Source organism: Lathyrus oleraceus, chromosome 6 (genome assembly GCF_024323335.1).
Source record: "Lathyrus oleraceus cultivar Zhongwan6 chromosome 6, CAAS_Psat_ZW6_1.0, whole genome shotgun sequence".
Classification (NCBI taxonomy): domain Eukaryota; kingdom Viridiplantae; phylum Streptophyta; class Magnoliopsida; order Fabales; family Fabaceae; genus Lathyrus; species Lathyrus oleraceus.
The window spans coordinates 283,883,954-283,956,042 of NC_066584.1; the positions used below are offsets into that span (position 1 = coordinate 283,883,954).

At 35.7% G+C, this 72,089-nt stretch overlaps 1 pseudogene; it reads right to left on the minus strand.

Annotated features, from left to right (window-relative positions):
• Positions 1-13,825: 13,825 nt before the first annotated feature.
• On the minus strand, positions 13,826-57,479 carry LOC127095194 (ethylene receptor 2-like; annotated as a pseudogene).
• Between the last annotated feature and the right edge of the window lie 14,610 nt (positions 57,480-72,089).

Sequence of the window (72,089 nt, forward strand, 5' to 3'; positions counted from 1 at the left end):
AGATACTCTTCAGCCTATAAGACTCAGAGGTCATCCAGCTAATGACTCTGTTCCAGTGTGTCCTAACAGATTTAGGATCATCACTAACTTCAGAGTTTTTAGCCAGAGACTTGATCTTCTGGACTGAGGCTTCTGCAACCTGTATAATGGCCTCCTCAAGGGTAGGTAAGGTAAGTTCAGGTTCAGGTTCAGGTGAATGAGGTGGAGAGTTTTGAGGGCTGAGATTTAGAGGTTGAGGTTCAGTTTGTTGAGGTTCAGATTCTGCTTGAAGTTCAGAATCTGCGTCTGGTTGAAGACTAGGGGATGAAGCATATAGTGGATTTAGGTCTAAAGGGTCAGAGTCTGGTCCAGGTACAGCGGGAATAAATGGTGGAGTGATATTAGAGGTGAAGGGATCAGATGGTTGAGTTTCAGAGGGTAAGGTTGTTGTTTGTTGTGGTGGAAGTGAAGTTTGGAGGGGAGAGGTTACTTCAGATTGTCTTGAGGGTTGTGGAGCGAAATTTTTAGCATAAATTTCAGCTATTGTTGGGGAGTTTGGGTCAGAGTGTTCTTGGTCAGAGGACTCTTGTTCAGAGAACTCTTGGTCAGAAGAAGGGGAAAGGTAAGGGGGTGATTCATATTCAGAGGATGAGGAAGAGCTGTGGTGATATAGTTGATTAGGGTCAGAGGTTGTTGTGAAATTACGAGCAATTTTTAGAACAGGTGGAGGTTGAGAGGTTCTGATGGTTGAAGGAGGGATTTCAGAGGTTGTAAATATTGGTTGAGAGGAGAGAGGGTTAGAGGAAGCCATTATAGATTCAGAAGAGACAGGAGGAATAGACTTACCAGAAGAGACATTCAGAGGTGCTGAAGCTTTGGTGCCAGAGGTTTCTCCAAGTCTGGCTTTCTTTGCCTTCCTTGCTTCCTCAGCTATCTTCTTCTCAGAAAGACCTCTTTTGTATCTGACCAAATCTTCTACAGAGTCCAGACAGTCTTCAAGGCGGAAATCAGAAATATCAATGCCTTCATCCAGACGATCCTGAAGGTAGATAGCAATGGCATCTCTGGGTTCATTCTTGAAGAACCTTTCAAGGCCATGAGGCATCTTCCTCTGATCTTTCAGAGCTTCCCAGGTCACATCCATGGTGGGCTTGACTCTGATGTCTTTGATGATTCCCATACTCCTCAGATTTTTGGCATTCAGAGGCTTTCCAACGTCAATTGCCAGATCATCCATACATCTGGTCTTCTCCAGAGCATCTACCAGTCCATGCTCAATGAAGATGTCAGAGAGCAATCTTCCCAGAGGAATGTAGGATCTGGGCTTCATGTTATTCCTGGTTTCTCTGACTGAATCCCTCAGATATCTGAAGAGGAGAACAGGGAGGTTGATCGGGATACCCTTCTGAATACAGTAGAGGATGCATTTCTGATCAGCATTTATGTAATCTGAAGAGTTGGAGGCTGGACGATGATGGATTGTTCCCAGAATAATCTTCAGCCAAACTCGGAGGTTCTGATGAAGCTCCTTGTTCTTAGAGGGATTTCCTTCAACATTTGCTTTGAAGATTGTAGGGTTAATGACTTCTGTGATGCGCTTGGACCTTGGAGGAATGTTGTAAATCCTTTTACCTCCAGCTTTCTCCATGTTTAGCAAGGAAGCAATTGATGCTTCAGTGATGACAATCTTCACACCCAGAACAAACGAGACAATGAACTGGTCATCAGCATCTGCACATCTCCAGAACTCCTTCACCAGAAGAGGATAGATTGGGCCATAAAGCCTGTCGAAGTAGGTTTCCCAACCTTGTTGACGAAGTTCCCTAGTGAGATCAACGCCATTTCTTCTTAAATTCTCAAAATCTACCAGCGATTCACACAGTACATCTAAACCTTCAAAGGGAGTTGAAAGGTTTATGTGTTGTTCACGTTCAAGAATGTGAGGTTCTTTGTAGACTGGGGTCGTGGTGACGCCTATAACCATGGGTGTTTGAGTGTTTGTGGTTTGGGGATTAGAAGCGGCTTCCATTTGTTGGGAGAAGTTAAAAACTTCTTGCTCTTGAGGATTCATGAAGAAAATTGATGAAGAAGATGAAGAACTGAGAAAGTTGCAGAGAAAACTTCGAGAGAGGGTTTAGGGTTTTAGAGTGAGTGAGAGTGATAAGTGTGAAAAGTGAGAGAAAGTGTTTATATACTAAGGGTAAAAACACATGCAAAACGACACACATACCAGCGTTAGCACAAAAACCAAAATAGCACGTTTGGGGGAAAAATGATTACAGCTCATTAATGAATGTCTAATCCCAACAGTAAGCACACTGCTCGAGGAGATTTCAAGCGTTCTGACCTTTGATTTCTTTTGACAGCTGTCTAGAAGTTCTAGGGTTAGACGCATGTTCCCCACGTGTTGATGTATCTGATCTTCAGGAATACCAAAGGATTTCTGAAGATTTCTAACTCAGATATCTTCTTAACTTGGTAGAAGTATCAGAGTCAGAGGCAGAAGTGTATTTGTTTTTTATCAGATTCTCATTTTACATGTTCAGAGCCAAATTTTACTCAGGGCAGTTTTTAATGTTCAGATTTTCTAATATAAAACGAAATCTATCTTCAGCCAGAGGCTTAGTAAAGATATCTGCCCATTGATGTTCTGTATCAATGAACTTCAGCGTTACTATTCCTTTCTGAACATAGTCTCTAATAAAATGATGTTTTATTTCTATGTGTTTGGCTCTGGAATGTAGAATAGGATTCTTACTCAAACAAATAGCAGCAGTATTATCACAAAGGATAGGAATGTTACTCTCAAAGATTTGAAGATCTTCTAGCTGATGTTTCATCCAGAGCATCTGAGTTGTGCACAGTGATGCTGAGATATATTCTGCTTCTGCAGTTGATAGAGCGATAGTTGACTGTCTTTTGCTAGCCCAGGAGATTAGATTGTTTCCCAGAAGCTGGCAATTTCCAGATGTGCTTTTTCGTTCTATTCTATCTCCTGCATAATCTGCATCACAATAACCAGAAAGCCTATACTCTGATGTTTTCTCATACATCAGGCCCAGGTTAGGAGTTCCTTTCAGATACTTAAGAATTCTCTTAACAGCTGTTAAATGAGATTCTCTAGGATCTGATTGGAATCTGGCACAAAGACAGACACTAAAGAGAATATCAGAACGAGTAGCAGTCAGATAGAGAAGAGAGCCTATCATACCTCGATAGAGCTTCTGACAAACCTTGTTGCTTACCTCTTCCTTCTCCAGAATGCAAGTTGGGTGCATAGGAGTCTTTGCAGAGTTGCATTCAGACATATCAAACTTCTTCAGAACGTCTTTAATGTACTTGCTTTGATGAATGTATGTGACTTCTGGAGTTTGATTAATTTGAATTCCCAGAAAGAACTTTAGTTCTTGCATTAAACTCATTTCAAATTCTGCCTGCATTAACTTAGAAAATTCTTGGCAAACAGAGATATTAGCAGAACCAAAAATAATATCATCAACATAAATTTGGCATATCATGAGATCATTTTCATGATTTTTACAGAAGAGTGTAGAATCAACTTTCCCTCTGATAAAATTTTGTTCCAGAAGAAAATTGCTTAAGCGTTCATACCAAGCTCTGGGAGCTTGTTTAAGTCCATACAAGGATTTCTTAAGTTTGAAAACATGTTCTGGAAGGTTTAAATTTTCAAAACCAGGAGGTTGATTGACATACACTTCTTCTGAGATATAACCATTAAGAAATGCACTCTTGACATCCATTTGGTATAATTTTATAGAGTGATTAATAGCAAATGATACAAGAAGACGAATAGACTCTAACCTTGCGACTGGAGCAAAAGTTTCATTATAATCAATACCTTCTTGTTGACTATAACCTTGAGCTACCAGTCGTGCTTTGTTTCTGACAACTTCTCCTTTCTCGTTCAGTTTGTTTCTGAAAACCCATCTGGTTCCAATGACATGAGTGCCTCTGGGTTTAGGAACGAGATCCCAGACATCATTCTTGGAGAATTGATCTAACTCTTCTTGCATAGCTGCCACCCAATCATTATCTTGAAGAGCTTCATCACAGGACGTAGGCTCAATCAGAGACACTAGTCCCAGAGGAATATCTTCAGAAGTTCTGAAGGTAGATCTGGTTCTAACAGGTTCATCTTTGTTTCCCAAAATCAAATCTTCAGATACGTTGCTACGACTCTTGACTTTCCTTGGAATTTCTGGAGATTTAATTTCTTCAGAGTCTGGAGTGACAGTTGCTTCTGGAGTTTTCTCAGATTCTACCAGAGTGATCTCTAAATCTGCAAACTTTTCAACTAGCTTTGACTTTTCAGGGTCAAGCTTATCATCAAATCTAACATGAATTGATTCCTCCACAATTTTGGTTTCTGTGTTGTATACTCTGTAGCCTTTAGAGCGTTCTGAGTATCCTAACATAATACCTTTCTGTGCTTTGGAATCAAACTTGTTTAGATGTTCTTTAGTATTTAATATAAAACAAATGCATCCAAAAGGATGAAAATATGAAATGTTGGGTTTTCTTCCCTTACACAGTTCATAGGGAGTCTTTTCCAGAATAGGTCTAATAGAGATTCTATTCTGAATGTAACACGCTGTATTTACAGCTTCTGCCCAAAAGTGCTTTGCTACATTTGTTTCATTGATCATGGTTCTGGCCATTTCTTGGAGTGTCCTATTCTTCCTCTCTACAACTCCATTTTGTTGTGGAGTTCTAGGGCAGGAGAAATCATGGGATATTCCATTAGAATCAAATAGTTCTTCAAAATCTTTATTTTCAAATTCTCCACCATGATCACTTCTGACTCTAACAATTTTAGAGTCAAATTCTTTTTGCACTTTAGAACAGAAACTGGTGAATACAGAGTGAGACTCACTCTTGTGCTTTAGGAATTTTACCCATGTCCAGCGGCTGTAATCATCAACGATTACTAGTCCATACTTCTTTCCATTGACTGATGCTGTTTTCACAGGACCAAATAAGTCAATGTGAAGAAGCTCCAGAGGCTTGGAGGTAGAAACAACATTTTTCTTTTTAAAAGATGTTTTTGAAAACTTTCCTTTCTGACAAGCTTCACACAGAGCATCTGAAGAGAACTTCAGTTTAGGTAAGCCTCTGACTAACTCAAGTTTAGTTAGCTGAGAAAGTTTTCTCATGCTAATGTGGCCTAAGCGTCTATGCCATACCCATTGCTCTTTGTGAACTGACATTAAACATTTAACATTTTGATCTTTTAAATCAGAAAGATTTATTTTATAAATGTTGTTTTTCCTCTTGCCTGTGAAAAGGACAGAGCCATCGTTCTGACTAATGGCTTTACACGTTTTTTGATTAAAGATTACATCATAACCGTTATCACTTAATTGACTTATGGATAACAAGTTATGCATTAATCCTTCTACATAAAGAACATCAGATATAGAGGGAAGAGTACCGTTACCAATAGTTCCGGAGCCTCTGATCCTTCCTTTCTGATCTCCTCCAAAGCCTACGAAGCCAGCGTCTTTAAGTTCCAGGCTTTGGAACATAGACTTTCTTCCCGTCATATGTCGCGAGCATCCAGAGTCCAGGTACCATGACTGGTGTCTGAACTTTGCTGCATAGGATATCTGCAACATAGATAATCTTATCTTTCGGTACCCAGAATCTCTTGGGTCCTTTTAGATTAGTTTTCCCAGAGTTTCTTACAACTTTGGGTCTTCTAGCATTCTTAAATTTTTGTTCTTGTGTGTGTGTGTAATGATATGAAAAAGGAGATTTAGGCTGGTTACTGGTAGAAGTTTTATCAGAATCAGAATCATACCCAATTCCCCTTTTATTATTCTGACTTACTCCATAAATCATGGATGCCATAATACTCCTATCTATTCCACTCTTCAGAAACTTCTGAAAGGCTTCTTCATATTTATAAATAATTTCATTTGAAGTTTGTGGTGCTTGAGACAACACTTCTTCTAATTCTAAGCTTTTCGTTTTAGCTTCATCTCTTTCTAACGTTAAAGATATGATTGTATCATCTCTTGCTAGAATTGTTGTCTCAAGTTTACTACACTTTTCAGATTTTGCTTTAAGAAGACCATTAATGTTTTTAACTTTTTGTTTTAATTTCTGAAGAGAGGTAAGAGTTTCTGATAAACATGATTCTAAGTCAGATCTAGAAAGTTCAGAAAATACCTCTTCAGATTCTTCATCTGAGCTGCTGGATGTGGTAGCCATAAGAGCTACGTTGGCCTGTTCATCAGAGTCAGATTCTGATGATTCGGATTCACTATCGTCCCAGGTGGCCATTAATCCTTTCTTTGTTCTGAAGGTATTCTTCTTGAAGCTTTCTTTTCTAGGGTTATCTTTCTTCAGCTTGGGGCATTCATTTCTGTAATGACCTGTTTCTTTACATTCAAAACAGGTAATATCTTTATTAGGTTTACCTTTTGAAGTTGACTCTGATCGATCCCCTCTGGGTCTTGATCTTCTGAAGTTGTTGTTGTTCCTTCTTTTCCAGAGTTGCTTAACTCTTCTGGTTAGTAAGGACAGTTCTTCTTCATTATCAGAGTCTTCAGATTCAGAGTCATCAGTGTCTGCAGTTTCTGCTTGAAGGGCTTTGGTTCTGTCTGACTTCCGTCTTTCAGGTCTGGACTTCAGCGCCACTGACTTGTTCCTTTTCTGAGGCTCATCCTCCTCTAGTTCTATCTCATGGCTTCTGAGAGAACTAACAAGTTCTTCAAGGCTGATATTGTTCAGATCCTTTGATAACTTCAGAGCAGTAACCATTGGTCTCCATTTCTTTGGCAGACTTCTGACAATCTTCTTAACATGATCTGCAGTCGTGTATCCTTTGTCTAGCACTTTAAGACCTGCAATAAGAGTTTGGAATCTGGAAAACATAGCTTCTATAGCTTCGTCATCTTCCATCTTGAAAGCTTCATATTTCTGGATCAGCGCCAGAGCCTTCGTCTCCTTGACTTGGGAGTTTCCTTCATGGGTCATCCTCAGAGAGTCAAGTATATCTTTAGCCGTCTCTCTGTTGGTGATCTTTTCGTATTCGTTGTATGATATAGCATTTAGAAGTATTGTTCTGGCCTTGTGGTGATTTTTGAAAACACGTTTCTGATCTTCTGACATTTTGCTTCTGGGAACTTCAGCTCCATTTAAGACTGGAGGTTTGTATCCATCTGTGACAATGTCCCAGAGGTCAGCATCATAACCCAGAAAGAAACTTTCGATTCTATCTTTCCAGTAATCAAACTTTTCTCCATCAAAAACAGGAGGCTTGGCATTGTAAGAATCTTTCTCATTTGAGTGGGCCATTTGTTTTTCTCGCACTGGATCTCTCTACACGGTTAAGTGTTTGATTTGAGAATCAATAACAGAGCCGGAGCTCTGATACCAATTGAAGGTGAGAAAAACAAGAAAGGGGGGGTTTGAATTGTTTGAAAAATAAGCGCTTTTGCAAAATGAAATCACACAATGATTTTATACTGGTTCGCTTATAACACAAAGCTACTCCAGTCCACCCGGCCAAGGTGATTTCGCCTTCAACAAGGACTTAATCCACTAATCTTGAAAGATTACAAACAACCCCTAAGAGAGAAGAAAATCTCTTAGTCCTCTCAAGTCTACAGACTACAAAGAGTCACTTGAGGAAATCAAATAAAAATTAGATACAAGATGTGTAATCTAGAGTGCTTCTAAGAAAGCAAATATTACAAACTTAAGAACAAATTTTTCACTTGATAAGCAAAAGCTTAGTGAAATTCTTTGAAGAACAAAGATGTTTTTCTTGAGCGTGATATAATTTCAGTATAGTTTTGGCTAGTTGATTTCTTGTTTGCTGAATGAAATTTCTTCTCTATTTATAGGAGTTGAAGTAGAGTTGAAGTAGCGTTGAATCTGTTGGATATTGAGATGTAGTTACGCCATTCCATTAATAGCTTCTGCAGTAGACTTTTTCTCTTAGAAGTGACTACTTACCACAAGTAGTATCTTCTCTCTTGGAAGTGGAGATTAACGTCTCTTTCTAATTGAGGAAATCCATTTGCAGAACTTTAACTTGGCTTAAACGTTACTTCATCATGATTAACAATTCTGATTAGAGTCTTCGTGTATCTGGAGAATCTTGCTTCTGATGTTATCTCTTGAAAGTTCAGATGGCGCTGATAACTTCCAGAGTTTACAGAGGGCATTAGTTCAGAGTCAGAGCTTTTAGACTTTACTTCATGTTCAGATGCTTCTGATACTTTGTAGTTTAGTCCAGAGTCAGAGCTTCTTGAATGAGATTCCACTTTAGATGCTTCTGATACTTGAGATTTTGCATCTGATCTTGTTTTGCATCTGATGACATCATCAGATTTATTTCTTCTTTCTTTAGAACCCTGCACACTTAGAAACTTTTCGTTAGGGTGCCATTTTTGGTTTCATCCTTTGTTATCATCAAAATCATGGAATCTGTTGTAGAACAATTTTTGTTCTTACACTCGTAACGTTCATGGTGGTAGATTTAATAATTTTAGAGGTGGTGGTAGAAATGGAAGTAGAACATGTGTTAAGTATAACATATGTAAGGGTGTAAGCGGATAAAAAACCCAATTAAACTGATAATCCAAACCAAACAAAACCGAAATAAAACCGATTGTTTCTGGTTTGATTCTAAAACTGAACTAAACCAATGAAAACTGATGTGGTTTGGTTTGGTTCTCGGTTTTAGTTTTTAGGAACCGTCAAACCGATGATCCGAACTAATGGATATAATTACGCTCTAAATCTTTTATTTCGCACATCACTAAACCTAAATTTTGTATCGGTCCAACCATTCTCCATCTTTGCTTACACTTCCTTCCTTTTAGCAAAACACACATCTAGAATCAAACTCAAAAACATAGAAAGTAGAAACCATAAGTCACAAAAACTTGCTTTCACTGAACTACTGCTCTCGTTGCCTGCCGTAACTATTGCTCTCTCTACCGTCATTCTAATATGTTAGGGTATCCTTCTTCATATTTAATTCGCTTTGTTGATTTTCATTTTATTTTACCTCTTTTGTTTCTTCTTCTTCAATAAAATTCCTTCTAGTCTTGTTACAAAATAGTTTAAATGTATTTAAGGACGTTGTCTACCGTGAGAGACCAATATTTTTTTTCTTCATTTTACAACCATTTAGCAGAGGTTATTTTGCAGAGGGTTTAAACTTATATAGTACATAGTATTGTTTACCAGTACAATATGTTGTGAGGTCAATAACCCCCACCATTTCAAAGCTTTTTTCTGACTGCAGCAATTTAAAACCCCACAAAATAACCTCCTCTAAATGGTTGAAAAACAAAAAAAAATGGATTTTTGGTCTCTCACGATACATAACGTCATGTTTGAGATGTGAAACATGTTAATTAGTGTGTATTTTGTTGTGTTCTATTTGTTAAGCTTTCAAATTTCTTTTCAACCTCCTGATACCAAGTGCCAACTTTTATATTTGATAGTGAAACTATTTCATGATGCAATGGGAATCATGTCCCTGTATCGTATGGATTAAGAGCAACATGTAATTTGTTTGAAAAAAATAGAGGATGAAATAAATTACATTAAATATATTATTTAAAAAAAATAATAGATAAAATACACCAAAAAAACATGATAATGGAGAATACACAGATGAATATAATATTTGAAAAAAAACATTGTAAACCGATCAATTGAACCAAATTAAATCGATTAGTTTGATTTGGTTATATTTTTAACAAATATTAAAAACCAAACTGTCACACCCTAAATTTTGTCCCAACTATTTCATTTGAATCCATCCGCTCGACATTATTTTATCTGCATTCATTCATTGGCACTAAGTTCATTTGCGTTTAGTTATTTTTCATCCATTTGCAAGTATCTTATTCATTTGTATACCATTGTTCAAATTTTATCTCTTATGACCATTTCATCTGGTCATAAAAGATTTCATTGTCATGTTACCTCTCTTAAGTCTACTAATCAAGAACTAGATGACTTTGGTCGTGTTAGCTCTCTTAAGTTCATACACTCTTACCATACATCATCAAACTTTTTAGATTGATAATTTTGATAGTTAATGATCTTTTTGGTTGAATAAATTTTGATAATTGGATTTTGTGATTTCATTCATGCATCTTGCACTTCGTGGCATTCCATTGAATAATTTTGTGAGTAGAGTTTAGTCTTGGCTTAGGTCCAACTTTTTTTATTTATATATTCCATAAAAAAAACAAGTTTAGGTCTTAAATATTTTATTTATTTATTTTATGTGTGGTTTACAAATTTGAATTGAAGTTACAAACCAATTTTCAAAAAAGGGCCATAAGCTTTGATTTTCAAAAGAATCTTCTCATTATACAATAAGTTACATCTCACTTCATTTCTACATCATAAAACCAAAAAGGATTTTAGATACTAGTTTATTTTTCTATTACAAGAAAGAGGTATTTTACAGAAAAATCACAAAGAAAGGTAGTTCCAAGTGTAGGTCTCTTTTCTGTTTTGTCTTGGCTTGATTTTTGTCTTCATGTGTGCAAGACTCTATATAGCAGCATCTTTTCTCCTCCATGTATGACCCATCCAAACTGAGACAATGGCAACAAACTAACACCTTTACCGGAAACAAACGCAAACCATTTAAGTCAAAAGGAAAAAGTAAAGGTACAAGTTATAAAAAAACATTTTAGCAGGGAATCACACTAGTTTAATCAAATGATTCTTGTACTGAAAAAAGGTTCAATAATATTTTTCAATAACCACACCAGGCTCTAATCTCTACACATAAACCCATAAGTTGCATAGAAAAAAAAGGGGGAGGAGCAGCCACATTATAAAAGGAGACAAAGCTAAAAATCTAAAAAAAATCTGGAGCCACCATCAATCAAATATTCAAACTTACTGCATATTGAGAAACCTGACCATGATTCTCAAATATATATCACAGTAACAGTTGCCACATTTTTTATAGCAAAAAAAGCAAGCCAGACCTAGAATACATACTAGAAGCATTGAAATTTTTCTAAAAAAAAGATACCATAATCGTACATAGCAGAATCACCATTAACCGCAACACATACTTCATATGCCACACTCAATCAACAAACGAGCACACAAGAAGAGAAAACATGAGACATTTCAGGGAGAAGTAATCAAAGCAACATACTAGTCGGTAGACATTTTGCTTCAACCTTTTAATTTCTTTCTTTTTTTGAATCTTTAATTCACTCCATGGCCATATTAGAGTCAGCGTCTGAGACTATTTGATTTGGCCATATTTTTTTTTTTTGCTTATGATTCTGTATTTGCTCTCTTCGTCTGTTGATGTTTTCCATAACTACCCATTTACGATTTGTTGCGGGCGACTTGCTTGTTTCGGCGCCTCGATTCGTAGTCGGTTTCAACCTTAGGTTTTGTTTGTGCCATGGATTCATCTGAGTTTGGTATGCAGAGGGACGAAAGCGATCAGAAAAAGAGAATAATGAGTGTGAGGTGAGAATAACAAATGTGAGATGAGAATAACGAGTGTGAGACGAGGGAAACAGATTGCGAGGGAGAGTGTCTGCCATCGCTTGAACTTCATGGTCACTCTTTCTCTCTGTAAATGTTTGTTTAAGGAGAAGCATACATGAGGGTAGCGGTTTGGGCTCTAGGATTTCCTTTTGCCTGTTGCTGATTTTAGTTAAGTTGAGCTGGGTCGGATCCGACCCGCCTCAAGCCTGTGCCCAATGTTTTTTTCTAGTTGGACCTCTGATCCATCGCTTAGCCCAACCGTATTTTTTATTTTAAAAACTTTCGGTTAATTTTGTTTCATGTATTAATGAGTGTATTTTTTTTCAAACTAGTCACTCATTGCCAGGTGGTTAAGGCATTCATTACTTCCCACTAGGCCATGAGTTCAATCCTTGGTGACAACATATCTTAGTTTTATTTGCTTTTATTTTATACTTGTCATTTTATTTTATAAATTCTTAGGATTTTGTTTACCATTTTGTACCTTTTATATTTAGTCCTATTTTTTTTCAATACTTGTTAATTTTATTCCTTTCAATTTAATTTTTAAGTGTGTTGTAAATATAACTTGTTGTCTCTTTTATTATTCACTCGACTTACTCTTGGGCCTTCTTACAATGAGTTTTTAAGCAACATCAACTTAAATTTCAAACCTTTGTACATTAATCATTTTAATTTAATTTCAAGACATTTTCTTAAATAAAATTGGAAGAAAAAGATTACTTAGGTAAAAGGTCCCATTGTAATCATGAATGCTATGCCCAAGTTGTAAGAGCTTGCAAGTCATAAGTGTTCGTCTTCCCTCTAAAACACTTGTAAATATTTAAACTTCTTTTCTCAATAAAATTGAAAGAAAAATACTACCTAGATGCAATGTACAGACGTAATCCCGAGTATTAGACCCAAGTTGTAAGAGCTTGCCATTCATAAATACTCGTCTTTCGAACCCAAAAATACATCCAACCAATCAAATTTTTTTCGCCGCCGTGTGATTGATCAGAATTTTTTTCATAAACGAAAGACATATTGTCTTAAGATGATGGAAATCAATGCTTCATCCATAATTGTTGAGTTGAGATAAGTGACGTTTTTCCGAATGTTGATTTGTAAATCCATTCGATGTGATGTATACGTTCACTCCTCATTTGTTTTGGGTAAAACGATGTTTCTCGTCGGTTAATACAAGATAGTTTTCGCTAAAATCTACCAACAAACAAACATTTTCTACCTAGAACTACATGTGCCCCGAGTTCTCTATTGAGATACCTAGGAGCAGGATTGTGAAATCTTGTCAGACCCATTAATGAAAAAAACTTAGGTTTAGTCCCTTTCGTTGCAAAAATTTAAAAACATCTTCTCGTTTCTTTTGATCCTATTATTCTTTCCCTCATAATAACTTGAGAAGTCTAACATTTCTAAGCTAAGACTAACGCGCACAACTAACCTAATGGTTCCCGTTGAGTACAACGGACGTGAGTGGTGTTAATACTTTCCCCTTGCGTAATCGACTCCCGAACCCTGATTTGGTTACGGCGACCAATATCATTGTTATTCTTTCTTGGATTTTATCGATATTTCCCCTTTCTTTTTTAGGAATAAATAAAGTTCGGTGGTGACTTTGTTCATTCCATCATTGCGAGCGCGCGATTGCGTTTCGGTAAATCGTGTTCTCATTTTTTCGAGATATGACACAAACCAAATCAAACTGATGAAAATATCATCGGTTCGACCTTTTTTTTTACCAAAAACCGATCCAAAATTATCCGATTACACCCCTAAAAATATGCTCTAAGGTTGGACATGATGCAAGAATTTCCTATCATCTTCATTCTCCCCAACCTCCTCCTTCCAATCAAAATAGGAATCCACCGACACACTTCTTTCCTCAATCAGCTTTTATAAACCCTTGGCAAAATGTTGCACCTCAAAAAATGTGAGCAGTTAATGGATAGCTCCACTCACTAGCAATACACCTCATACATTAGATTCGAATTCTTGTGCAAACAAAAGTGACAGTACTATATAGCCATCTTTGTATACTCAATAGCACAACAGATTGGACCACTCTCATCATGAGGCACTCAAGGTTGTCTTGTCCTTACAAGATGTAATATTCATGTTCCTACTCAATCAAAATTTGATTTTTGTGCAGCTTGTTGTCTTGGTAAGGTTCATAGATTACCATCCTTTCAATCTACTACACTTTATCATGCTCCATTTGATTTAATCTTTGTTGATGTGTGGGGCCCTGCCCCCATGGTTTCTTCATCTGGCTTCAAATATCTGCTAACATGTGTTGATGCTTTTACAAATACACCTGGACTTTTCTTCTTAAGCTTAAATCTGATGTCTATTCAGTGTTCACTAATTTCATTAAATATGAAACTTGTGTCTAAAATCTATAAATCAAATATTTCTATCATATGCTACTTTCATAAAAAATGTGACTGAAAATTAATAATTTGAAAATAATCTTAGGATCTAGTTTCCCTTCAGGATTCTTCCAACTTCGTCGCAGAATCCTTGCAACAGAATCGGCTTTCTGATAACTCCATTAAATCCAATATGCATGCATTTTCCCGCAAATCCTCTTCAAAGCAACCACGATAGGCCTGTTGCGGCTTTTAAGCTTCCAGATCCTCGAAGTAACTTCAAATCCGTCTAAATCAGGCAAATGAAGATCCAAAAGAATGAGTTCAAAGGGAGATCCACCAGCAGGTCCGAAAAGACTAAGGCATTCGAATCCGGAAGAAACTGATGTCACAACACATCCTAGTTTTTAAAGAAACTTCTGTGTTACGGCTCTATTAACATTGTCGGTGTCAGCCAACAAAACTTGCAGACCTCGGAACAAAGAATTCGAACTCGATGACTCTGAACTCTCCCCTGGTTCGGGGATGGTTACAGCGATTGATCGACGTAGCTGAAACCGAAGGGCGAGTGTCATGACTTGAGGAAAGCCTCTAGCATTTGGTACCGACCGTATGCTCCCTTTCATTGACTGTCAGAAACAAAAGTACAAAATCAATGCAGAGAAAATATCATTTACAGAAAACAAAAACAGTTTCAACTACACATATAGTATACCAATTAATCATTGAAATTTCATGGATCTTAAAACAAATTTGAAATTATAGTAAATATTCCTGAGACATTGTAAAATGAATAATCAAATATGCCAACAAATCTATGGATATAATGTATCTAGAATTCTAGATTATAGACAATCATAATAATAACTCTAATTCATTAGTTACCTGAATAATATTCTTGATGCCTAATGTATTTAACAGAATGTTCGCGTTGCCTGCTAATGAAGGTAAGAAAAAAAATAGATCCACGTAAATTAAATCGCAAGATCTTTGCGGAAAACATTTCGATTTTATAAGACAGAACTTGAAAATTTTGAAATGAACTAATGAATTATGAACCATACTTACCTGGATTATATTCTTGCAAATGCTGAAGCTCAACTTTTCCTCGAACGCGTGATCACTCGTATGCATCCTACCTGAAAGCCGCCCTGAGGTCTCCGATTCAGAATCGTTGCTACTGATCCCTATCTCAAATCTAACATGTACATTACCGCTAGACGAGCTTGGTCTCCAAGTTGCACATCCCTGATCGGTCCTTCCTCGGCTTCCCAATTCTGCAAAAACTCGAAACACAAGAATACCTCCACCGTGGTTACCATCTATTAGGCTCCTAACCATATGCAAAATCACTTGAAAAACCCTCTTCTCGTCGCCGATAACATAGTTAGGCAAAGACTTATCAACCTCAACCTTAAATCCAAAACCCTTACATAAACTCATACACCTGGCAATGCAAGCTGCTTCTTTTAACATGTTATGCAGCCCAAAGCATTTCATCTCCCAAGAAAATCTTCCACTTCCACCCTCCCTATCCGAATTATCCATAGCGTCGTTCATCAAGTTCGACACGACGCTGCTTGTCCTTACCGTTGAGTCCACAAGAACCTTCTGTTCATTTTTCAATTTCTCATCTTGCAGCATTGAAAGCAAACCCATCACTGAATGCATTGGCCTTCCCATTCCATTACTCATAACTTTCTGAAAAGCCGCTCTAGCCTCGCTCACCATCATAGTCTTCCTTTTCTCTTATTGCAATGCTCGATTTTGCTCCTGCAATTTCTCCCTCATTAGCTGCGATTCCTCGAGAACTGCAGCATGAGAAACAGCCACAGTTACCTGATCAGCAACAACTTTAATAATCTCTATCTCTTGATTGCTCCAAGATCTATCCTCGGCACTAGGAAGTACCAAAACGAGTATCGCGTAACAAGTTTCTGTTACTTCCAAAGCGCCTCCTTTGAAATCGCTAACACGAAGCATTGGCATTCGGATTGCAGCAACCGGTCCTACATCAACAGAAACCCCACTACTCGCAGATGCAAAGCAGTGAATCAGAATCAATAATGTCAACAACATTATCTCCCTTAACTCTCACAACATCCGGATCAGTAATCGGTATCGAAGAATTAACATTCCTCCCATTCAACTCATGAGTGAGATTCATTTCAGTTTGCATTTTGGAAATCCATTAGCAGTTGCAGATACACACAATAGAAGCAGGAAAATCAAAATTCCAGATGATGTTGATTTATGCATTGTTCCAATTGGTTCTTCAACAACTTTCCAAGTTCAGTATTTTGGTTCTGTCATTGTCAAAACAGTTTCAAACCCAATAAGATCCAAATCATAGAAAACACAAAATTGAGAACCCAAAACAGATAAATAATTAATTAAAAAAATAGACCATAATCCAACTAGATTCTCTACCCATAAACAAATTTATAAATAAAAATAAATAAATATGCAGAAACACACTCCACAATATTTTATTATAAATAAATAAAAATTAAACTAAACCCAAATTATAATCACATATATTTCAATCTTAATTTTCTTAAACTTAGAGCAAATTTTAAAATATTTTTTCATTTTCGTAGTATTGGAATAGAAGGTTCAATACCTTTATTCACATTACTCGTCGTAACCATAAGGAAGAACCAAAGGAAAGAGTCATCCACTAGCCATTACTTTATATATTAAACAAGTGCAACCATACCCACCATCATCAACTTCATTGGAAAGAATAAACACACTCTATCATGCAACAAATCCCAACATCTTTTATTTCTATCTATCTTTCCATTGGTCTCTCTATAGAGAGAGAAAAAGAGAGAGGGGAGGAGTACCTGGCTTGGCTTTATAGCAGATAAACAGCAACCTCGTGCAATGTAAACCGGTGAAACAGGAGGTGGAGTTCTTGACCCTTGGTGCGGAAAAACTGGTAGCTTATGTAATCTGCACAAAAATATCAAAACTTTAGAGATTCACATAAATAAACATAATGCAATACATGATTTGATGTTAGTTAAGTTTTTTTTTTTGTGTAGCTATGAACATATGAATATGTTGTAAAAGGAGATATTATCTCTTCTATAACAATATCAAGTATTATTATGGCATATCATAGTTTTGATAATCACAATACAAATCATGAAAGTAACTATAATTTAGAAGTATGGTTACGAAGAATGTGTTTGTTTGAAAAAGTGACAAACCATGAAACAATTGCGCCGTTGTTTGGATTCCGAAAACTTGAAATGAAACAATTTTTAATCTATCAATTAATTAGAGACGAATCTCAACAAATGACAAGTTTAATTTTAAAATAATTTTATGATGATATAAAATTAATTTACCCTTAATATATTATCTTTAATCTCTTCGAAAAATTGTCATAATCTTGTAGTAATTATTTACTCAACATCAATAAAAAAATATAATTAACAAAAATCATGTTTTTGTAATATATGATTTTTTATTGATATTAATCTAATTATCTACAATTCTTTAAAAAGAAAATTTAATCCACACCTCATCTATTTAGTATTATTTGTATATATACACTTTTAAAAAAAAAATGTATATAGACACTTTAGTACTCTATAGTTTTACTAAATATAATATTTGATATTATATAATTTAATATCATATCACTTTTTATACTTAATATTTTAAAATAAATTTACATTTTGGTTAATTTGTCAATGGTATTGAAGAATTTTTTTTTTAAATATCCAGAATTTTTAAAAAAATTTCAAAATTAACCATTTTTTCAAAAATATTACACAAATGGGCAAAATTTGCCCTAAATGTGTACATAGGCGCCACCCTAGTTGGCGCCTACCCTTAATGGGTAGGGCAAGTCGCCACTAGGAGTGGCGCCTACACCCATTCCCAATTTTATTTTTTTTAACATGTTTTATTATTATTTTTTTTAATTTTTTTTTTTTAAATATTAGATATTTGATAAATATATTTTTTTTATAAATTATATTAATTTATATTAACACTTATATATAAATAAAATTATTACAAGATATATATATATATTAATTTATATAAATATTAATTTATATATATATTAATTTTTATATATATATATATATATATATATATATATATATATATTAATTTAATTTATAAACAATTAATATTATACACATGTAAATTAATATATATAAATATTTATTTACAAGATATATATATATATATATATATATATATATATATATATATATATATATATATATATATATATAATATATATATATATATATATATATATATATATATATTATATATTAATTTATATATATATTAATTTAATTTATAAGTAAATAATATTATTTATAAATTTTTGGGAGAATTAGGGTTAATCATGTTAAGGTTAATCTATCAATTATAATTAGGGTTTATTGATCGGTTATAATCAGAGTTTGGTAGTTATGACCTAATTGAAACCCTAATTAATCAAGTGCGACACTAATTAGGGTTAAGTAGATTGGTGTACAACCCAGATCTTTTCCTATAAATAAAGTGTTATTTCCTTGCATTTGCTTCACCACTATTTCTTATCACTTTCTCTATCAAGTTGAGTTCATGGCATCTCCAAGACCGTCGTCATGGCAGCGAACATCATCAAGGCGCCCGGATCCTGAACAAGTAATCTTAAAAAGGGATGGGCATGTTATTTTTTCGCCTTTGAAACCCCCAATGGAGATGAAGTTTTGGAACATCCGTTCGTTGGACCAACTAAAAAGGTCCTTGATGTCTTGGTTAGAGGGAGATTACCAACCTGGTGAAGTCATAAGAAGGATTCAGAGGCTTAGAACAAGGTTCTCATTTGAAACTGGAGAAACAATACGTTGGTGGGTTGAAGTTGAAAGCGACATTGATTGCATCCAAATGATGCATGGATCAGACGATATAGTGTTAACTGTTGTAATTTCTTAGATTTTAATGGTTGTCTGTCATGTTGTTGTTGTATTTGTTATTGTTCTAGTACTTGTTCTTGTTTTAGTACTTGTTTTTGTTCTAGTGTTTGTTTTTGTTTCTCAGGTAATTGGTGTTGTAATGTTAGATGTTTGTGTTTGTTGTTCAAGTGTCATCTTCTATTTGGAATAAAAAGTAAACTTTAATGATAAACAGCATTGGTACACAGATTTATGAAAATGAAAACTAAGTTGTGGAACTAGATCCACGATATGGACATTTGTTCTTATTATGCCCTAGTTGTCTACATATGCTACACTTCCTCTGCATTTTCTCTGCGACGTCCATTTCAGTTCTAATGCGCCTGCTATTTGGGCGACCACTTTTATTCCGCCGCATCGATTCGTTGTGCCAAACAATTTCCCCGTCATACTCTGGCCAATACGCCTCTAATGCTACCACCGGAAAGGGATTGTCGTATACATTGAGCAATGTTGCAACTTTGTAGATTGGAGACACTAGCGATAATGCATCGAAGTGGCTGTGTGAACACGCTGCAATGACATGGGAACAAGGCATACGATAGGCCTGAAATTGACCACAGTCGCACCAACGGTCTGGTATTAGGACCCTATACTCTTGTCTGGGCAGCCCTTGGTTGTGGTCAATTGTTTCCTTGACACTAAAAGTGTGGCCATGGCGGTCGAATTCCGTAACCCGATGGCTGCTGGCTTTGGCAGATTCCTGCCTCATAAACTTCATGCAGGCATCACTATATACTTGACTCGTCTGCAACACTTCATTCCAGCGCCTGCCTCTTGTTACGAACAACGTTGCCATCCGAAAATAGGTCGCACTCACCAATGCGGTTACCGGGAGGTTACGTATGCCCTTAAACACGCCGTTCATTGATTCCACAAGATTTGTTGTCATGTGGCCCCACCTCACCCCATCGTCGTATGATCTAGTCCACTTCGCTCTGTCGATATTATCGATCCACCTCCCTGCATCAGAATTTGCCAACACTATTTCTCGGCGGTAGTATTGGAATCCAGGTTGGTTTAATGCATACCCCGCGTTTATCAAATGTTGCTTCAAGAAGTTATCCTTGAACTCCCGTATAAAATTTTGAGCAATATGCCTGATGCAGTAAACATGGGTAGACGGGGGGTCATGCCAACCATTTGCTGGATTATTGTATGCACTGTCTATTGAAGCGTGCCTGTCAGAAATCACACAGATGCCAGCTTGTGGAGTCACGTGCGTTCGGAGATTCTTAAGGAAGAAACTCCAAGCAGCAGCCGTTTCTCCTTCTACCAATGCAAAGGCTATTGGGAAAATATTAGAATTGCCATCTTGTGCGACCGCCATCAGTAACGATCCTTTGTATTTCCCATACAGCCAAGTTCCATCGACTTGAACAAGTGGTTTGCAGAATGTGAACCCGATGATGCAGGGACGGAATGCCCAGAAAAGTCTATGAAAAATTCCATTACCTTCTAGACGAGTTCCGTCAGGGGATTGTGCAGGCAAGGTCTCCATTATAGTAACCGTCCCAGGTGAGTACAATCGTAGTGCAGCCAGGTAGCGTGGTAGTTGTTTGTATGATTCCTCCCAGTTACCGTATACCAGTTCAATTGCCTTGGTTTTCGCTAACCAAGCCTTTCTATATGACGGTGTATATTTGAAAACAGCCACACAATGGGAGATAATTGTTTTGACCTTCAGTGACGGGTCAGCCTCAACTAGAGGTAATATGGAATGGCAGATCATATCATGGCTAAGTTTGCGATGATCCTGTGCCATGTTGGTGTTGACGCAAATGTGAGCTTGAGATATGGACCCTATCACCCACGCATTATGTTTCCCCAAGACAAGACAACTCCCACCTAGTCTGCACCAATGCATGCCAACACTACCACCTAGCCTGCACCTATTCTGCAAGATTCCCACGCATGCCTTCCACGTGTCCCACCTTTGCATCATCAGATTCCACCAAGTCTTCCCCAAGACAAGACAACTCCCACCTAGTCTGCACCAATGCATGCCAACACTACCACCTAGCCTGCACCTATTCTGCAAGATTCCCACGCATGCCTTCCACGTGTCCCACCTTTGCATCATCAGATTCCACCAAGTCTTCCCCAAGACAAGACAACTCCCACCTAGTCTGCACCAATGCATGCCAACACTACCAATGCATGTCAACACTACCACGCATGCCTTACACTTGTCACATTTTTGCATATTCAGTCTACTTGAAAACGAGTATAAATAGAGGGTCATTCTTGCAAGTTTTCATCAACCACTAACACTTTTATTCAGAGAACTCCGGCGAAACTTCTCATCCACCCCACTTCGTTCTACATTGCAGTCATGTCTCTTCTTACCATGAGCCAAGAACACAGAGGCACTATGGCAAACATTGCCTCATTCGTAAGTTTTTCTTGAACATTGCCTCTTTCATATGTTTGTAATTAGTTTTTTAAAAGTCCAATCTAATGATTGTTTATATTGTTTGTTTTTAAAGGATCCCAAGAAATTTCGTCAACGTTCACACCCAATGCCTTATCCAGACCCATGGTGCGTACCTTACATACAACGTGCGGGTTTCGGTCATGTTATGCATGTCGTAAATGCCACAATTGATGTCAAATTCATTTTGGCTCTGTGTGAACGTTGGAGACCTGAGACACACACTTTTCACCTACCAACTGGTGAATGTACCGTCACATTAGAGGACGTGTACATGCTTTTGGGTCTTAGAATAGATGGTAAGCCTGTCACCGGAAATGTTCAACAGCCTAACCAAATATGTGTTCAAATGTTGGGGGTAGATCTGGTCGAGGGTGAGGGGTCTGCCAAAGCAAGGGGTCAGGGTATTAAATTATCTAGCCTACAATTGTACCACGACTCCATAACTTTGACTGAGGAATCCTCCGAACAAGAAAAAGTCATAAAAACCCGGGTTTACATTATGCTATTGTTTGGGAACTTGCTATTTCCCGAAGGGACGGGAAATAGCATAAACTTTATGTACTTGAGTTTGCTCGGGGACATTGATAGAATAAGCACATATAGTTGGGGTTCTGCAGTATTAGCATTCCTATATAGCTCTTTGTGTAAAAATGCACAAAATGAGCACTGTACATTTTCTGGATGTGCTTTCTTACTCCAAACATGGGGGTGGTGGAGATTGCCGAGGCTAGCCCCAGAAAATCCTAATGTCTACTCCTTCCCCTACGCAACTAGGTAAATTTATGATGTTATTTCATTTTGTATATTTATTCTATACATATTTGTAACTAATATTATTTATCTTTTTTTGTTTAGGTTCATTACAACCGGACTGGATTACAGTCTTACCCCCAAAAATAAAATTATATTTTATCGTCAACTCTTGGATCGTCTCCGAGCACAAGATGTATTACCACTAAATCACTCAGCTTCTAACTGATTTATTAATATCATGCATTCTCGATAAATAACATATTTACTTTTTTCTTTGCAGTTTATTTGGAGGCCATATTTGGGATTGGAACATCAACCCAACCCCGAAGATGCAGCTGTTTGGACAGCAAAAACGGCCATAATGCGATTCACCACTGTGGAGATGCACCAAAGTGACCGTGTCAAGCTTCAATTCGGAATGCATCAAGAAATCCCAGGCCCCCCAATGTCTATGGAACCTTGGCATCTAAAAAAAGTCAGCGACCAGTGGTATGCCCAAAATTGGAAGGAATTTGCTAAGGAGTTTCGTAAAATGTGGAAAGACCGTGCCCACTATGTTCTACAATTTCCGGTGGCGCCCAACGAAATGAAGCCGACAAGGGAATATGTGGATTGGTATAGAGCAAATACAAATCCAGAAATGATTGTGTCTGACCCGTTCTATTTGGACGATCCCCGGATGCAACAGCCATATTTCCAACAACAACAACCACCACAGTATTCCCAACAACAATAACCACCACAGTATTCCCAACAACAACAACCACCACCTTATTACCAACAACAACCACCACCACCATTTTACCAACAACAACCACCACCACCTTATTACCAACAACAACCACCACCACCATATTACCAACAACAACCACCACAACACATGTCCACCCCCCAACCAAATCAACAATACATACCACAAACTCAACCCCAATACCATGAAGACTACCAACAACAAACTCAACATTCCCACCACCATCAACAGTCCCAACACCTACCACAATATCAATCCCCCCACTTCCACCAATCCCAACACTTTCATCACGACAATGTCCCGAGCTCTTCCAGTCCTCCACCTAGCCCCGACACGGGTATACAAGAGGACTACCAACAGGACTACTACACACCACAACAAACACTGCACTTTGGCCAACCCGATTCAACCCTAAACTACCAAAGACCACAATTCGAGGGCGCACCCAGCAGTAGTCAGTTTGTCCCACCGAGACAAAGCTTTGAGGGCGCAGAGGGGACCCGTCTTTCCTACAGCACTGAAGGGACTTCGACCCAACCACAACGGCAAACGGCAAGGGGACGCGTTAGGGCAAGGGGTGGTAATAGGGAAGCACCACCACCACGTGAACCGTCTAGGCGAGTAACTAGACCTCCCCCGTGCGGATCGTACCAGGGACCGCATCATATGTGATTAATCATATCTTTGTAATATTTGTCTTGTCTATTATTTAAATAAAAATTTTCTGTTTATTATCTTTATATCTTTATCTTTATCTTTAAAAATATTGTCTATCATATCTTTATATATATATATATATATATATATATATATATATATATATATATATATATATATATATATATATATATATATATATATATATATATATATATATATATATATAAATTAATATATATATATATATATATATATATATATATATATATATATATATATATCTTGTAAAAAATTTATTTATATATATGTGTTAATATAATTTACATGTGTATAATATTCATTTTATTTATATATATGTGTTAATATAAATTTTATTTTATTTATATCTTGTAAATAAATATTTATATATATTAATTTACATGTGTATAATATTAATTGTTTATAAATTAAATTAATATATATATATATATATATATATATATATATATATATATAAATTAATATATATATATATATATAAATTATATATATATAAATTAATATGTATATATCTTGTAATAATTTTATTTATATATAAGTGTTAATATAAATTAATATAATTTATAAAAAAAATATATTTATCAAATATCTAATATTTAAAAAAAAAAATTAAAAAAAAAATAATAAAACATGTTAAAAAAAAAAAAAATTGGGAATGAGTGTAGGCGCCACTCCTAGTGGCGACTTGCCCTACCCATTAAGGGTAGGCGCCAACTAGGGTGGCGCCTATGTACACATTTAGGGCAAATTTTGCCCATTTGTGTAATATTTTTGAAAAAATGGTTAATTTTGAAAATTTTTTAAAAATTCTGGATATTTAAAAAAAAAATTCGGTATTGAATATTGAAATTTGACCACCTTTAAATACTAAAGAATTATTTTGTTATTTTGTATTATTTGAAAAGTATATACTTTCTTTCATTCTTATCATCTTTGTTATTATTTTTTTTTACCAATTATAAAAGATATTCATAGAATTGTAAGGAATATTTATTCTTTTAATGAATTATTAGTTTAATATAACTTTAATTTTTAATAATGATGATACATTTTATATTTCCAAATTTTTGTATTGGAATATTTAAAATAATTTCAAAAAATTACAATAATTAATTTTTTTAAAAGCAAATTAAATATATAAGTAAAAACTCAAGAGAGGGGAAAAAGTGTTACTAACAAGAAGCATGAGTAGTGCTCAAAGAGAATGCAACAACAAACGAAATAAAACAAAGCAAAAATCAACCAACCTACAAATAACACCAACAACAAAAGATAAACACAACCTACCTACGTACGACACTCACACATCACACTCCTTGATAGAGACAGCTGGAGGGAAGCAAACTCGGCCACCTGCAGCAAGCAAAAGAAAGGCAGTTGGTCATCCAGCACACCCCTAAAATTAAAGGCACCAGAGAGGGCCACACTCCTAGTTTAGCATGGAGAAAGCAGAAAGTAGAGCATGAGAATGAACTCACTTCCAAGTCAAACCAATAATCAAAATCATCCAGTGATTTACCAACAAGCTCTCCTTACAAAATATGATTTTATTATGCATTTTCCAAATTATCGAGACCATTGAATGTCATATTAACAGCAAACTTAAACGAGTCTTCTTACCTAACCCAAAAACATGAAAAATCCCAAACACCGCAAGAATCAACCTCGGAAGAGGTACATGCAAACCTGTCCGACTAAGTACCTTATACCAGATCGAGGAGGCCGCCTCACACAAAACAAACAAATAGTCCACATACTCAACCTGACCTAAACACGCCGCACACTTAAACCTGTTAGTAGTTAAACCGATCTGACACATAACAAGGTTCTCCCTAGTTGGCAACCAATCTTGAAGCAACTGTCAAAAAAACTATCAGTTTAGAAGGCGTCCAACTCTTTAAAGCCTTTACCAACCCCCGGAGCACTCGAGCCTACCTACTATTCCCACTTTCCTCCAAATAGGAAAGTCTAGAATAGGCAGACCTCATAGAAAAGCCTTTCAACGGGACAAAAATCCAGTACCAGGCATCCTCTCAACCTTGCTTAACCGCCCCAACGATAAACCTATGAAACTCCTTAAGGATCTCTTCTTCCCAGACCCGGAGGAAACACATCCACCTAAAATCCCAATACCAAGCATTCCATTCCCAATGATCCATCAACCCTACCACTAGATCCTTTTTCTCAAAAATACGAAACAACCTTTCAAAAGAAAGACATAACAGAACCATACCCATCTAAAAATCCTTCCATAATTCATTTCTCATACCATCCCCTACCACATTAGTGTAGGAATAGGTGAACCAATTCAAAGGCTGGTCAGATGTAGACCCAAGGAGGGAAACCCCTCTCCAATAGAGAGAGAGAGGCCTTATGCAAGTTTTCCACCCGACCACCTACCTGAGAACCATATACTTGATTCCCATACCTAGCAAAAATAATGTCTTTTCACAAAGACTCACTATCCTCGAGCAACCTTCACCTCCACTTACTTAACTTAGCCAAATTAACCAACCTTATATCCTTAACACCTCATTTGCCTTCCCTCTTGCGTTTGCACATATCCACCCACTTCACCTAAGAAACCTTAGCTCTTCTTATGCAACCTAACTAACTTATATGTAACAGAAATCAACATCTTCATAAAAGAGAGAAAGAAGAATGGCAAAATATTCAAAACAAATTTAGCAGGAAAACCCTCATACCTAGACTCACAAACATATTCCTCTAGGAGTCAAGTCTCTTAGATATAACTTTAACAATGGGATATCACATCCCTACTCTCCTAGGATTAGTTCCAAGAGGGAGCCTCAAATACTTGAAGGTAAGAGTACTAGATTTGCAGTGCAAAAAACGCTCTGTCGTGTCCAAGAACTCCCTACCCTAAAGATACAACTCTTAACAAAATTAACCTTCAACCCCGAAGTTATCTTAAAGATCCTAAGGATGGCCTTAATAGTCAACAAAATATTCACGGAAGGAATACTAATCAAAATAGTGTCATCCGCAAACTGAAGATGAGACACCTCTAAGACATGTAAATCTACTTAAAAATTTGTATACACTATAAGCTATATATGCCCTCTTCATAGAGGCACTCAGACCCTCAACTCAAAAAGTTATAAACCTAAAAAAAGACAAACCTTGCCTATTTTTATATAGTTTTTCCTAATAGCAATTGGTAAGAAATTAAAAAAAAGTGAAGGTTGTAGATGTGCGACCTATATTAGCAACAAAAGCACCATTGTTATCTTTGAAAATTCTTCCACAACCTTTAGAGAACAGGTTTAAAGAAAAGACATCGTCCAAATTACACTTTATCCAATCTAAAGAAGGGGGATACCAAATTATTTCCTTGATAGATGGAGCTTTGGGAGGGTGAATAAGGACATTGAAAGCTTTGAAGATAGCAAAATCATCCCACAACTACTTGAAAGTTAGCTTAGTTTTTGAACTAGTAAGTTGAACTTTAGCCATAATGAATGAGAAAACATAAATAAATTGGATCTCTTGGCCTTTGAAACGAGCATAATTTCTAGACCTCCATATGGAATTAATCAAGAAGGTTGAAGAATCTTTAATTGTTAAAGATCCTTGAGGGGATATGGATTTAAGCAGGCTTTCCATAAGTTGTCAGAAGAGAAAATCTAGAGGTTTTGATTGAGAATTTTACTTAGTCAATTCCAAAGTTTCATGGAAAAAATGCAAGAGAAAAAGAGATTATGAGTGGATTCTGAGTGATTCTTGGAAAGAAAACAAATGGAGGTCATAACATAAACCCATGCATTAAAGTTGTTCATCAATTGGAAATTTATTTTTCATTAATCTCCAAACAATAAGGGATTTAGAGGGGGGATATCTTCACTCCAAAAATATTTTCCTTGATTTAAACATGTAGATATTTAGAGGAAATGATGTTGGTTTAAAATGTTTAAAAGAAACGTCAAGAAGAAAACAACATCAAAAACATAAAGTAACATAAGATAAACAAGCAGATTAGGTATTACCTATCCTAATAGACGATTAGTCTCTAAAAGAAGGTCAAAATCTTCGGCACTAAGATAGTTGAAATACAACTGAAAATCATAGAGGAAGGTTATTGTTTACTCTCCAATATCTTAAAATCAAATAGAGAAACTTTAGAAAATTCCGTAATAATCAAAGTCATCTCAAACTTTTGAAAGGCTCACTATAAGAAGTTAAAATTAAGTTCAATTGAGTCGTGATTTTTTTAAGGGACAATTTTTAATCGTAAATTAACCTTGTAATATATATATATATATATATATTATATATATATATATATATATATATATATATATATATATATATATATATATATATATATATATATATATATATATATATATTCTTTTTAGCTTAGTTTAATTATTAAAAAGTGTGATGTTATGTGTTGTTGGCCGTCTTGTACACCCTTAAAAACGGCTATTAATATGATATTGTAAGATGATGTGAGTTATGTGTAACTGAGTTATGTTGTTGGCCGTCTTGTACACCCTTAAAAATGGCTATTAATATGATATTGTAAGATGATGTGAGTTATTTGTAACTGAGTTATGTGTAGCTGGATGATGTGAATTTATAGAAAAAACAACATTGAAAATACACAAAGTCAATTAATGAAAAATGATGATTGCCAAATTATCACATGAAATACTCTAACAAACCAACCATGTACTATTGAATTCACGACTACGTTTCCAAAACAAAAAAAATATTATTATCTCATGACATATGAAAATAAAATAAATTAAAATTAAATAATTATATTTTATAAATAAAATATTTAAAATTTTATATATAACATTGAACTTATCTTCGCTTACAAATTTAATGAATATGTAAGCTCACATTAACTGTATCCACAAACTTACTCACCAAATAAGTAATTCATTTCTTTTATTTTTAAGTTGTAATTCCGAAAAATTGTCATAATCTTGTCATGATTTATTCAACATAAATAAATATAATAGATATAATTTACAAAAAAATCATGTTTTTGTAATTATCTACAATTCTTTAAAAAAATTAGGCCTCACCAGAATTATTTGTATATAGATACTTTAGTACTCTAGAGTTTTATTAAATATAATAGTTTATATTATATTATTTCAAATTAGTTTATTTTTTATAATTAAATATTTTAAAATAGATTTAAATTTTAAATTAAGCTTGTCAATGGTATTCAATATTGATATTTGACCGGCCTTTAAATATTAAAGAATTATTATGTTATTTTGTCTCATTTGAATAGTATATATTTTCTCTAGTTCTTATATTTTTGTTATAAATTGTTTTGAATTGTGTTTAACATTTAAAAACCTTTCAAGTTGTTTAAGGAAACTTACGTCAATTACAAAGATATGGCGAATGTTAAAAAGATAAAAGGAGAGAGACTTATAGGAATTTATCCTACTTGAACTCTAAACTTACGTTAGAAATTCATCAAAATCTATGAAGAATTCTGCTACACAATTGATAATTGAATAAAGAAATAAAAGATAAAAAAATCGGGGAAAAAAAGAATTAGAGTTTTATCAAAGTAGGGGAAGAAGATGAATTGATTCTGCAGAGTTTATCTCTACTCATAAACTGTGATTCTTTATTCCTTTTTCAACTGTAAATTTCAAGTGTTTACAATAATAGGGGTTACTCCCTATTTATAGATTTTGGACTTGCTTGCTTCTCAAGCAAGACCCAAAACTAACTTAACTAACTCAACTAAAACAAACAAATAAAGCTAAGTCTAACATCACTGTCGAGATACCCTTCAACATTTTGACACCTAAGTGATTTGACACTTCCTTACTTCTGTCAAACAACCTGATTCGACACAAGAAATTATAATTCAACACACCATCCAATTTATTGTGTCTAAGTTATCTACATTCATTATAGACCTTAACTTCTTAAACACTTCGACCTGCACTCCCTTCGTCATGATATTTGCAATACGATTCTATATTCTATAGTGTTTCAAGTTCAGCTTCGCTTCTGCCACTTGCTCTCGAAGATAATGGAATCTCATTTTGATGTGTTTGCTTCGTCCATGCGGTATCAGATTCTTCGCCAGATTGATAGCAGACATGTTGTCGATCTTCATGGTAATTTCTCCATGATTCTTCCATGTAATCTCTTCGATCAGATTCACCATCCATGTTGCTTGACATGCACAAAGAGAATCAGTTATGTACTCTGCTTTACACGGTGACAGTGCCACTACTGGTTCCTTTCTCGAACTCCGAGCAACGGGTGCACCACCTAGCATAAACACATAGCTAGATGTAGATTTTCTATCCTCAGCATCACTACACCAATATGAGTCGGTGTATCCCAATAGTTTGCATTATTTTCCTTCATCAGTTGCAGGAAACAAAATGCCAGTTGAGAGTTCCTTTGAGATACCTTAATATCCTCTTCGTTGCTTCTAGGTGTGATACCTTTGGCTTCTGCATGAACCTACTCACCATACCTACACCGTATACTAGATCATACCTTGTGTGACAAAGGTATCGAAATGATCCAACGAGTCTTTTGTACTACGTTGGATCGACATCATCTTCATGTGTCTTTCGACAGTTGAAATTTGGGTTAAGTTGGTGTCAAAGTTGGGTTGCAATCTTGCATCTCAAATATTTTGATTATTTCACTTGCATATCTTCTTTGGTGCATCATCAAGCCTCTACCACTCTTGTAGAATTCGATGCCAAGGAAATATGAGAGATTTCTAAGTATGACATTTCAAACTCCTCACTTAGGTCATGTTTGAAATCTTCGATCTTCTTTTTGCAACTTCCTATTATTAACAGGTCATCGACATAGAGACATAGTATAAGCAATTCCATATCGCTTCTTCTTACGTATACTCCATGCTCAATTATGCACTTCACAACTTCCTTCCCCCTTAGAAAGTTATCTATCTTCTTGTTCCAAGCTATTGGATCTTGCTTAAGTCCATACATGACTTTATGCAGCCTATATACCTTGCTTTCTTCGCCTTGTTTCACAAATTCAGTTGGTTGTGCAACATACACTTCTTCATCTAAGGTGTCATTTAGGAACACACATTTCACATTCATATGGCATGTGTGCCAGTTGTTCATGTTTTCTAGACCAACAACCAAATTGATTGTTTCGATCCTAGCAATCGGTGCAAAAACTTTATCAAAGTCAATTCCTTCCTTCTAAAGAAATCCTTTTGTCACAAGTCTTACCTTATGTCGAGTTACCTCACATTTAGGATTCAATTTCACCTTGTATACCCACTTCACATTGATTGCTTTATTGTTTTAAGGCAATTCGACAAGTGACCAAGAGTTGTTGTCTTCGATGGACTTTAGTTCCCCATTCATTGCTTTCACCCACTTAGAATCCTTCAATGTCTTAGCTGCATTGACTAGTTCAACATTTGCATATAAAGCATAGTCTATCAACTCACCTTCATCATCGACCACATCATCTAATGTAATCACACATTCTTGCAGCCTTGCAGGCATGTTTGTTGTTCTTTGAGGTCTACTTGTGCTTGCTTGACCTCTCACTTCTTCTTGTTTAACTTCTCTTTCGATTTCAATTGTTGGTTCTTCACATAAGATTCTCACTGAATCCTTCTTGACATTTTTAGTCCAATTCCATTCCTTAAGCTCATCTATGATCACGTATCTGTTGATCACCACTTGCTTGTTCACAGGATCGAATAACTTGTAACCTTCAGTCAGATGATATCCTATTAGGATCATCTGACTCGACTTGTCATCAGGTTTTCTTCTTAACTGATCTGGCACATGTCTATGTGCTATAGATCTAAATAACTTTAGATGACTTAAGCTAGGCTTGACACCAGACTAACATTCTCTTAGTGTAATTCCTTCTAGCTTCTTCGTCAGACATCTGTTCAAAATATATGTTGATGTTGACACAGCTTCTCCCTATAATTCTTTGGATAGATTCTTACCTTTCAACATACTTCTCACCATGTTCATGATGGTTCTATTATTCCTTTCTGTCATTCCATTCTTCTATGGAGTGTAAGGTGGAACCACCTCATGCACAATCCTTTCTTTCTCACATAACTTATCGAAGTCTTTTGACACATACTCTCCACCACAATCAGTCCTCAGAATCTTGAGCTTTCGACCATTTTGTCTTTCGACCATAGATGTAAACTTGGAAAATACCTCGATCACTTCACTTTTTTTATTGATCAGGTAAGTCCGAATTTTTCAACTGAAATCATTTAAGAATGTGATAAAGTATCTATAACCTCCTGTCAAATCCACCTGGATAGGACCACATACATCAGAGTATATGATTTCAAGAATTGCCTTCGACTTGCTTCTTGCATCCTTGTTGAAGTTGTTCTTGTGCTACTTCGCCTGCACACATTCTTCACACACTTCATTTGGAATGTCGATTCTTCGTATCCTTGAAACCATATTTCTTCTTTTCATGTCTCTGATGTCTTTGAAATTGAGATGGCTAAGTTTATAGTGCCACATCCATTCATCCCTGCTGTAGCGGTAAATTAATGATCATCAAGCTATGGATAAGCTAGAGATCAAATAACAAGAGTCGCCACCGCGCTTTTATTGTTTCCAAGGGAAAAGGGAAAAAGTACGAACAAAACCCAAAAAGTAAAAAGTTTTCAAATCAAAACTAATAAAATGTCAGAGATTATAGGTAAGGGGGTTGGTTATATAGAAGGAAGGTGTTAGCACCCAAAGTGTCCTAGGTACTCCTAGGGAGCCATTTTTGTGTGCATATGTATTTGGTACAAAGTGATGTTTACAAACAAATAGAATGGGGGGGATGAGAAAAGAATTCATTAATTATTTTTGTGTTTGGCAAGACCTTCAGTCTTGTGTCTACGTACCAACATAAAAATGAGGGATCAAAACTTCGTAGTTCGTGATACAAATTTTAAAGTGGATGCATTGCTTTTAACCAAAATTAAGTTTGAAAGGCACTAAGGCCTAAAAATGGTTTGAATGAGTTAGTTCTTTTTTGCTTTTTGAAAGTTTAAGTCAAGTATAGTTAAGTCTATTTACAAGTTTGATTTAAGAAAAGAAGTTTGAAAATGCAATGGCATAAGGCCAAAGTTTCTATCTTTTTTTGCAAAAGTGGTCAAAGCTTAGAACAAAATAAGTTCAATCAAAGAAGGTTTTGAAAAAGGAGGGAGATGTTTTGAAATTAAAGAAATGAGGAGAAGATGAAGAGACTAATCCTATGTACAAAAGTAAAAGTTTAGAGTTGAAAAGATCTGACAAAATGGGTAGCAATCTAATAGACAAGAATGTCAATAGAAACCCAGAATTCCCTTGGACTTTTAGAATCAAGCAACACACAAATGCATAATTATATTATCTTTAAGAGAAAGGCATCAAATAAAGATGGCCATTCCATGATCTTCTTCAAGGTAGCCCATGTAACAGATGAATTCCACAAGTCACAGGTTCAAAATAACAGCTTCACAATGATAATGTTGTAGATGAACTTAGAGAGATCTTGAATGAAGTATCAAATGAAGTTTCAAATTGCAAGCACTTGTTTCTCAATAAGTTGGCATTGGCCAAATCTTTTAGCATAGGAATGTTGCCTAAGTTCTAAGTCCATTTGTCCAAGATCAAGCCAACAGTCCATACAAAAGTTTTCTATGGTTTTTGTTGTTATTATATACATTAATGGTCAAAGACCACACAAACAAGCAAAGAACCAACAAAATATATCACACAATATGGTCCAAGTGGACAAAGTGAAAATTGCATTAACATAAACAATTAGAATGATATGAACAATGACAAATGTATAAAAGCTAGAATGAAATGACATTAAAGTAAAGGGCTTGAAATTAAAAGTTAGTAGTTAATAGGTTAGAAGTTAGTATTGTTTTGTTTCTGCTTTTCATTCTTAGACATTCTTTGGAGAACACTCAACCCACTTATCACAAGCATGGATCCTTGAACCAAGACATCTTCCAAAGGAAGGAAAAAAGGCCAAGTTTCCACACAATACCATGAAAGAGAGGAGACTTACAATCTCACTAACTAGAATGTTATGCCTTTTATGTCACAAATTTAGCGCTATGTTAAGGAATCGTAATTGGACTTATGTAGAAGTCACAACTATTTGAGGTTGGGCAATAGAATTTTGGTGTTAATGCATGTTAGAGACATGATACTATGAACTATGCTCATGAAACATACCACACACAAAAATAATATGCAAAAGGTGTGGCTTAATCTCATCCATACTCATGTTAATTTTTCAATCAACTAGCTTTAGGACTTTGAGATATCATAGGCCAAATGAGATGAATGCATAAAGAAGGGGAATGAGATGAAGTGGGAGGGGAATAGATGAAATCTCAAATTGATCAAAGGAGGACTTTTACCAAATTAATACCATTCATTCATTTTGGGAGATGGAATGTACATTCCATCAATCCCCTAAATCCAATGATATTAATTTGACAAAGTCAAATAAACCTTGATCAAGGCCCTATAACAAGAGTCAAACATAAACAAGTCATCACAATTGGTCAACAAAATTATTTGGCATTTATTCCAATTAAAAATACTAAATAAATGCATTTAAATTAAATATGGTTTGTCAAAATCCTAAAACCTCATCAAAACACCAAATAAATGGCCATGAGATTTATCATAGGTCAAAGGACCTTGGAGAAAAAATTTCAGAATTTTTAAAGACTTAAAAGTATTTTTAAATAATTAAAAACAAATGAAAAATCAATTAAATCATGAAAAATATTAATAATGATCCAAAAAATAATTTTAATTCAGAATATGAAAGAGGAAAATATTTGAAATTTTTGGTGAAACTCTCATATTTTTTGGATCAATATTAAAATTAATATGAATTAATAAAAATAAAGCAATTAAAATGAAACTCAAATAATCTGAAAAAACGTGGATCACTTGATCTTCCTCATTAATTGAGGTGGCAGATCAAGTGGCCATTAGCGTGCGTTCCATGGTGCGCCTGAGTCAAACGTCCACGCGCTTGGTAATTAAAACGTATGCTCATGATTAAAACAAATTGAACTCATCTAATGGCTCAGGACCACGCCACATCATTGCCGGAGCAAAGCGCCGATTTTCTTCTCAGGCGACCTTGACCGGACTGGTCCATTCATCACCACATCATAAATGAAAAAGGAGGACATTGTAACACGGTGGGAGAACTGACTTTAGTTAAATGTTGCGGATAGCAAGAGTCGCCACCGACTTTTATTTTATCCAAAAGGAAAGGACATAAAAGAACAGGAAAGACCTTAAAAAGATTTTGAGTTCGGGGGGTAGGTTATACAAAGGGAAGGTATTAGCACCCTTTATATCCATGGTTATCCATGGGCTCTTAGTTACTTAGCTCACTTTGTTTGTTTGCAAGAGTGTAGTGTGTGATTAGAAAAATTTCTTTAAGTACTTTGTAATGACCCTCGTATGGGTGTATACAAAGCCTAGTTTAGAATTTGTGATGTGTAAAAGTAATTTTGAAAAGTGTGAGCAAGTAACTATGAGATACCTACCCTAGATTAGGTCTTTCGTGTTCTCGTATATTCTTTCAATGGTAAGACTGTCCCTATTATTAAGGAATAGGTAGTCATTACCTTGGATGTGTTTAAGGGACGGGCGTAGGGTCATCGTATGGTCAATGAAGGCAACATAAGGGGTGTCTTTAGCAACTCGTAGGGACTATCATCATATTTACCGAAGGGACAAGATCATTATATCGTAGGCAACCTCGTAGGGACTTGATCTTTTAAGTTTATAGGGACTTGATGATTTTTCTGTTTGAAGGGACTTTGCTTAAGACACCCCTATTTTCGAGGGACTTGACCATTTAAAGAAGGCAACCAAGAGGAATACCCTAGGAAGTACAGATGGCGATCAAAGATCGACTTACGTGTGTGAGTGTTATTTTTCAGATATTTGTCTTGAATTTAATTTTCTAAGTTCAATTATTTACAGTTAGTTTTTTTGCACTCCCTAAATTACTAACCACGCAATAAATATTTACAAAAATAAAAGCAAGAAAAATAAATTCCTAAACTATTATATGGCTATGGGACAGATACATAATAATCAGGCGAGAAAGAATAAATTTACAACCTATACATTTGTTCCTAATATTATAAATAAAACAAAATTAAAATAAGAAAAATAATGAAGCAAAAATAGAATAGATAAAAGCAAATAATAATAAAATAATAAATAAACAATGGTAATAAAGCAATAATAAAATAACAATAATAATAAAGTGATAATAAAAAGGTTAGAATTTTAAAAGAAATTATTTTAGGTTAAACAAGTTAGATTTTTTTTAGAAGTTATTAGAAAAATATGAGTTTAAAATAAATTAGTAATAATAAAAGAATTTAAAATACATTAATGTACAAATTATAAAATAAAAGAGTTATATGAAAAAATATTAAGTTAGTTATTTACAAAATAAATAAAGATTATAGAAAATATCAAATTATTAGATTAATAGGTTTATTATTATTATTCAATTAGAAAAATGGTCAATTAGATTTTATTTACAAAATATATAAGGATTTATTATTATAAGTAAGTAATAAAAAAAAGTTATTAAAATAATTAGTATTTATTATTTATTTACAAAAAATATAAAGGTTATAGAAAAATATTAAATAATTAATTTAGTAGGTTTTCACGCCCTACATTACTAAACCACGCAGTTAATATAGGATCAATGGCAGGAATTTAAATGACAGAAAAATAAATGGCAGAAAATAAATGGCAGAAAATAAAACCCTAATTATTACAACGCTTTGGTGCAGTTACATAATAAAGATGGCGAAAAGTAAAACTGAAAATATTACAAGTTAAAACTTAAAATATTACAAGGGCGAAGCAGTTACAGTGTATGAATAACATAAATATGAGCGAAAATAGGAAATAATAATAAGGTTTGTTAAGGTTTTAAGAAAAAGTTTATGGTTTAGAGGAAATAACACGGTTAAAGTTTTAGGTTTGAAATTTAGAGTTTGTGGCGAAATTGTCAGGGTTTAGGAAAAATCAGGGTAGTTAGTTATGAAAAAAAATGTGCAGATCTAAATATATGTATGTAAAAAAAAATATGAATTAAAAAAAATAACGGCGTTGCTAGCGCAAAATTGCGATCATCGCAACTGGATCGGATAACACAAATGTCACGCCTCATACACGTATATGTGAAAACAGCGTATTGACACGATCCGATCCGAAAACATAATCAAATTATAACATAAAATAGAAATATATATATATTTAACACATTAGTTACATATTATAAAATTATATATTATATGATCCATATGCATTTTTATTAACAACAAAATTATTATTATATTATATTATATATTATGAGACATGTAAAACTTATATAAAAACAAACACATCAAATACATAATACAATGAACCAAATTATTATACATGTTATACTTATGTGCATAAAAAAGCAAAACGGCGATATCCTGATATATTTAACCAAACCGCATGTATCTGGAATACATAACACAGTCACACATATGAACATGTATTTGAAACACAGTAACAAATATATCAACAAAATAGATAAAGTATATATCATATATAAACTATTACCAAACTGTGTGTACGATAGTATAGATCAGCCACTCTCAGTTTCTCTTTTTTGTTCTGTCTTTTGGCCTCTCTCTATCAGTCATGCTAGTAAATATATATAGAAACAAATTAGGTTAATGATAATGGGCCTAAGTTTATTTTGAAACCCAATATTAAATTAAAAACTGAATAAAGTTAAATAATTAAAATAGTTAAAATTAAAATAAAAACTAATTAACCTGTTTATTTATTCTAGACCCAATATAAAAATAAATAGACTCAAAAAAAATAAAAGTCGGGCACCAAAATGCTCGAAAAAATAAAATGAACACGTCAAAATAATCAGCGCGAAATAAATGACTCGGAAAAATACAGCGTTTGGTCGGATTTTAAAATAAAAATTATGACCGTTTAAACTACTCAGACTGATCAACATATGACCAAAAATAGTCGTAAAAATATTTTTAGCATGTCAAATTAAACCACGTGAACCGCAGATTAATGTTACCGACATTTGCAAACTTAAACTTGACATTTTTTCGTTAACTAATTTTAGGCACAGTTAAAAAGTTAATTTGACCAGTCTGTTTGTAAATTCCGAGAAATTATTCCGGCTAATATTAAGACAGAAAAAAATATTATGCTATGAAGATGATGCAAATGAATGTGAAACAAAAAATTGGTTAGAGTTAAAAATAGAGGGCAAATTTTGGGGTGCAACAGACATGATCTGAAAGGAAAAATGGTGTAGATCACGAATATCACCTCAATTTTAACTAACTCCTCACACATAGAAAGATATGAGGAATTGAAATTTGAGGTATGTCAACTGAGTTGCTTCGATTTGACCTTTAAGTAACTCAATCTTCTTGCCTACGCTGGTAGGACTTCAGACAACCAAAGAATCAAGAGAATTGAGAAAGATTGGGAGAGAATCAAAGAGATGAAATTTTCTGGAAAATACCTTCAATTCAGGTATGGATTCAACTGTTCTTGCCTTGGCTCGTGCTTGATCTCACTCAGAATGCTTGCAGGAGTAGAATGAAATGCACAAAAGGTCTTGGATCCCTGGAGTTTTGGATCTTAAAACAGTGAGATTCAAACTCAATTTTAAGATGAAATTCTCAGGTTTATCCTCTCAAATGGAAGGGTTAGGGGTTTAGGATCAAAGTTGACGCGAATGTGTGTTGAATTCTGATGCTAGATGGCTCTATTTATAGCTGCAGCTCATGATATTTGCACCTTCAAATTCACTTTCCAAAATTGGCAAATGATGATGCATAGGTGCATGGGCGTGTACATGCCCATGAGATCATTGCTTAAGGTCCACAAATGAATGTGAGAGAGTCTGAAATCAACTTGGATTGCAAGGCAAGTGTGTGTGAAGATTTGAAGTTTGATCTTTGCCACATGATGATACCATGTTCATGCCATTCTCAGCCCTAGCAATTCTTGTCCAAAATGGATGAACTTGGATTTTTTGGAAAGGTTAGATCAAGAGGAACAACTTTCATGTTCAACACTTTTTCATTTGGAGATTTTATCATGATGAATTTTGAGGTGGAAGTTTGGAAATTTCAACATGTTGAAATTTTTTCTAAGTGTTAAGTCATATATCTCAATATTCCACCTTGCTTAACTTTTTATGTGAGCTTCAAATGAGAAAAGTGTCTTCATCAAAGTTGTATCTATTTCAAATACCTTCAAAATGGTCACCAATTTCATGTCATTTGGATTTGAAGCGATAGAGTTATGCATTTTTGAAGTTTGGAAAAATCACTTGTTCAATGGTATAGGTCAAAAGTGACCTATAATGTAGCCTCATATCACATGCTCATAAAAGGTGAATTAGCTCTCACTCCAAACGTCAAAGTTCAATTAGACGTATTGAACTTGATTTTGAAACTTGGAAATCTTTCGTCTCATAAAAACTTAGCAAGTTATGGCCTTGGGAAGTTGACTTTCAAATTAGGGTTTAGACAAAATGACCTATAATATTTCAGCATAGATAAATGATTTTCCAAGCAAAAATAGCTCTAGGTATCAACATGAAAGTTGTTTTTAATGTCATTTATAGTAACGTTTCTCTTGGAATCATTTTCATATGGTGAAAATTGTAGGAGATAGGGTCTAGGGAGACCCAATTTTGATCAGATGAATTCATCTGGCCAACCACCATCAACCAACTTGCTAATCTTCAATTCTCTTGACTTTCTAGGCTCATGGTAGATCATATATGCATAAGATGATTAAATTTTAAGTGTCCCTTGATAAATTTGATCAATTGGTGAGATAGCTTATTGGAGAAGTTACTCAAGATACCCAATCAAACTAGGGTTTCCAAGGTAAATCACCCTCAAACTCTTGAAGAAAACTTGATCAAAATAATAATGTAGGAATCAATGGAACTCATATATGATGCCCATAACCATTCTTGTATCAATTTAATGGTTGTGCTGTTTGTCATGGGGTTCTCAAACCCTAGATATGAACTTGATAGATCAATGGAGATCATGCCCTACCTACAAAAGAGTTAGGCAAATGCAAAGACATATTTTTAGTAATTTGGTTAGTAAAATGATAATATAAAAGTATGATACAATCACAAAGTACTTGGTGATCTCTCCCAAAACAAACCCAATGAAGGAGGGGTAAGGAAGATGCCAAGGTATGATCACAATGCTAATGCTTATGATGAAATTGCATGAGGGATCTTAGGGTCAAATTTGGGGTCTTACAGCTGCCCCTATTTAAGGGCATTCTAACTGAGGAGGCAAAGGTTAAAATCTTCATGTCGACTCAGTAGAATGGGCTTAAATAACAATATATATAAACAAATTTTGGTCCCTAAGAGACCTCATGATGCATATGATATGAATGCAAAAGTAAATTCTTTGTGGGGAAATATTGCCACAAAGGAAAAGAAATAAGAGAGACCGAAGGTCCGCAGGAGTATAATGCATTCCATAAGGAAAACTCGCTGGGGAAGCAGAGACTCTGGGGGGAAAAGGAGTTATGCGCAGGCCAGGCTATGACTTAAAACTATTGGGGGACTCGAGGGATTCCATGAAAACATGGAAAAGCCTCAGCCGGGGGATAACAACAGCTGCATGGGATACGAGTAAGTCAAGATAAAACTGAAATACTTGAATCATGCAGGGAAAAGCGATTTCACTAAGGAAATGCGCACTCGACTCAACTGGGGAGAAATAAACTTCAACGCATGAGGAGTAGAAATCTACTATCTACTACCTGTTACTGGGTAAGGAGATAATAAAATCTAACAGAGAGAACATCTGTCATCGGTTAGGATGAACATATCAAGGATGACTCACATGGAAACAATAGAAGGAAATTCATTACCGGTTACTGGGTAAGAATAGCCTTGCTGGGGAGAACTGCAGAAAATAGGATTTACAACTACCAGTTACTGGGCAGAAGACCAAGGGTGAGAGTATCCGTCAATGATTAAGATGAACATATCAAGGATAAACTCAACAGGGAAGAAAATCCGTCATCGGTTAGGATGAACATATCAAGGATAGACTTGCCTGGGATTGTCAATGAGGATACCTGTCATCAGTTAAGATGAACATATCAAGGATAAACCAACTGAACAAAAAGTAGGAATTACATCTACCGAATGCTAGATAGAATACCATCAAAGAGAAAATCTGTCACCGGTTAGGATGAACATATCAAGGATAGACTCTGAAAGGGGAGAAAATAGGAATTACATCTATCAGTTATTGGATAGAATACCAAGAGAGAAAATCCGTCACTGGTTAAAGTGAACATATCAAGGATCAACTCTGCCGGGGGAACAAAGGCAGGGTTTACAACTACCGATTACTGGGTAGAAGACCGCAAAGAGAAGGAAACCCGTCATCAGTTAGGATGAACATATCAAGGATTAACTCTCTGGGAAACGAGAATAGGGATTACAACTACCTTTTTACTGGATAGAATACCGCAAAGAGAATATCTGTTATCGGTTAGGATGAACATATCAACGATAGACTCAAGCAGGGGAGAGAAAGATACCTGTCACCGGTTAGGGTGAACATATCAAGGATATACTTCCCAAGGAATCAGATCCACTAGGGACTCTACTGCTGGGACACTCTTGCCAAGTATTAGGCAAGAAGTAACAAACTGCAAACTAAGAAGAATATTACCAGTTACTGGGCAATAGACTCTTAGGGAACTCAAAGTATCTATCTAGGTAGGAGCTAGAAAGAAACAGTCAATCAAGACTCAACCCAATGAGGATATAACTCAAGGGGAGTGGTTTCATCCAGATAAACAACTGGAGAGGAAACTGAAGTAATAATCATCCACGAGGAAACAACTCAGTGGCGAAGAGGAGAAAGGTTAAAGTCTTTCTGCCTAAGGGGCTGACACTCTACAATTGAGGGAGGACAGACATCGAAATTTGTATGGGGATAAAGTACCGCCATACAGGGAATGAGAATCTCAAACCAACAATTTAATCAGATATGCGAATATGCAAATATGAAATTATATCAATGTATATGTATATGATGATTATGCTGACAAGGACAATCACAAAGGATACAAAGGTGTTGCAAAGAAATTGAATCATCGGTACAATCCCTGGTCAATCCATAAAATATGGAGACAACTGCTGGAGAACAGAGAGATCAACAATCCAAAAAGGCTCAACCCTAACTGGGGAAGGAGGAGATCTGCTGAGGAAAGAGAAATATCACCGAACCTGTGGGGAATTTTAGGTCAACACCATAAAAATGGGAGACAACCCTACAGGGAAAACAAACTTCTCAGGAACCAGGAGGAAACTCTGACTGGGGAGCAAGTCGATTGGCGATTGGAGGGGAAACTAATGTGATCTACTAGGGAGATCAACCATTTTTGCTGAAGGAAACCAAACTCCATTGGGGAAGACAGAAACTCTGTCGAGGGAGACAAGTCACTGGGTACCTGAATCAACCAACTCAGCTAAGAAAAAGGAACAAAGCTCTACTAGGGAATCAAAAATTCCGCTGAGGAACTGAATCAACGCAATCGTCTAGGGATACCCGAAGGGTTAACTTCTTGGGGAACCTCTGATGTTTCACACTCAAAGACTTGTTATCCATCGGAATGCTGTTGATATTTCTTTTAATTGCTTTGGAAAATTCTTACTTTTTATATGTTTTAAGAAAAAAGAGCTTTTAAAAATTTTAAATTTTCAAAAAATGATCATAATAAAATTTAAACTATTGGCTGAAATAAATAAGAGTAGAAACAATTGGATAAAAGCTCAACTTTATTTGATAGAATGGTAGTTTGTAAATGACAAGACCCCATAGATTTTTACAAAGTTGAAAATGGTAATTTACATGGAAAAGGGTTACATTGAATACAAATTATCCTTAATCCTTCTACCAACTCTTGATATCCACTGTGCTCTTGACCGCTGCGGGGGTGATGAATTGATGTCAATCCTTGTGTTCAATCAAATTTTCAAAACACTGAAGATTAGCAGAATGTAGTTACTTGCCATAATCCCTAATTTTTGCATAAGTTTCCCCAGGTTGAGGTACTCAACTTATCGGGAAATTCTTTCTGTTTTTATGTCTCTAATTTTTGCCTGGATCTCCCTTTCTGGTTTTCAATCCACCGAAACACTCCTTTTTTTCCTAAGTCGCCCTTTCGGGTTTTCAACTTAGCGAGTTGTTCTTTTTCTTTTTAGGCGAAGTATTTCTTGACTGCATCTGCGTTCACAAGACGAGTGAACTCTTCACCATCCATAGTTGTAAGTATTAATGCACCACCTGAAAAGGCTCTCTTAACAACATATGGGCCTTCATAATTAGGAGTCCACTTTCCTCTAGAATCTGGTTTGAACGATAAAATCTTCTTGAGCACGAGGTCACCTTCTCTGAATACACGAGGTATGACCTTCTTATTAAAATCTTTCTTCATCCTTTGTTGATACAATTGGCCATGACACATGGAAATTAATCTCTTCTCTTCAATCAAATTCAACTTATCAAACCTAGTATGACACCATTCATCCTCAGTCAACTTGGCTTCCATAAGCACACGCAATGAAGGAATCTCAACCTGTACGGGGAGTACTGCTTCCATACCATACACAAGAGAGAAAGGGGCTGCCCCTGTTGAAGTGCGGACAGATGTACGATACCCATGTAAAGCAAACAGGAGCATCTCATGCCAATACTTGTATGTGATAACCATCTTCTAGATAATCTTCTTAATGTTCTTGTTTGCAGCTTCCACAACCCCATTCATCTTGGGTCTGCAGGGAGAAGAATTATGATATGCAATCTTGAAGTCTTTGCAAAGATCTTCCACCATATTATTATTCAAGTTTGATCCATTGTCAGTAATGATCTTACTTGGCACACCATAATGGCATATAATCTGATTCTTGATAAATCTTACAACAACTTACTTTGTTACATTTGCATATGATGCCACTTCAACCCATTTTGTGAAGTAGTCAATTGCCACCAAAATGAAACGATGTCCATTCGAAGCTTTGGGATCAATCATCCCAATCATATCAATTTCCCACATGGAAAAAGGCCATGGGGAAGAGATAAGATTGAATAATATCGGAGGAACATGAATCTTATCAGCATAAATTTGACACTTGTGGCACTTATTCATAAATTTGGAACAGTCAGATTCCATTGTCAGCCAATAGTAACCTGCTCGCAACATCTTCTTCGCCATTGCATGTCCATTGGAATGAGTATCAAAGGAACCTTCATGCACTTCGGTCATCAACAAGTCTACTTCGTGTCTATCCACGCGTCTGAGCAAAACGATTTCGAAGTTTCTCTTATACAATATATCATTATTCAAGTAGAAATTATCGGCTAATCTTCTCAAAGTCTTCTTATCTTTCAAAGATGCCCCAGGCGGGTAAATCTGACTTTGGAGGAAACATTTGATGTCATAATACCACGGCTTCTCGTCTTTAATCTCTTCAACAACAAACACATGAGCTGGCCTATCAAGATGCATCACAGACAAATTAGGAACTTCATTCCAATACTTCACTACAATCATTGATGCCAACGTTGCAAGAGCATCTGCCATCCGCTTTTCATGTCAAGGGATATGATGAAACTTAACCTTTATAAAGAAATTTGAAATCCTCCTCGCATAATCTCTATACGGTATTAAACCGGGTTGATTTGTCTCCCATTCTCCTTTGATTTGATTCACAACCAAAGCTGAATCACCGAAGACATCCAAATACTTGATTCTGAGATTCATGGCCTCTTCAAGCCCCATAATGCAAGCTTCATATTCTGCCATCTTGTTTGTACACTTGAAAGTCAATCTAGCTGTAAATGGTAGATGCATGCCTTAAGGAGTAATGATCACTGCCCCAATGCCATTTCCATTTTGATTAACAACTCCATCAAATACCATGCCCCAACGGGAACCAGGTTCTGGCCCTTCTTCAAGCAATGGTTCATCACAATCTTTCATTTTCAAGTACCAAATATATTCATCAGGAAAATCATACTGCACTGACTGATAATCTTCAATTGGTTGGTGAGCCAAATGGTCAGCCAAGATACTATCCTTGATTGCTTTCTGAGATCGGTATTCGATATCATACTCTGATAACAACATCTACCAATGGGTAATCCTTCTAGTTAAAGCAGGCTTCTCAAATATATACTTTATTGGATCCATTTTGGATATCAACCAAGTGGTATGATTCAACATATACTGGCGCAGACGCTTAGCAGCCTAAGCCAATGTGCAACAAGTTTTCTCAAGCATAGAATACTAAGTCTCACAATCGGTGAACTTCTTACTGAGGTAGTAAATTACAAATTCTTTCATTCCAGTCTCATCTTGCTGACCAAGAACATAACCCATACAATCATCAAGCATAGTCAAATACATGATCAACGGTCTTTCTTCAACAGGTGGAGACAAAATCAGAGGCTCAAGCAAATATTCCTTGATATTGTCAAAAGCTTTCGGCAGTCTCCGATCTAATCACAAGACTGATCTTTTCGAAGAAGCTTGAATATAGGCGCACATGTGATAGTCATGTGGGAAATGAATCTGGAAATATAATTCAAGCGGCCGAGAAAACCTCTGACTTGCTTCTCAGTTTTGGGCGCAGGCATCTCTTGTATTGCTTTGACCTTGGCGGGATCAACTTCAATACCCTTCTCGCTGACAATAAAGCCCAACAACTTACCAGAACGAACACCAAAAGTACACTTATTGGGATTCAAGCGGAGTTTATATTTCCTCAAACGTTGGAATAGCTTCAACAAATGCTTAACATGTTCCTCTTTATTAATTGATTTAGAAATCATGCCATCGACATAAACTTCAATCTATTTATGCATCATATCATGAAAAAGAGTAGTCATTGCTCTTTGGTAAGTTGCACCAGCATTCTTCAAACCGAAAGGCATCACTCTATAACAGAATGTTCCCCAAGGTGTAATGAATATGGTCTTCTCTATATCTTCGGGTGCCATCTTGATCTGATTATATCCAGAAAATCCATCCATAAACGAAAAGACTTTGAATTTAGCAGTATTGTCTACTAACATATCAATGTGTGGCAGAGGGAAATCATCTTTCAGACTGGCTTTATTCAAATCTCTATAGTCAACACACATGCGGACTTTTCCATCTTTCTTCGGCACTAGCACAATGTTGGCCACCCATTGCGAATACTCAGCGGTTACAAGGAAACCGGTATCAATATGCTTCTGCACTTCCTCTTTGATCTTCACAGCCATATCAGGATGCATTCTTCTCAACTTCTTCTTGACTGACGGGTATTCTGACTTCAACGACAATCTATGCAACACAATCTCAGAATCCAACCCAGGCATGTCTTGATAGGACCAAGCAAACATATCTGAATACTCTCGAAGAAGATCAATCAACCCCTTCTTGACTTCTGGACACATTCGAGCCTCAATCTTGACTTCCTTCACATCATCCTCGGAACCCAAATTGACTAACTCGACCTGCTCTTCGAACGACTGAATGGTCTTTTCATATTGCTCAAGAAGACGAGATAATTCATCACTCACTTCTACATCACTCTCCTCCTCGGCCTCAAACACGGGGAATTCAAAATTTGGAGAAGGAGAAGGATCATTGTATTCAATGGGGTTAGGAACCAACCTGCATAATGATTTGATATTTTGATTTTAGAGAAGTGAATTTGTGACCAAATATTATGCATATGGACGATTATATTGTTTATTTATGTTTTTTGTGATTACCATTTTCAAAATAAAGCAAAAAGTAAAAAACAAACATCATAGATGTGGATGAATAGAATTAATTTTATTGATGATCAATTTGAAAATGCCAAAACAATGTTCACTTCTCCCTTAGGCATAGGAGAAAGATTTTAAAACATATAAAAGCAATTACTTAGGTTGATGTAAAATAACAGGAATATCAATAGCAATCCAATTGTTGCAAGTCTTTCCATGCGTCACAAAATTGGTGCAGTCTTCCTTTTCATCATCCTTTAGCACAGCAGCTAAGTGTTGTTCATTGCCATGAATGAACCCTCCTCTACGGAAGCTAAGTTGCATATCTTCAGACCTTGCAGTTGATGAACCTTTCTAGATCCCCAAACCGGTTCTGCCTCTGTTGTCGGAGACCTCTTCCATGCGCCCCCACTAATCGACATTGCCATCTTCCACAATCTTTTACGCATCTTTCAACGAGGACATAGGTGCCCCAACCCTTTTCTCAGCAACAATAGATAAGGCTTGGAACGGAGTTCCAACCTCATCCTCAACTTCTACATAAGAGAAAGATGACAAGTGGCTAACCAACAACACCTTCTCTCCTCCAACAATCACTAGCTTGCCATTCTTCACAAATTTGAGCTTCTGGTGCAAAGTTGAAGTAACGGCTCCTGCCTCATGGATTCATGGCCTTCCCAACAGACAATTATAGGCCGGGTGGATATCTATTACTTGAAAAGTAATTTGAAAATCACTCGGACCTATTTTGACCGGAAGGTCCACTTCACCAATAACCGTTTTGCGCGAACCATCAAAAGCTTTGACAATTACACCGTTATACCTCATGGGCGCTCCTTGGTAAGATAGCTTTGACAAAGTTGACGTCGGAAGCACATTCAGTGACGAACCGGTATCAACAAGCACATTTGACAAAGCATCCTCTTTGCAATTCATCGAGATGTGCAAAGCCAAATTATGATTCCTGCCCTCCTCAGGGAGTTCTTCATCACAGAAGCTGAGATTATTACAAGAAGTGATGTTATCCACAATATGATCGAATTGATCCACTGTAACATCATGTTCTAAAAATGCTTGCTCTAGAACTCTCTGCAGTGCTTCTCTGTGTGCTTCGGAATTCATGAGCAGAGACAACACTGAGATCTTTGAGGGGGTTTGGAGCAGTTGCTCCACCATATTAAACTCACTTCTTTTAATTAACCGAAGTACCTCATCATCATCATTGAGTTTCAAGTTGCTGGATTCACCAGACTTATCTTTTGAACAACCAACTGGGTTTTCAACAGGCACTTCCACTTTCTTACTCACAACTGCTTCTTCTTTATCCTTTGGGAACACCGGCCCAAACACTCGACCACTGCGGGTCACCTTAGTAACATTAGCAATGCTCACCACTGGACTAGTCGTAGGTAACGGGACCTCTTGACCATCCTTCATTATTGTAGCATTATACTGATACGGCACAACTTTATCAGATGAATACGTGACTGGGCCCGCTAACCATATTACCAACGACGATACTGATCTTAGACTATTGTTGTTACTGGAGTCATACTGGATTACCAACTTCTCAGGCTGCTTGAAAACAGGCACTATGACATTAACATCGTCATCTACATGACGGGATTGAAAAATTTGGATCATGCCTTCATCCTTCAGTCGCTGGATGTCCTTTTTCACAACTTCGCAACCCCTCGGGTTAACACTACAAACAGCACAACCGTCATAGTCGTGCTCACACTCACTTACCAAACAAACATCCTTATGCATTTGCACTAAGGACCTCCTGATAAAACACACATCAAAAACTTTAAATTCCCCAGGACAACCATCCACCATATTCACATAAGAGTTCCCATGAGCGGGAAACGAGTTCGCTTTCACATTCGGCGTACGGTCCTCAAAGGAAACCATACAACTCTTCATCAATATTTGAACCTCATACTTGAGCGGATAACAATTTTCAATATCATGACCGGGTGCTCCTTGATGAAAAGCACAACGGAGCTCAGGTTTATACCACCAAGGAAGTGGTTCTAGAATCTGTGGTGGGTTTCTTGGTTGGATCAGGTTCTCGAGAACCAAGGATGGATAAAGCTCTGCATAAGACATAAGAATCAGGTCAAAAGAGACCTTCTTCCTTTCAAAGTTTTGTTGTTGATGATTGTTGTTGGTATTGTTGTTGTTGTAGGTGTTCGTTCGTTGTTATGTTTATTGTTGTTGACGTTGGTGTTGTTGAACTGGTGTTGCTTATTGATTAGAAAATACCGGGATAAAGGAAGATACTTGATGATGATGATGTTGACGGGATGTTGGATTCCTTCTGATCTGAGGCCTCCTCTGCCTCCCACTGCTTATTGCATTTGTCTCACTGTCTTTCTTCTTATCAAAATTGCTACCATACCTCTTGCTTGTTGATGCCTCATCTCTTGACAAGCATCCCTCTCGGACTCCTTCCTCAAGCCTCATCCCCATGTTTACCATTTCAGTAAAGTCACTGGAGGCACTAGCAATCATTCGTTCATAGTAAAATGAACTCAGAGTTTTCAAGAAGATCTTTGTCATTTCTTTTTCCTCCAAAGGAGGAGTGATCTGGGCAGCCAACTCTCTCCACCGCTGCGCATACTCTTTGAATGTCTTTTTATCCTTATGAGACATAGACCTCAACTGGTCTCTATCTGGCGCCATGTCCATATTATACTTATACTGCTTGACAAAAGCCTCCCCCAAGTCATTGAAAGTGTGAATGTTGGCACTGTCCAATCCCATGTACCAACGAAGCGCAACGCCGGACAAACTATCTTGGAAGTAGTGAATAAGCAATTGATCATTGTCGGTCTGAGTAGACATCTTATGAGCATACATCACGAGATGACTCAGCGGGCAAGAGTTCCACTTATACTTTTCAAAGTCAGGCACTTTGAACTTCATTGGGATCTTGACGTTGGGCACCAAACATAACTCGGCAGCACTTTTCCCAAACAACTACTTACCTCTCAGCATCTTCAATTCCTTGCGCAACTCAAGAAACTGATCCTTCATTTCATCCATTTTCTCATAGACATCCGGACCCTCAGACGGCTCAGAGTGATAGATGGTGTCTTCTACGCGAGGCAAGGTGTGCACAATGGGAGGTGGCAAAGACATGACCGGGCTAGATGCCGACATGGAAGCAAAGGTAGGCGCAAAGCCTTCGGGCACAAAGTTGGACGACATTCCCCACGGGAATCCGACATGCATAGTTGGCGCAAAATGGGCGGCAGCAGCAGGCACAGTAGAGGTAACCACCTCTGAAATAACAGTCCTCGCAGGAGGAGTTGCAGGCGTTGGAGAAGATTGACTCTAAGCGGCAAGAACTGACTCCATCATGGCAGTCAGGCGGGCGATCTCGTCCTTCAGCTCTCTATTCTCTTGCTCTAGGTCCACCATGATTCTCAGATGATTGGCTCGGGTATTGTACTGGTGAGTAATCTTGGCTAAAGCACAGAAGAAACACCAATCAGACATCTGGCGAAAACCTGCTTATGCAAATGATGCATGAAATGCAATGCTTGATTATTTTTATTTTTCAAGGAACATACTATATCATTTGCAAATATATATATTTAAATGGCAATTGCAACAATTTGATATGACCAAAAATCTCTTTTTATTTATATAAATTGGAAGGATTACACTGAGTACAATTTCAGAAACCAAATGAAAAATACAAGAGAAAAGGAGACTAGTCATCCTAAGGATCCCTAACAACAATGTCAGCAGTCCTAGCTGAAGGCGTGTACTTCCTTCGGATGCGACGGATCTCAGTCTCAAAAGAAGCCTTCATCTGAGTCTTCTCGAGGACAAGTTGGTAAACAATCTTCTTCCAAGCAACGTAAGGTTGAGGCATGCTAGAAGATGAAACCTCTGGCTCTCTCTGTAGCTTCGTCACTCGGTCTTCAAGTAGCTCAATAAGTGCATATTTGTCCTTAGACTTCAACTGCAACTCTTCATGCTTCTTGCTCAAAGCACATAAACGCTCTTACCGCATATCCTTCTCTTTCTTCATCTTGACGAGCGCGTCTTCCAACTCCTCTACATCTTAGTTAGGGAGAGTTAATGGCTCAACCACAACCATAGACATAGGTCTTTCACAAGGATAAGGCATCTTCAACTCCAAGGCTCTCTTCTTCACCTAAAGAGTGTAAGCTTCAAAAGCTACACAATTGTGTGGACCAAGCTCGGATCTTCCTTTCCTATGCATATTATGCCAAGCATGCACAATCTTCTGCTTCAAATGTTTGGAATCTTTACCCTCTTGATAGAAAAGACCTTCTAACAAAGTGCTATTAGGCTTGTCTCTCAAGGGGAACCCAAGTTGACGACGAGCCAAAGTAGGGTTGTAGTTAATTCCTCCTTGTGTACCAATGAGAGGCACATTAGAGAACTCACCACAACTATCAATAATCTCCAAACTGCTCAAAGACGGATCATACCAAACTATATCATCATTAGTGAGAGACATAAATCTCTGAGACCACCTTAGACATTGTTTGTTCTCCACAAAAGCAGGTGTCTGAGGCAAGTGCGAAATAAACCACTTGTATAGAAGAGGAATGCAACAGACAGTCGTTCCACCACCTTTAGAATTCCTTAGATGCAAAGAGAAATACATATCACCCAACAAAGTAGGCACAGGATTCCCAATCAAGAAAAGTCTAATGGCGTTAACATCAACAAAACCATTAATGTTAGGGAACAAAGCTAATCCATAAATGAGAAATACAAAGATAGCTTCAAAAGCATCCAGACTACTGGCTTGAGCAAAAGCAGTAGCTTCCTTGATGAAGAAATCAGATGGCAACCCAAATAACCCTCCTTTCTTCACCCAATGAGCCTCTATCTCAAACTTCTTCAAGTGAAGAGCTTCAGCAATAATACTAGACCGGGGAATCTCCTCCAATCCACTAAAAGGCACTCTACTAGAAACAGGTATCCCCAAAAGATGAGAATACCCCTCCAAGGTAGGCACAAGCTGAAAATCTGGGAAAGTGAAACAAATCATAGAACTGCACTAGCACACTCAAAAGTCCTTCAACCACATCAGCAGACAAGATGGACAAAAGCTTCCCATGACGTTGTTTAAGTCCAAGGGATCTAATACAAAAGATGCTAGCTTCCTTAACTCTTTCAAGTCGGGACATCTGAAACTGTACTTCTTAGTGTTCCTTCGTCCACAGTCCATGGTCTGAAAATATTTGTAAATAATACCTCAGTTCCTTGAAATTTTCGTGTGATAAATGTTATGATGTGCGTGAATGCATGAATGCAACAATCACAAATAACGGATCACACACAAGGCAAACAAAGGTCAAGGGATGAATCAAGTCATTGTCAAGATCAATCATCCATTTTGGTGGATTATGGTTTACACCTTATCAACACCCAAGTTCCATTGTATTGACAAGACTTGATTGGATCAACCAAGAATCAAGGGTTTATTGTAAGTCACGAGCATGGAGTCTGGGTAAGAACCATCTCAAAGGAGTGAACTAAGGATAAAAACTTGTAGATCATGTTCTAAAAAGTTCCCAGAGTCTTAATTCCATCTATCGGATATTACAGGTTAAGATGACTGACTCATGGACCCATAATATTCTCAAGAGAAACTCGTCTGAGTGTAGTATCGCATAACAACTGTTATCAAGTCTACACTTGAACAATTTCTGCACTATGTCCTAAATAGGACAAGAGGGGGTAAATGTTCTATGGTCCTCAGCTTCTCATACCCAAATTAGAGATAGTAATGCCTAACCACAAATACTTGTGTGACATTTCCAAATCCAAAAGAGTCTCCACTGAGAGGATGGATCTCAAGCCAACTTGTTAAGGACTACTCCACACAAGTCGAACATGACTATACCATCCTCCTATCTTAATTGCACTCATGTTCGGGTTAGAACTTATCTCACCACTCAGAGATCACCAAGCATAACGAGCAGATTATATCACACATACATATATACAAACATCACATATATACAAATATATACACATAAAAAGTAGGCTAAACCCACTAGAGACTACTCCCCAGCAGAGTCGCCACTTAATTTTTGTCGCGGTAAATTCATTATCATCAAGCTATGGATAAGTTAGAGATCAAATAACAAGAGTCGCCGCCGTGCTTTTATTGTTTCCAAGGGGAAAGGGGAAAAGTACGAACAAAACCCAAAAAGTAAGAAGTTTTCAAATCAAAACTAATAAAATATCAGAGATTACAGGTAAGGGGGTTGGTTACACAGAGGAAAGGTGTTAGCACCCAAAGTGTCCTAGGTACTCCTAGGGAGCCCTTTTTGTGTGCATATGTATTTGGTACAAAGTGATATTTACAAACAAATACAATGGGGGATGAGAAAAGAATTCATTAATTATTTTTGTGTTTGGCAAGACCTTTGGTCTTGTGCCTACGTACCAACATAAAAATGAGGGATCAAAATCTCGTAGTTCGTGATACAAATTTCAAAGTGGATGCATTGCTTTTAACCAAAATTAAGTTTGAAAGGCACAAAAGCCTAAAAATGGTTTGAATGAGTTAGTTCTTTTTGGCTTTTTAAAAGTTTAAGTCAAGTATAGTTAAGTCTATTTACAAGTTTGATTTAAGAAAAGAAGTTTGAAAATGCAATGTCATAAGGCCAAAGTTTCTATCTTTTTTTGCAAAAGTGGTCAAAGCTTAGAACAAAATAAGTTCAATCAAAGAAGGTTTTGAAAAAGGAGGGAGATGTTTTGCAATTAAAGAAATGGGGACAAGATGAAGAGACTAATCCTATGTACAAAAGTAAAAGTTTAGAGTTGAAAAGATCTGACCAAATGGGTAGTAATCCAATAGACAAGAATGTCAATAGAAACCCAGAATTCCCTTGGACTTTTAGAATCAAGCAACACACAAATGCACAATTTTATTATCTTGAAGAGCAAGGCATCAAATAAAGATGGTCATTCTATGATCTTCTTCAAGGTAACCCATGTAACAGATGAATTCAACAAGTCACGGGTTCAAAATAACAGCTTCACAATGATCATGTTGCAGATGAACTTAGAGAGATCTTGAATGAAGTATCAGATGAAGTTTCAAATTGCAAGCACTTGGTTTCTCAATAAGTTGGCATTGGCCAAAGCCTTTAGCATAGAAATGTTGCCTAAGTTCTAAGTCCATTTGTCCAAGATCAAGCCAACAGTCCACACAAAAGTTTTTTAAGGTTTTTGTTGTTATTATGTACATTAATGGTCAAAGACCACACAAACAAGAAAATCACCAACAAAATATATCACACAATATGGTCCAAGTGGACAGAGTGAAAATTGCATTAACATAAACAATTATAATGATATGAACAATGGCAAATGTATAAAAGCTAGAATGAAATGACATTAAAGTAAAGGGCTTGAAATTAAAAGTTAGTAGATAATAGGTTAGAAGTTAGTATTGTTTTGTTTTTGCTTTTCATTCTTAGACCTTCTTTGGAGAACACACAACCCACTTATCATAAGCATGGATCCTTGAACCAAGACATCTTCCAAAGGAAGGAAAAAATGCTAAGTTCCCACACAATACCATGAAAGAGGGGAGACTTACAATCTCACTAACTAGAATGCTATGCATTTTATGTCACAAATTTAGCGCTATATTAAGCAATCGTAATTGGACTTATGTAGAAGTTATAACTATTTGAGGTCGGGCAATATAATTTTGGTGTTAATGCATGTTAGAGACACAATATTATGAACTATGCTCATGAAACATACCACACACAAAAATAATATGCAAAAGGTGTGGCCTAATCTCATCCATACTCATGTTAATTTTTTAATCAACTAGCTTTAGGACTTTGAGATATCATAGGCCAAATGAGATGAATGCATAAAGAAGGGGAATGAGATGAAGTGGGATGGGAATAGATGAAATCTCAAATTTATCAAAGGAGGACTCTTACCAAATTAATATCATTCATTCATTTTGGGAGATGGAATGTACATTCCATCAATCCCCTAAATCCAATGATATTAATTTGACAAAGTCAAATCAACCTTGATCAAGGCCCAACAACAAGAGTCAAACATAAACAAGTCATCACAATTGGTCAACAAAATTATTTGACATTTTTTCCAATTAAAAATACTAAATAAATGCATTTAAATTAAATATTGTTTGTCAAATTCCTAAAACCTCATCAAAATACCAAATAAATGGCCATGAGATTTATCATAGGTCAAACAAGGTCAAAGGACCTTGGAGAAAAAATTTCAGAATTTTTAAAGACTTAAAAGTATTTTTAAACAATTAAAAACAAATGAAAAATCAATTAAATCATGAAAAATATTAATAATGATCCAAAAAAATAGTTTTAACTCAGAATATGAAAGAGGAGAATATTTGAAATTTTTTGGTGAAACTCTCATATTTTTTGGATCAATATTAAAATTAATATGAATTAATGAAAATAAAGCAATTAAAATGAAATTCAAATAATCTGAAAAAACGTGGACCAATTGATATCCCTCATTAATTGAGGTGGCAGATCAAGCGGCCACCAGCGCGCATTCCATGGTGCGCCTGAGTCAAACGTCCACACGCTTGGTAATTAAAACGTACGCTCATGATTAAAACAAATTGAACTCATCTAAGGGCTCAGGACCACGCCACATCATTGCCGGAGCAAAGCGTTGGTCGTCTTCTCAGGCGACCTTGGCCGGACTGGTCCATTCATCAGCACATCATAAATGAAAAAGGAGGACATGATCTGAAAGGAAAAATGGTGTATATCACGAATATCACCTGAATCTTAACTAACTCCTCACATATAGAAAGATATGAGGAGTTGAAATTTGATGTATGTCAACTGAGTTGCTTCGATTTGTTCTCTAAGCAACTCAATCTTCTTGCCTACACTGGTAGGACTTCAGACAACCAAAGAATCAAGAGAATTGAGCAAGATTGAGAGAGAATCGAAGAGATAAAATTTTCTGGAAAATACCTTCAATGTAGGTCTGGATTCAATTGTTCTTGCCTTGGCTCGTGCTTGATCTCACTCAGAATGCTTGCAGGAGTAGAATGAAATGCACAAAAGGTCTTGGATCCCTGGAGTTTTGGATCTCAAAACAGTGAGATTCAAGCTCAATTTCAAGATGAAATTATCAGGTTTATCCTCTCAAATGGAAGGGTTGGGGGTTTAGGATCAAAGTTGACGCGAATGTGTGTTGAATTCTGATGCTAGATGGCTCTATTTATAGCTGCAGCTCATGATATTTGCACCTTCAAATTCACTTTCCAAAATTGGCAAATGATGATGCATGGGTGCATGGGTGTGTACAGGCCCATGAGATCATTTCTTAAGGTCCACAAATGAATGTGAGAGAGTCTGAAATCAACTTGGATTGCAAGGCAAGTGTGTGTGAAGATTTGGATTTTGATCTTTGCCACATGATGATACCATGTTCATGCCATGCGCAGCCCTAGCAATTCTTGTCCAAAATGGATGAACTTGGACTTTTTGGAAAGGTTAGATCAAGAGGAAAAACTTTCATGTTCAACACTTTTCCATTTGGAGCTTTTATCATGTTGAAGTTTGAGGTAGAAGTTTGGAAACTTCAACATGTTGAAATTTTTTCTAAGTGTCAACTCATATATCTCAATATTCCACCATGCTTAACTTTTTATGCGAGCTTCAAATGAAAAAAGTGTCTTCATAAAAGTTGTAACTCTTTCAAAGAACTTAAAAGTGGTCACCAATTTCATATCATTTGGATTTGAAGTGACAGAGTTATGCATTTTTGAAGTTTGGAAAAATCACTTGTTCAATGGTATAGGTCAAAAGTGACCAATAACGTAGCCTGATATCACATGCTCATAAAAGTTGAATTATCTCTCACTCCAAACATAAAAGTTGAAGTATACATCTTGAATGTGATTGTGAAACTTGGAAATCTTTCATCTCATAAAAATTGAGCAAGTTATGGCCTTGGGAAGTTGACTTTCAAATTAGGGTTTTGACAAAATGACCTCTAATGTTTCAACATAGAAAACGATTTTCCAAGAAAAACTAGCTCTAGTTCTCATCATTAAAGTTGTTTGTAATGTCATTTAGAGTAAGTTTTCTCTTGGAATTATTTTCATATGGTGAAAAGTGTAGAAGATAGGGTCTAGGGAGACCCAGTTTTGATCAGATGAATTCATCTGGCCAACCACCATCAACCAACTTGCTAATCTTCAATTCTCTTGACATTCTAGGTTCATGGTAGATCATATATGCATAATATGATTAAATTTTAAGTGTCCTTTGAGAAATTTGATCAATTGGTGAGATAGCTTGTTGGAGAAGTTACTTAAGATACCCAGTCAAACTAGGGTTTCCAAGGCAAATCACCCTCAAACTCTTGAAGAAAACTTGATCAAAATAACAATATAGGAATAAATGGAACTCATATATGATTCCCATAACCATTCTTGTATCAATTCAATGGTTGTGCTCTTTGTCATGGGGGTCTCAAACCCTAGATATGAACTTGATAGATCAATGGAGATCATGCCCTACCTACAAAAGAGTTACGCAAATGCAAAGACATATTTTTGGTATTTTGGTTAATAAAATGATAATATACAAGTATGATAAAATCATAAAGTACTTGGTGATCTCTCCCAAAACAAGCCCAATGAATGAGGGGTAAGGAGGATGCCAAGGTATGATCCCAATGTTAATGCTTATGATGAAATTGCACGAGGAATCTTAGGGTCAAAATTGGGGTCTTACACCTGCTCTACTGTAGTTGTAAGGCACTTATGCTCCATCATATTAAGTTCAATCCTGAAGGTTCTATTTTGAGGTATATGTGCCTTCAAGATTAACCTTCCACCTGAGTTGAGAACTCTCATCCTCTTGTCTTCGATCAAGACTTTGTAGTTTTTTTCGACCAACTGCCCGTTGCTGAGAAAATTACTTTTCATGCATGGTATGTATAGTACATTAGAAATTACTTACCTTTTGCCATCTTTCCTCAAAATCATAACATCACCAATACCTTTAGCTGCTAGAGTATTATCATTTCCAAATTTTACCATGTTCTTTATTAAGGGTTTCATGTTTTCAAACCAATGTTTCCTACCAGTCATGTCTGATGAGCATCCTGAGTCCAAGTACCATTGGTCCTAGAATCTTTCTTCATCTCTTCTTGTAACCATCAACAACATCTCTTCTTCTTCATGCTTTGCAAATTTTGCATCAGTTTCCCGTTTCTTCTATTTTTTAGGACAATAACTTAAGTAGTGACCATACTCCTACCAATTGAAACACTAAATGTAACTTTTTTCAGGTTTTCAGCCACTAACTCTCCCTCTACCTGTAGCACCACCTCTTTGGTTTCTTTGGTATGAGGGTTTTCTCTGATTCGACCAACCTCTTTTACCTTTATTGTCGAGTTACTTCTCTTTGCCTTTATTTTCTCTTGTTGATTGCGCCTGCAAAGCCACATCACTTTTTGACTTGCCTGCAGCTCTTTCAGTAATTCTTTATTCATGAGATTCAAGCGTCCCTTGAAGCTCTTCCTTTGTCAATGCTGACAAATCTTTTGATTCTTCTATGGCTACTACCACATGGTCGAACTTTGGAGCCAATGACCTCAAGATCTTTAAAACAATTGATCTTGATGTGAAATCTTCTCCACATACCTTGATTTGATTCACCAATTTTGTAACCTTGGTGAAAAAATTAGTTATGCTTTCATTGTCTTCCATCTGAAGCAATTCATACGTTCTTTTGTGAGTTTGTAACCTCACCTCTTTCACATTTTCTCCGCCTCTAAATTATTTTTCCATAATTTCTCAAACTTCTTTCACTGATTCAACATCACTAACCTTTTCGAAATTATCATAATTAACACATTCATGGATTATAAAGAGAGCTTTATAATCTTTCTTCTTCAATTCCTCGTGTGCAGCTTTTTCTTCATCCGTCGTGTTTGTTGCAAGCGATGTCACTCCCTCCTTCACAAGATCCCAAAGATCTTGACAGCAATGGACAACTTTTACCTGCTTGCACCAATTCTCGTAATTCTTATTCTTCAGAATTTTGAGACTCGTCGGAAAATGCCCATTCAGACGATTCATCATGTTATGCTCTCAAGAATCGCTCAGCTAGTGCTCTAGATACCAAATGTTGGAAATTCATCAAAACCTATGGAGAATTCTGCTCCACAATTGATAATTGAAGAAAGAAATAAAATATGAAAAAATTAGGGAAGAAAGAGAATTAGAATTTTATCAAAGTAGGGAAAGAAAATGAATTCATTATGCACGGTTTCTCTCTGCTCACAAACTATGATTCTTTATTCCTTTTACAACTGTAAAATTCAAGTGTTTACAATAATAGGGGTTACTCCATATTTATAGATTTTGGGTTTCCTTTCTTCTCAAGAAAGACCCAAACTAATCTAACTAACTAAGCTAAACAAACAAATAAAGCTAAGTCTAACATCATTGTCGAGATACCCTTCGACATTTTGACACCTACGTAATTCGACACTTCTTTGCTTCTGTCGATCAACCTATTTCGACACAAGGAATTACAATTCAACAATTTTTACTATTATCCAACTAATTACAATGTCATAAAGATATTTTTTATTCAACTAACATATACCGTAGATTTTTCAAATATAAAGGATTTCTCTCGATTAGAGCTTTTTGTCGTGTCAAAGAATTTAATCAATACTTAGTCCTTTGAGGAAATACAATCAAATAAATAGAAAATTAAAAAGCTATTTAAAAATATCACTCAATAGATGATATAAACAAATGTAAAAGAAAAATTAGAATGAGGCTACTTACCAAGCCAATATTTTTCATTCAACACCAATAGTCTTACTAGAACATTATTGGACTAATGGATTTATGTAATTTTAGTATTAAGTGTTATTATTATATGTTTTTGTATCATTTCCAACTTATGGATTTTATAAAAATAATATTTTTTGTGGAATTTTCTACTATTATTAATAGCTAAGACATATAGAAGAATTTTATTAGATATTCTATGACATATTTCATCCGGTTTAAATGGTAGAAATATGTGTAATTGTATTTGTTAGTATGACAATATTTTTAGAGTTGAAAAAAATATTAATTTTTTAACATTTATTTAATACTGAATTCGCGAACATAACCCAACCCGTATCTAAGATGTTTGACTCGGTTTTATTTTAATACTAAAACTATTAGTTAAACAAGGAACCCAACCCAACACGTATCTGACCGGTTTGATTTGGTTCGATTTTAATACTGAAATTATTAGTTAGACAGGGAACCCAATCCATTGAAATATGAACGAATTGAGTAATAGGTTAGGTCAAACTCAATCCAATTCAACTAGTTAAATATGTTCACTACTATCAATAATATATTTCATGATAAAGATTTCAACTCACCCAACAAAAAATGAGGTATAATGCCAAGGCATGCCATATTTTATTTTTCTTTTAAAAATAAATATCACATATTTCTTTGATTTATAAATATAACCGAGGGGAAAAATAATTCAGGACATACTTCGAATTCTAGCAAATGCAGTTTATGTTTTTTTTCTTTAAAAGTTGTGTCTTTCTTTTTATTTTATTTTTATTTTTAAATTAATGATCTATTCCTTCGGTTTTCTATAATAATCGAGGGACTAGATAATCATATTTTACTATGAAAGTAGTCGTTAATCAGATTTTACCCTAAACCTAACTTATATGTAGCTGCTCCAAACTTGTAAGCGTCATTCTTTGGGATTGATTGCAATACATAAAAAATCTTCAATGTTATTTTATCTTAAACAAAATATTTTTTCTACTCTTGCAATCTACCTCACATAATGGTGTTGACATTGTTGTATAATTGTAACAATCTTCTTATGTTACCAATCAAAGAAAATACTCTATAATTTATTGCTTTTCTCGGTTGATAACATTGAAAAACTTATTCCTAAATATGTTGTAAATTGCAAGCATTTGCAGTAAAAAGAATGGTGAATGGTAAAAAACTTGAAAAGGAAACAAGACATCTTAGTTTCAATTTTTTATCATTCACCATTTTTTGCAAGTAATATATTACCTCGTATTTTATAAAATCGAGGCGAAAGTCATTATTTTAAAAATGCTCAAGATATTGTCAACACATCAGTCCACAAGAAACTCTCTACATCCACCCTATATATCTTGTTCTCTTTTTTATGAAAGCATTTTCATGAAAATATTTGCTCAAGATAATGAAATATTTGAACAGATCTCTAGGATGGATTGTAAGTTTAGAAAAAGTTTTCTCATTGTTGGAACAAATAACTTACCTGAAATTGGATGCATGCAATCCATTGAAGTTGAAAAGAATGCATACAAAGGATATATAACAAAATATGGATAATAATAAAAAATTCTTATTCTCTAAGAATAACTTGAACAAATTTGATGTTCTCCAACAATCCATTGTCAAAATCTGAATTTGTTTAAACAATGTATTTTAATATTCTTTGTAAACAATGTGTTTAAAAAAAAGCATATTCCCCCTTTGTTTTTACAGAAACCGAGAGGTTAGTGGTGTTTGGGATGAAACACATTTATTGCATTTTTTATTTAAAAAGAAACACATTTTACTTCAGTTTTGAGTAATAACATAGGAGAAATATATGTGTGTTTAATGAGTTTCTTCACCGTCCTAAAATAAATCTTTGTTGTCCATTTAATGAGTATCAACACTCAAGACATTGTCATTAGTGATTCGCGTGAAACCTAAATGACATTATAAAAGAATTAGGAATATTAAAAATTGATAATTAAACATTTGATATGAAAACTTTGAAACTTAAAGAAGTTTGAATAAATTCTCTATGATGGATTGCAAGAGCATAAAATTACTTGGATTCAAGGTTTGTTTTCTTAAATAATCATATAACTGAATATTTATTTGATTTATCTAACATTTTTTTTGTTTTATATCATAAACAAATGTATGAAATATCTAACATTTGATCTTCCCCAAGTTTCAATGAAACGAGGATCCAATATTTGTTCTTCCCAAGTTATTCAATATTTGTTCTTCACCGACAGGGATGACGATGAATCGGATTCAAAATTTAGAAATATTTTTACTTTAATATTATGTATAACCAATGTAGTTTGTAAAAAAATTAATTTATTAATATTCTGTGTAAACAATGTAATGAATATTAAAAAAAAATTATCTTTCTCCTCGATTTTGGCCATGAACCGAGAGGTATGTGGTACTAGTTTTGAAAATATAAAAAAGTTATTAATAGGAATCTAACCAATGATCATTTCAACTATCCCCCCGGTTATTATAAAATCGATGGGTATATGGAGAGTTTTTATGAATGTGAAAGATATCATATGACATAATGATCATTAAACATCTTGGTTCTAAATCCGTTGAAGCATCCTCGTAAGTTGTGTCATAAAGACATCACTCTTCTATTTGCTGATGCATGTCATCAACCTTATCATATCATTAACAATTTGATCATATATTTGAAGCTCTAGTTGTAATCCTCAAATGAGTTTTTTCCTCTAGTGGCCATAAGTGGTGTTTATGAAGGAGAATTGCCATCCAAGGCGCAGCGGAATTTAAAAATTTCTCCATTTAGTGATCCTTACGAATGGGCATGATCAGTGATAGAATCGTTACCTCTTTGGCGATTCAAACCTTTGGTGCAGATCTCTTGTAACGATCAAAACCTTGGATACAAATCCACGGGGCGATCACGAACGTTGAACGATGACAACGTCTCTACTCAGTCCACACGAACGGATTCCTTCAATCGCAGTGCTAGCTGTTATGAATAAAGGCTTTGAGTGAGAGAAAGAGAGATACGAAATTTCAACTCTTCAGTTGTGTTGTATTCCCATACAATGCTTCTGCACAAGAGTTCTATTTATAGAACCACTTGTGTGGGCTTCAAGCCAAAAAGCCCACTTAAGTGCATTTTGCCCATATCTCATAATATGCCAAAATCACTTAAGTATTTGGTACTTTACCATATTTCATATTCTACTTAAGGGCACCATACATTACGGTATTCCTTAATTATTCTATCTCTCATCAATCCGTCCTTTGTGTGTGACCCTATAGGTTTTCACGACGTTGGCAATTATATTAAATCACACATTTAACATAATAAACAGTGAGCGGTATCTAGCAACACATCACTGCTACCCAAGACACGAAAATGTCATGTGATCTGATAAAACCTCCTGTGATAATAATTATGTGTATAATTACCTCTTTTCCCTTATGTCTATATTGAACACAAGGTATAGACCGTGTCATCCTTGTCCAGTTCAATATTGGGCCCATAGACATTTATCCTGTTACGCAGGATGGGCAAATTCCATCTAGGACACTCATGTCCCTCAGCATGCTTTGTGGAGTACCCATCAACTGTCTTTATGGTTATCCAGTTACGGACAATGTTGGATCAGCAATAAAGCACTCGACTCTACATCTAGGATCCATAGTGGTTTCAGGTCGAAGAGTGGTATACACTATTATCACCATGAGAATAACTTATGACACTTTGTATAACTTTCTATATAATATTCTCATAGCGGGTCAATCCGGTATAAATATTACTCCTAATATTCATACCTATGTTTAAGACTTGATAACTCTTTATCCATGATCCATGAGTTGTGACCATCAGTCTACAAACATAATAGTCTTAATGCTTAAATGTTATCCCACTTCACACTAAAGCTCGACTACGGATACTTTAAGAATAGTGTCCTTATGTTTAATGTGTTCTCATGATTAAGTCACACTTAATACATTAAACGGACTATCTATTCTAGGGACTTTATTAATCAACCATAATAAAGAAAATGCCTTTTATTATTAATAAATAATTCGATACAAGCACCAAAAGTATTGGCCTCTAGGGCTTACACCAACAATCTCCCACTAGCACTAGAACCAATCAGGCATACCCCTTATGCCCATTGATCTAGTATGGCCATCATGCTTCTACTGCGCAAGAGGCTTTGTCAGTGGGTCAGCAATATTGTCAAGTGTAGGTACTTTACATATTTTCACATCTCCTCTATCTATTATCTCTCGAATGAGATGATAATGCCTAAGTATGTGTTTGGATCGTTGGTGAGATCTAGGCTCCTTAGCTTGTGCGATAGAACCATTGTTATCATAGTAGAGACCAATGGGATCCACAATGCTAGGGACTATGCCAAGTTCACTAATGAACTTATTGATCCAAACAGCTTCCTTTGCTGCACTTAAGGAAGCAATATACTCGGCCTCGGTTGTAGAATCAACAATTGTATCTTGCTTTGAACTTTTCTAGCTTACAATGCCACCATTTAAGAAAAAACACATAACCATTGGAATCATGCATATTAAAGTCTCTCAGCACTTTGTCTATGTATGTACTCTGACTTAGGCCAAGCAGTTTTGTGATCTATCTCTATAGATTCTGATTCCTAATTTATAGGCTGCTTCACCTAGGTCCTTCATAGAAAAGCATTTCCCCAACCAAGACTTTACTTGTTGCAGGGTAGGGACATCGTTTCCAATGAGTAATATGTCATCTACATATAATACCAGGAGAACGATCATGCTCTCACTAACCTTCTTGTAGACACAAGGCTCATCTTCGTTCTTGATGAATCCATATTGTTTTACTATTTCATCAAAACGAAGATTCCATGAGTAGGTCACAGGCTCATCTTGATCCATGAGTAATATATCACCTTTATGAGATATCCATATCTCTCAGGCAGGTGACGTATCCTGCTTGACCTACGTTGGTCTTGTTCTACTTGAGCAGGTTGCTCTTACACAACTCTTTGTGTTTCCTGCTCTAATTCCTCCATAGGTGTATCAATGCTTTGTGATTCTTGAATTTCTTCAAGCTCTACTTTCCTCCCATTGATTCCTTTGGAATTAAAATCCTTTTCTAGGAAAACTCCAGTTCGAGCGACAAACACTTTGCCCTCAGAAGGATTGTAGAAGTGATACCCTCTTGTTTCTTTAGGATACCCCACAAATAAGCATTTGTCAGATTTGGGCTCGAGCTTATTTGAAATTTGTCGTTTCACATAAACTTCGCAACCCCAAATCTTCATGTAAGACATATGTGGTTTCTTACCACTCCATATCTCATATGGTGTCTTCTTAACCTTTTGGATGGAACACAGTTAAGTGTATAAGCTAATGTCAATAGTGTATGTCCTCAAAAGGAGTTTGGAAGATCGGTGTGACTCATTATGGATCGGACCATGTCCAACAGGGTTCGATTTCTTCTCTCAGATACACCATTCCTTTTGGGGTGTTCCAGGAGGAGTGAGTTGGGATAGGATCCCACACTCTTTCAGATGGTCATCAAACTCTAGTCTTAAATACTCACCACCTCGATCTGATCGAAGAGTTTTAATATTCTTACCTAGTTGGTTTTGTACTTCATTCTTGAATTTCTTGATTTTTTCAAAGGACTCTGATTTGCATTTCATTAAATACACATAACCATATCTACTGAAATCATCAGTAAATGTGATGAAGTACTGAAAACCTCCTCTGGCTGGTATGTTCAGTGGTCCACATACATCAATATATATGAGGGCCAAAAGATCATTATCTCTTTCACCTTTTTCCTGTGAATGGAGACTTTGTCATCTTTCCAATTAAACAAGATCTGCATGTCTCATATGATTCATAATCAAAAGAGTCCAACAATCCATCTTTATGGAGTTTGGAAATGCGTTTCTCATTTATGTGGCCTAATCGACAATGCCAAAGGTAAGTTGGATTTAACTCATTAGGTTTCATCCTTTTAGTATTAATGTTATAAATAGGCATTTCAAGATCAAGGACATATAGTCCATTGTTCTTTTGTGCATTAGCATAGAATATATCATTCAAATAAATTGAGCAACAATTATTCTTTATTATAAATGAAAAACCAAACTTGTCCAAACAAGAAATGGAAATAATATTCCTGCTTATTGCAGGTACATAATAACAGTTCTCTAACTGAATTATTAAACCACTAGGTAAAGTCAATACATAAGTTCCTACGGCTGAAGCAGCAACCTTTGCTCCATAGCCAACTCGTAGATCGACTTCACCTTTTGCCAAATCTCTACTCCTTTTCAGCCCCTGCACATTTGTACAAATGTGAGAACCGCATCCAGTATCTAATACCCATGATGCAGAAGTAGATTAATAACAAAAATACCTGAAGTTGAAGTCTCTACTCCATTCTTCTTATCTTCCAGGTACTTTGGGCAGTTTCTCTTCCAGTGTCCGGTCTTACCGCAATGGAAGCAAGTGTCTTCTTTTGCTATGCCTCCACTAGGCTTTAAAGCAGCAACGATGGGTTTGGGTTTGGCAACTTCCTTGCCTTTCCCTTTATCACCCTGCTTAGTGGGCCTTTTATTCTATCTCTTTCCATTTCTGATCATCAGAATGGATTTCCCTTTTGACTTCAGGTTCTGCTCGGCAGTTCTTAACGTGGCGAGCAGTTCAGGAAGCGATTTGTCCATATCATTCATATTGAAATTTAGGATAAATTGACTGAACCCATCTGGCAACGATTGCAAGATCAAATCAGTCGCAAGTTCCTTTCCGAGGGGAAAACCCAATCTTTCAAGGTTTTCCACATACCCAATCATCTTGAGTACATGGGGACCTACAGGGGCTCCCTCAGCTAACTTGCCTTGAAAAAGGGCTTTTGAAACTTCAAACCTCTCATGCCTTGCTTGCTCTTGATAGAGCAACTTCAGGTGTTCGATCATATCAAACGCTGACATGTTCTCATGTTGCTTTTGCAATTCTGAGTTCATGGTAGCTAGCATGAGACAAGCAGTTTCATTGGCATCATCAACATGCTTCTTATAAGCATCTCTTTCTGCCTTAGGTGCAGAACTAGGAGGTTCCTCTTCAGGAACAGGTGTCTCCAAGACATACAACTTTTTATCATGTTTGAGGACAATCCTCAGGTTTCGGTGCCAACCCAGAAAATTTGTCCCAAACAATTTTTCCTTATCAAGGATTGACCGCAAGATGTTGTTAGAGGTGTTTGCTGTCATGGTAATCTACATAAGGATTAATGAAAATATAAGTATCATTGACATATTTAATTAGGCCTTTAATTAAATATGCTCCCACTATTTTACTCAAAACAAATGACCCTCATCATCTGATTCGGAAAATCCCGTTGGAAGATTTTCTAGTGGGTCGAGATCCATATTTCACTTCGTTCTAAGTCCGCGTAGGCAGATTACACAAAACTAGGTTATTTAGGTAGAACTCCTTCCAATTGTATCTCATACAACTCTCAAAAATTTCAGTTGGGTGAATAACTCCTTATTCCAATCCATCATATGGATCATTCCTAACTTCTGCTTCTAAACATATATATAATCTTATTATAATTTGTTTAGTTAAGTTTGACCCATTGTTTTAACAGTTGGATATTACAATTATCCCATCGCACCTTACTAATATAGAACATGCACCTCGCGTAGGCGAAACCTACATTATTCGATACTAGTCTTGATGAGTGTTAAAACTTGGAAAGCATAAACTTAATATTTAATTTGAGGGAATTGCAATTTTTCTGATCTCACCGGCTTGTTTATCATATAAACTGTCTCTCACATGCATCAACATACATTCATATGCATCAACATACATACAAATAAAATGAAACAGTTATGGCCCCTAGCGCAATTGTTCTCCCAAGTCAATGAGAGAACCTAAGCTAACCTACAACGATCTAAGCTTCTCCAAGCAAGATCTTCAAGGTTGTCCTCCTTTGGCACTGACTTCTTTGCTTTCTTCATATCATTACATTACAAAAGAAACTCGTTTTACATACGAGGGAGTGAGATGAGAAAAGAAGTTACATTTGGGAGATTAAGAGAGAGGCATGACACGCAGGTCGTATTTTAAAACCCAAAGCAGAATAAGGAAAACTAAGGCCATAACTGATCACCACAAGACAATAATAAACACTTTATTATTATTATTAATTCCTTTAATTAATTAAAACCAAATTAAATCTCGACGACCGATCACCACATTTTAATGAACAATTCATTTAAAATCAATGTCGCTTTTCGCATCAACACTTGATACTTTTAAAGTACTGAGTTAGCCGAACGGGTGAATTTTGCCTTGCGTTAACCGGTTAACCATATGCGTTAACCGGAACCAAATGCGTTAACCGGTTAACACTGTTTAAAAATGTCTTGGAAAACTGTTTTCCGCCTTGTGTTAACCGGTTAACCAAAAGCGTTAACCGGTTAACACTGTTTGAAAAACTCAAAAATTTTATTTCGTGTTGCGTTAACCGGTTAACCATATGCGTTAACCTGTTAACACTGTTCCAAAAAGTGTTTTAGAAAGCACAGCTCTTGTGCAGTCATAACCCCAATCGCATAACTCTCTGACAACACAACCCTTGTGCCGTCACTAACCCTGATGCACCAATTTTAGACCGTCAAACATATCTCGATTGTTGATTCAGTATGATTGATCAACACGTCATTGCTTCACCATACTAATGTCGGATCAAGAAGCAAATGACCATTGATCGCTCAAAGGAAAACAATCATTGAGTGTTTGAATGAACGAAACGAGAACACTATATCATGTATAATGTATTTTGCATCAGGATTACATATATCACATATATGACTTGATCGATCTCAATTTAATCTTTGATTCATTCTGTCTTTAATCATATTAATACAGAACAAAAAACAGTTATCAGATTCATGGTTTCGTAAGTGGCTCTGATACCACTGAAGGAGAATTGCCATCCAAGGCGCAACGAAATTTAAAAATTTCTCCATTTAGTGATCCTTACGAATGGGCATGATCAGTGATAGAATCGTTACCTCTTGTGGCGATTCAAACCTTTGATGCAGATCTCTTGTAACGATCAAAACCTTGGATACAGATCCACGGGGCGATCACGAACGTTGAACGATGACAACGTCTCTACTCAGTCCACACGAACGGATTCCTTCAATCGCAGTGCTAGCTGTTATGAATGAAGACTTTGAGTGAGAGAAAGAGAGATACGAAATTTCAACTCTTCAGTTGTGTTGTATTCCCATACAATGCTTCTGCACAAGAGTTCTATTTATAGAACCACTTGTGTGGGCTTCAAGCCAAAAATCCCACTTAAGTGCATTTTGCCCATATCTCATAATATGCCAAAATCACTTAAGTATTTGGTACCTTACCATATTTCGTATTCTACTTAAGGGCACCATACATTACGGTATTCCTTAATTATTCTATCTCTCATCAATCCGTCCTTTGTGTGTGACCCTATAGGTTTTCGCGACGTTGGCAATTATATTAAATCACACATTTAACATAATAAACAGTGAGCGGTATCTAGCAACACATCACTGCTACCCAAGACACGAAAATGTCACGTGATTTGATAAAACCTCCTGTGATAATAATTATGTGTATAATTACCCCTTTGCCCTTATGTCTATATTGAACACAAGGTATAGACCGTGTCATCCTTGTCCAGTTCAATATTGGGCCCATAGACATTTATCCTGTTACGCGGGATGGGCAAATTCCATCTAGGACACTCATGTCCCTCAGCATGCTTTGTGGAGTACCCATCAACTGTCTTTATGGTTATCCAGTTACGGACAACGTTGGATCAGCAATAAAGCACTCGACTCTACATCTAGGATCCATAGTGGTTTCAGGTCGAAGAGTGGTATACACTATTATCACCATGAGAATAACTTATGACACTTTGCATAACTTTCTATATAGTATTCTCATAGCGGGTCAATCTAGTATAAATATTACTCCTAATATTCATACCTATGTTTAAGACTTGATAACTCTTTATCCATGATCCATGAGTTGTGACCATCAGTCTACAAACATAATAGTCTTAATGCTTTAATGTTATCTGACTCTACACTAAAGCTCGACTACGGATACTTTAAGAATAGTGTCCTTATGTTTAATGTGTTATCATGATTAAGTCACACTTAATACATTAAACGGACTATCTATTCCAGGGACTTTATTAATCAACCATAATAAAGAAAATGTCTTTTATTATTAATAAATAATTCGATACAAACACCAAAAGTATTGGCCTCTAGGGCTTACACCAACAGCTTATTCTCTAAAAAATAACTCCTTTATTTTCCTCTCAATGTTAATATTTCAAATTTAAGAGCAAACAAAGCATTGCCCATAAAATACACAATGACATAAGCTTTACATGAAAAAATGTATAACATCGTGTGTGATAAGTCCTGCTATGAGTACAAAGGACATGAATTAGCCCCGTACAAATAATACAAAGATTGCACCGAGTCCTTTATTAAATATCAAAATCAAGTAAAAATTAACGAAAATAATCTATAAAAAGATTCATATTATTCTCACTATTTTATTCACCAACTTGAAATACACTTTGAGTATTTGAATAAACATTTTAGAATCAAAATAAGAAATGAAAAAGTCTTTTCAAAGAAAAAATGTTTAGAGAAGAAACTCCATTAAAAGAAAGAAAGAAGAAATCATGATTTCATTTTATACACTTTCTATTAAAAGACTGTGCTTAGATTTGTTTACATTCTCTATGGAGTGATATTAGTAAATATTTGATCAATTATTTGTTTATTTGTTGCCTTTCCTCAAAGGATTAAGTGTTGGTCAAATTCTTTGAAACAACATAAAGCTTTAATTGCGACCAATTCTTTATATTTGAAAAGTATAAGGTATAGATCAATCGGACCAAAAAGTATCTTAGTGACATTGTAATCATTTGGATAATAGTGAATATCTCTTCATAAGAAAGGCCTCGATGTAACTCCAAGTTTGGAATTAAACCTACAAATCTCTCTCCCCTTATCTTTTTAATATTTAGCATTTCTTTGTGTTTGACTTAAGCTTCCTTTTTCTCCTCTTATCTTTTTAACATTTATGTGTTTGACTTAAGCTTCCTTTTAAATAATTAGAAATGATTTAAAATGTTAACACAATTCAAATCCCTATATCTTGTGTCCTTCTTACCTTTAAATTTTGTAATTACAAGTATATAATATACAAATAATAAATAAAATATGATATTTTATTCATAAAATTTCAACACCTATATCTCTATACATAATACCCTGATCAAATCATGATATTTTTGAAAATTAGTAACAATATTAAATTTATTGATAGTTAATATTTTTTAACAAATTCACCGTTAAGAGAAAAAAAATATTTATACTTTTATCATAATTAGTGAACTTGAAAATCTATTATAAATTTTATAAAACACAAAAGAATCTTTCATTTTATTGCGATAGTATTTTATATTAAAAATTAGTGGTCAATTTTTTAAAAAGACTAGTATTTTCTCTCGAATTTATTATATGGAAAAAAATTAAAATCAATAAATTATTAAATATGGTAATTTTTGGAATTTTTAAAAAATGTTTCCATATAAAAATTGTGAAACATTAAATGTTTCATCATTATTAAAAATTAAATATTTTATTTCATTTTATTTTTGCTAAAAATTCTTTAAAATAGTAAATATACCTTATAAACATATGGACAAATAATTAATAGCGAAGATACACCTCATCATGAGTGTCAATTTGCCTTCGAATTTTTCTTAACAATGCATAGCCATCGATACTATTAGAAACTCCTTTTTCTAAAGTCTTCCCCACCGCCCTAGAGTTCACATTAAACTCCACCCCACTCCGCCCTAGCTTATGAGTACATTTAAGCCTTTCGAAAACTTCCCATAATTCGGCAACAAACGCACTACATCTTCCATGTTAAGATCACCACCACATCCTTCCCTGTTAAGATCTTTACAAATACAGTCTCCTATATTATCTCTGATAACACCACCACATCCTTCCCTGTTAAGATCTTTACAAACTCCATTCATGTTAAGTTTAACCAAGTTATTCAGATACTTCCAACCAATCACCTCCACCGATTTAACACCCTTGAACACCACATCATTTTGAATCTTTGCAATCTAATAGTTCTTTACCATTTGCGCCACATGTGTCCTAGATTGAAAGAACGATTAAAGTCTTAATCATGCTTTTCTTTATTCCTTCACATCCAAACACAATGGCACACCATTGCCTAATACTCACTCCAAGATATAACATCACTACAAACATATATAATAGTTTTAACACTTCTCCATCATAACTTGCACATAGCTTGGCTAATTCCCATTCTGTTTTTGTTGTAATTTGTATGCAATCTATCATGAGCCTACCTCCAAATTAAGTAGCAGACTCTCTCCAACACATTAAGCCTCTAAATTTTCTTCCAGTCAATCTCACATCTTCCTCTCCTTCCATTTTACTTAAATTGTTATACATTTCTTTAATAGAGAAATCTCTTGCCCATGTACCAATTGTGATAAATTCATCGCTCTCGTACTCAAGTTGTGGAGGAATACATGTAGATATTTTTCGCTGCAGAAGCCAGCCTTGGAAATCTTACCATTTCCAGTCACCATTTTCTTCAACCAATTCCCATATTTTGGCTCTTATTAAGTGGTCATAATAATGAGACATTTGCTTCTCGATACATAAACTCGATTCCAACCAACTAACCTTTCAAGCACCTATGTCTCTACCATCACCAATA